At 43.6% G+C, this 72,089-nt stretch overlaps 3 protein-coding genes across 3 annotated transcripts; 2 read left to right on the forward strand and 1 right to left on the reverse strand.

The window, feature by feature from the left end:
* The first annotated feature begins 13,018 nt into the window (after window positions 1-13,018).
* On the forward strand, window positions 13,019-17,380 carry LOC133903534 (protein YABBY 3-like). The gene is made up of 7 exons (XM_062344948.1): window positions 13,019-13,745; window positions 13,851-14,114; window positions 14,218-14,377; window positions 14,874-14,922; window positions 15,616-15,691; window positions 15,874-15,951; window positions 16,977-17,380. The coding sequence occupies exons 1-7, from the start codon at window positions 13,560-13,562 to the stop codon at window positions 17,058-17,060; spliced, it is 897 nt and encodes a 298-aa protein (XP_062200932.1). The 5' UTR covers window positions 13,019-13,559; the 3' UTR covers window positions 17,061-17,380.
* An 8,885-nt stretch (window positions 17,381-26,265) lies between these two features.
* On the reverse strand, window positions 26,266-28,410 carry LOC133903952 (protein GRAVITROPIC IN THE LIGHT 1-like). Its single transcript, XM_062345450.1, has one exon. The coding sequence runs from the start codon at window positions 28,090-28,092 to the stop codon at window positions 26,662-26,664; it is 1,431 nt and encodes a 476-aa protein (XP_062201434.1). The 5' UTR covers window positions 28,093-28,410; the 3' UTR covers window positions 26,266-26,661.
* A 13,176-nt stretch (window positions 28,411-41,586) lies between these two features.
* LOC133903914 (chaperone protein dnaJ 13-like) lies at window positions 41,587-49,783 on the forward strand. Its single transcript, XM_062345398.1, has 13 exons — window positions 41,587-41,845; window positions 43,644-43,930; window positions 44,549-44,746; window positions 44,833-44,947; window positions 45,640-45,726; window positions 46,494-46,582; window positions 46,688-46,772; window positions 47,133-47,186; window positions 47,405-47,485; window positions 47,635-47,712; window positions 48,045-48,284; window positions 49,146-49,253; window positions 49,343-49,783. The coding sequence occupies exons 1-13, from the start codon at window positions 41,702-41,704 to the stop codon at window positions 49,397-49,399; spliced, it is 1,623 nt and encodes a 540-aa protein (XP_062201382.1). The 5' UTR covers window positions 41,587-41,701; the 3' UTR covers window positions 49,400-49,783.
* Window positions 49,784-72,089: the final 22,306 nt, after the last annotated feature.

Here is a 72,089-nt window from a genome sequence, read left to right on the forward strand (position 1 = left end):
CTAACTGAATTGGTGGCAAGTAGAGTAGTGACGGTCTAGCATGCAGAGGGGTGGGCAGTGTGAAGATGGTGGACCTCTGCCACAGCCCTGTAGCTGCATGCAGCCTTCTGTTACTACTGACTGCATGGTGAGGTCAAATCACCAAAAGTGAATGACGCTTTTTTTTCATTTTTTCATGCCCCTCTCTCTCTCTCTACACTTGTTTTTAATAATATTCTTCCTGAGGGTCCACTGCATTATTCTCGGACACGTACTTCAGTGCTCTGTAAGCACAGATGAACAGAGCAGCACCTAGCTGCTATTACTCTCTCCGCCTATCGAGCCCGGGGCCGGGGTGATCGTGCATGCATAGGTAGGACCTATTCGAATTTTATAACTCATTTTAAATAGGTGATAACAGATACTGTTTTACAAAAATAAAATTAGAAACTACAAAATAAAAACATAATGTGACAAGTATTTAAAAATGAATTAAGTAGTTAAAATGATAAGTATTGAAAAATAAATGGAGTACCTAGCTAGTACTCCAGCTAGCTAGCTGCTGGCCAAATCGGCTTAGCTTATCATGCATCCCTCTGCTAGCTATGGTTTGCCTGCAGATTTTTGTGCATATTTTGCAGACTATATTTGTAAATCTAAGCGCTGGCACACCCTTTTTGCTCGATCTGCTTTACTTTACTAATCCGGCACAGGGGATTTTGTTGGACGCATGGTGCATGCCTGCCTGCGCTGGGCTTGGGGCTTCATGCAAGCGTGTACACGCGCGCCCGGCGCCAACACATTCTCGAGTGCTGCTTGGTTTAAATTGTTGCGGCGTGCCGCATCGTGCATGCATGTAGCAAAGGCGCGCGCATGCATGTATCTTGTCCCCTCGTGTATATGCAGCTGCGTACGTATGCAGCAGCAGCAGCAGCAGGGAGACATGGCGCCCATACTACCTAGCAACCCACTCGATCGGCCGTTCTCTCTCTAAAGCTACTTTCGGTCCCCTACCTCTCTCTCTGATCTCATCTGTGCCTTTAAGCTTTGAATTGAAGTTCTCCAAAGTGAGTGTGAAGGAGGGGAAGGCAAGGTCCTTTTCACGGGTCCATCGATAAAACCTGGCCAAGTGCACAACGCAAAAATACACAGAGAAAATTTTTATGGGACCGGATCTCCCGCGAGACTCTCTCTCTACGTTTGACATGTGTCATATACAGTGCATGCAGGGGCTGGTGTACTGACGTGTTGCGTAGCAGGTGGAGGGAGGGTCTCGCGGGGGTTTATCCCCGCCGGGTCCAATAAAATTTTTCTCCAAAATACACAAGTCTGAGTTTGATGTGCGTTTTGATGTTATAGATGCACGCATGCGCTTGTTTGGAAATCTCAATTTAGGTCATCTCGCACAGTACTAGTATATTATTCTTCACAAAATGAGTTCGCATTTTCCTTAGTACTTTGTCAAGGATGCTCAATTTAATCACATATATACCCATCTTCACTTCAAAATATTCACTATTTCCCCGATGGTTATATTACTAAATGGTTGACGGTGTATCACACATGTTAATATGTTATACAATTTTTTACGCGCTATACTCTTTTCGGGACCTACTTGCCGCTAACTTTTTTTGTCATTGATTTGTTTGATTTCACCCTGGGACTCCAAATTACACTAGACAAATATTAATTGCCGGTCATATGAGAAAAGTTCTTAAGGATAATAATAATTGTCGTCGGTTGATACTCGCTCGACGCTCGCAAAATAACCAGGAAGGACGAAAAATCTTGTACAGCTTTATTACCCATGTATTATTGGGCTGCTCCTGCACGTTTTTGTTTTTCGTCACAACGAACCAAAGCAGTGTGCAATGTGGCATCTTTATCAAACAGACGTGTCCAAAACACCAAAATGAGCGCCTGCACCAATAATTCACAGAAGTGGTGACTCAGTGGAGAACACTGTGCGCTAGCCTAAGCCCAAAGGGGCTTCATAAGGTCTCATCAGGTCTCATCAGAGACTGGTCCTCAGAAAAAGAGAAGCCCTCATGTATATATATATGATCGGTCAGAAGGGTGGTGTCAGTGAAGGAGAATGAAGCTTCAAACTCAAAACGCAACTCACACGTTTAATGGGGCGAAGCCAAGGTGGGAGCTACCTTGTGTGCACTAGGCTATAAAAGAATTAATACTTGTTACTAATTTATATTCAATAGAATATTGCTTGAAAATTATATACGTTGTGTAGTGATACATCAGTGTTTTTTTCGCTCTAGCATCGCCCATGTGTTTAATTATGTCCTACCACTTGCCTACATGAGAAATAAAGCCACCCGCTAGAAATTACAGAACAAAAAAAATACCCTCAGTCGTGTCGCAGAGAATTGATATAATTCTCACGTTCCAAACGGAGCTTAGCACACTAGGAGGCCAAGATTTTTCCCTTCAGCAACATCTGGTGGACTGGTGGGCATCACGCAACATCTGGTGACTGGCCGTGACCGGCTTCTTCTGTGCGCGCTGGGCCCGTGGGCGGGGAGGAGAGAAAGCAAATTTTATAGAATTTTTTTAGGAATTTTTTTTATAAGACTTTGATTCAGTTATACATACTCTGATTTTAATGGTTGAGCTGAAGAAGCGAAGTGAAGAGAACACGTATCATCATAGTAAAGAGTTTTTTTTATAATTTGATCTTATAAAATTTGCTTCTGACAGAGGAGACGGCAAAAAGGAACATGGGGTCAGATAGTCCTTATCATCATCCCACAAATCGATCGACCGGTGGACCCTGGCACTCGATCGACGGGGTGCCCCAGCTCCCATGGCGCCATTCTCACCAGCAACCTGGTCGACCGGTTGCCTGCGCCTTTGGGCAACCTCGCCTCGACACAGCCCTAGCAGCAGCAGCAGGCCAGCTGACCACTGCCTACCCGCATGCCTGCTGCCTGTGCTACCTCTCATGTCCATATATATATATACGTAGACACAAGTATGGCCATGGAAAAGTGCAGCAGCTCAGGCTCGTACACAACGCATCATCCTTTTCAGACAGAGCGCAAAGAGAAGCAGCGGCCGGCCGGCGCCGGTCAAGCGGCGCCTCTCAGCTACAGTTCGTGACACGTCCGGCGGCGACGAAGCCAGCTGCTGATTGTAATCGCCGAGCTAGCCGTGGCCGGAGGATCGCGTGGACGTCGTCGTAGCCGGATCGCGCGCTGGCCACTCGGCGCTGCGCGACAGGCTGCCGGCCGCTCGTTTCCTGCAAGCAAATTTTATCGGATCGGACAAAAGATTTTCTTCTCTGTGATGACACAGGTCTTTTTACTTTCTCTATTTTTTATTTAGCCGTTAGATTAGAAAATATATGGCTGGATAAGGATCTCACTGAGATATTTCGTAAGAAAAACCTATAGAATTTGTTTTCATACTGCTGCTCGCAAGCAGGTGCGCTGTTGTGTGAATGGTCAGTCATCGGTGAGGTACTGCTTGCATGTATAGCGCTACAGGACGCCTATGCCATAGGGGTATCTCATGGGTGAAGAAGAATATGTGATGGGTCCTTGTGGGGTGTAAAGACGATAGCAACGACCGTGATGTGTTAAGCCCACTTATCCGTCTATATTTTGGTTAATATTAATGGCGTGAGTACAAGGCATGGACTTAATTATCTGATTGCTACATGCACGATTGTGAAAATGGATGGATTTGGATTAGTTGGATAATATATGATGTAATAAGTTCTCAATATTTATTTTACTACCCCCTCTCAGTGGGAGATAGATGCAGAGAAAACAGTTAGGAGGTTTATCCATATCTCTCCCTTTTTTTTCTTATTAGATCTTCCTCTTCTTCTCCTCCTTTTCTTCTTCCTCTACCTTACCCTGACAAAAATGTTTGGGGAAGGGGACAAGAGACTATCATTGGCTGTGAAGAAGTATGGAGCCCGCGTTTTGGATTTTTTAGGCAATATATCATCCACCAAATGTCCTTATTTATTATGGAGGTGGTTAACCAGTGAACGTCACTAGATCCTTATTAGTGACATTTTATCTAATGAACAGTCACTAAAAAGAAATTGTTATGATGTTTTTGAAATTTGTGGCACTATGTTCAGAAATTTTTGCTGGCAGGTTCCAGGTATTGTTACGAGGTTTTCAAAAATTGTTGACAAGCCCTCAACAATTGTTGGAGCAGTTTCCATAAATTATTGCTTGGATTTCAGAAATGTTGAGTGGGCATTATACAATATCTTTTGAACGTTCACTAAATTAATATATGCCCCTTTACGCCGAGATGGTTTTTAATACATTTGGTTATTACTTTTGTCTGACTCCATGGAACATATCAGAAGTCCAAATATTTATTTGTGTTAGAAAAAATGGCATTAGTGGTGAAATTCGACAACATCATAAATACCACCCTAGGTCACACATAGAAAAGAAGGTAGGAGTACTATATAGTATAGTATTTTCATAAATATGTTTGCTATGCTTTTTATTGTTCATGAAATTAAGATCCATGCTCTTCCTTTGGAGGCTAGTGGTGAGTACGGGCCATAGAAACATTACGCTTCGGTGGGGGGCATACTAGTTCATAGGGAACTGTAGGCCTACACGTTACTCCTTCCCGTCACAAAAATGTATCATTTTAGGTAGTGTGTAATCAACACATTTAAATTTTGAACCTCGATATATTTTTGAACATTTCAATTGAACTTTTGAAAATGTTATAACTAGATTATCTTGAAAAATAGTTTCAAAATACTATAACTATTATATTTTGTATACATTTTGTATTAGTAACTAGTGGTTAAAGTAGTGCATTGGTGATTATGTTGATGTCTAAAATGACACTTTTTCATAACTAGCACGTGCTTTCTTACCATACAGTTAACCTTCTGTTTATCGCTTCCCTTTCTTTGATCATTTGGCTTTATCATTAGGGTGTACTAGCACAAGCTTATGCCATTGAGGGCTTTGCTACATCCTCATTCTGCCATCCCCCCCCCCCCCCTGTTTAGAAAAAAGGCACTTAACTAGCCCCAGCTTTTATGAAGGTTACCTGCGGGCGCGTGGGATGGATTCTTGGTGGCCAGGTGTCGGAGGGTGAACTCCTCGAGCGGGGATCCGGAGGTACCCCTTTGAGATTTGGCCGGGGGATGATTCTGAACCCGCCTCGCTGCGTGGAGCAGGCGCGCGTGTGTATATGGAAACCAGTCGGGCTAGTGGACAAGAGGCGATTTATACAGGTTCGGGCCGCGCGGAGGCGTAATACACTACTCCTGTGTGGTGTATTGTATTATCAGGGCGCTTGGAATGCTCTTCACTGGATCTCCAACTCTTTAGAGCTGGTCTTTATTACAAAGGTATTTCTGTCTATCTATCTTGAGCCCGGGTCTTCAAGTGCCAGACTCTCTGAGCTTGACGAACTTCCCCTAGCTTGATTCTTCTACCAACCCTCTCCAGCCCCCTTTTTTCCTAATGAAGTGCTCCCCCTCTTATACAACCGGGGGAGGCTTGGCGTGCCCAGCATTGGGGCACAAGTTCCCGTAAACCATAAATAGAGAACAACCATCATGGGTCTACAGTTTGATATTACAGGGGTTGAAAACACACCCCCTGAGCTGTCCCATCGGCCTTCACGTCCCAGCTTTAGCAGGCGCAGGGGAGGGGGCCCGCCGGGTAGCCTCCGAGCCGCCCCGCACGCCGCTCGCCCAGAGTGGGTCTGACACAGCAGGGGGGCAGGCAATAAGCCTCGTTGCATTAAATGTCCCCACACCTTCTTGCCGGGCGGTGGTAGGGTCTGACGATAGGCGTGGGGGTGGTTGGAAGTGACATGACATGCTCCTGTTGAATGCAGCATCGGGTCTCCCACCGATTGACACCTCACCGCTGAGCCCTTGTGTGGTCCAGCGGCAAGGGGCTTCTAACATCGTCGGGGAACTGCGGGTGCCCGGGGACCCTGCCCGAGCACCCTCTTTCCGGAACTGTTCATCTTGGGTCTTTGGGGAATTCGGGTACTCGGGGGTCACTGTTCCTGGTCCCGAGCACCCTCTTTCCGGAACTGTTCATCTTGGGTCTTTGGGGAACTCGGGTACTCGGGGGTCACTGTTCCTGGTCCCGAGCACCCTCTCCCGGTACTGTTGGCTTCGTGTCCTCGGGGAACTCAGGTACTCGGGGACCACTGTTCATGGCCCTGAGCACCCTCTCCCGGTACTATTCACTTCGTGTCCTCAGGGAACTCCGAGTACTCGGGAGTCACTGATCCTAGCCCCGAGCACTCCTTCCCGGTACTGTTCATATCGGGTCTTCGGGGGACTCCGAGTGCTCGGGGCCTGGCTCCGAGCACTCCTTCCCGGAACTGGTTCTCGGCTCCTCGGGGAACTCGGGTACTCGGGGATCACTGTTCATGGCCCCGAGCACCCTCTCTCGGAACTTGACTTCCTTGGGCCCTCGGGGATCTCCCGTGGAGACGATCCCTAAGGCATGGAGCCACGTGGCACTGCGCTGTCCTGGTCTCGGGACTCGGGGACCCCACGATCCTATTTCACTGACAACAGCCCCCGGGCCCATTTGCAGACGATGGCCTAGAGACTGCGGATGGGGCCCCTATTTCTTCAAGGCCGACTACAGCATGGGTGCCACGTGCACTTCTGCTGTTTGATGATGTAGAGCGTCTTGGAGGTTGTCGTCGACGAGGTACGCCGGTCGTTGCGTCCGGCGAGCTCCGACTGCAGCCCCGCCTAGGGCCTTGCCACAGCCTACGAGCTCGCGCGGAGAATCCTGTGGCGGGGGCGCGCGCCCCCGGGCGTTCGCGGGTATGATGCTGCTGAATCAAAAAGACACAGACAGACACAAATTTCTTTGCTCGGGAAACAAATCCGCCTGACACGGTGCACGCCATGACTTGTGAACGCTTTTCACCCTACGACCTCTCAAACGAATAGACTGGAGACACGTGCAGGCGGAAAAGCAACCATGAGCCCCCCACGGTCTGGTGGTGTCCGGGGGAGGACTGACCAGGCCGAGCACCGACAGCCCACCCCTGGGGTCTAGGCGGTCCCGACCACTCTTTGCTCAAGCGGTAGGATTACCCGAGAACCCTAGAGGCTCGGTAGTACTCGGGGTACTGCCACGACAGCCGGACACCACGACCACCATAAAGGACTTAGGTAAGCGATCGTCGCCTGTGCGGTACACCGACTACTGTTTGTTTTTATCGTTCCAGAAAAGCGAATACGAAGGCGGGGTTTTTGCGCGCGAGGAGATTGCCTCACCGAATAGATTAGAATACGAGGGTCTTGTGGAGCAACTCGGGAACAATATTATTTTATTGCGAATGTATGAAAGGAAATTCATAACTTTAGTGACTCACCGAGTCGGTGGCCGGGGCGCCCGGGAGCACGGATTCCCCTGTGCAGAGCGCTTAAGCCCTCGGGACATTCTTCTAGCACCCGAGTACTGCAAATCTGATGATGGAGCCAAGAGCTAGGCGGTCCCGACCACTCATGCTTCTACGGTAGGATTACCCGAGGACCCCGGAGGCTCAAGTGTTTCTCTGCAAGCTTAAAGACAGGCAAAGACTCTTTGCTTGGTACGCTCTGTTAGTGCGGTACTCACTATGGCCTGCTCTCGTTTTTGACCCGAGACCTCTCGAATGACCGGACCGGCGAAGTGGACAGACAGGCATGACCAAGAGGTCTCTCGGTTCGGTGGTGCCCAGGGGAGGACTGACCAGACCGAGCACCGACTGCTCGCCCCTGGGGTCTAGGCGGTCCCGACCACTCTTTGCTCAAGCGGTAGGATTACCCGAGAACCCCAGAGGCTCAGTAGTGCTCGGGGTACTGCCACGACAGCCGGACACCACAACCCACCATACTAGACTTAGGTCAGCGATCACTGTCAGTGAGCATACCGACCGGCATCCGTTTTTATCAGCGGGAAAATGAGAGAGAGCGTGTTTTCCTCGCACGAGTCGAGCAACTCACCAAGCAGATTAAACATATGGGTTCCAGAGGAAAAAAAACTCGGAACAGGAGTGCTATAGATGTATGGGGATGATTTATACTGATGTGATGAATTTAAATAGCGGGTGATAACTCACTGGGTTCTTATGAGCATTCGGCCGGTGCCTGGCGTTTCCCCCACCGTCTGGTTAGGCGGGTGCCCAGGGAGTGCTTGCGCTGCAAGCAAAGCACTCCCAGGGCTGGCGTTGCCGAAGCTGAATCTACGCCGTGACGGCGCTTGGCGTTGTCCTGATGTCGATCTTGCAGTAGGGACGATTGCCGCTTGTTGTGTGTTGGTGGACCGCCTGCAGCGGCGGCGGCCCTGCTAAGCCCAGCGCCGCTGTCCCCGATGTAGGGAATCGCCATGCGGGCCGACTGTTGTTGTTGTTGTTGAGGATGAGCTGGAGCTGGAGCCCCTCCTTGGGCCCCGTTTTCTGTTTCTTTGTTGGAGCCCGAATCAGGGCGTTGAAGATGATGTCCACCAGCCATCTTTTCTTGCAAAAAAATAGGCGGAAATAGGGATGCAGCCCCCCTACCTAGCGCGCCAGCTGTCGGAGGGTGAACTCCTCGAGCGGGGATCCGGAGGGACCCCCTTTGAGATTTGGCCGGGGGGATGATTCTGAACCCGCCTCGCTGCGCGGAGCAGGCGTGCGTGTATATGTGAACCAATTGGGTTGGTGGATAAGAGGCGATTTATACAGGTTCGGGCCGCGCGGAGGCGTAATACCCTACTCCTGTGTGGTGTATTGTATTATCAGGGCGCTTGGAATGCTCTTCACTGGATCTCCAACTCTATAGAGCTGGTCTGTATTACAAAGGTATTTCTGTCTATCTATCTTGAGCCCGGGTCTTCAAGTGCCGGACTCTCTGAGCTTGACGAACTTCCCCTAGCTTGATTCTTCTACCAACCCTCTCCAGCCCCCTTTTTTCCTGATGAAGTGCTCCCCCTCTTATACAACCGGGGAGGCTTGGCGTGCCCAGCATTGGGGCACAAGTTCCCGTAAACCATAAATGGAGAACAACCATCATGGGTCTACAGTTTAATGTTACAGGGGTTGAAAACACATCCCCTGAGCTGTCCCGTCGGCCTTCACTTCCCAGCTTTAGCAGGCGCAGGGGAGGGGGCCCGCCGGGTAGCCTCCGAGCCGCCCCGCACGCCGCTCGCCCAGAGTGGGTCTGACACAGCCGGGCGGTGGTCGGGTCTGACGATAGGCGTGGGGGTGGTTGGAAGTGACATGCCATGCTCATGTTGAATGCAACATCGGGCCTCCCACCGATTGACACCTCACCGCATGGAGCCACGTGGCACTGCGTTGTCCTGGCCTCGGGACTCAGTGACCCCCCGATCCCATTTCACCGACACCGGGGCCAAGTCTAACTCAACTCATCTAGCCAGCTGGTCTTTAAAAAATAGGTTTTTTTCTCATGCATAATTTCAATGGCCACCGCTTCTTTCACCGTTGTTTACCATTGGGACAGGTTCCACAAACCGTTGCATGTACAAACCCCTCATCGAAATCCATTGCATCCTTTTAGGATTGACAAGAGGTGTCTATATGAGATTGATGATCATCCTGTGTTAGACTTCTCCATGTGCACCTTCTAGATTTCTTGTACCATATGTACGCCATTGTATAACATAGGAACTCGTTTATTTGAAAACCGATGCTCCAGTCCAACAAAGAGGCGATGAGGTTGACACATAGGAACTCGTTTATTTGAAAACCGATGCTCCAGTCCAACAAAGAGGCGATGAGGGTGACACTACGCAAGCGACGGTCGGCCATGGTAATTCGTATAGACCGGTGGCATCGACCGGCGATTACAACATCGCCAGAAGATTAATTATTTTGAAGACCTTGAGGAGAGATGTCGATAGGGACACGCACAACTTCTCCATCTCACCGGCGATGTTGCATCCTTGACTCGAAGGCCCAAATCAAGGTCAAGCTCAAGGTGTTCTGGAGACATCACTCTGTCGTTCAGCTTCTCGGCCAGACTCTCCGACAAGGCTCAAGGTGTTCTGGAGACATCACTTCGTCATTCAACTTCCCTACCAATTGGCTAAATGCATAAGAAAAACCTTAATGGGGGTAATTATTAAGATTGACTTTAGAAGGCTTACGATAAAGTAAAATCTTATTTCATAATCCTTGAGAATGAAAGGATTCTCATGGTAGTGGTGCCAATGGATACACGATTTTTGTATCTGGCAGAAGCATTAGGATAAGAGTAAATGACGATGTTGGTCCCTACTTTTAAACTCATAAAGGTTTATAACAAGGTGGCCCTCTATCCCCTATCTTATTTAACATAGTGGCAAATATGTTGGCCATATTGATTGACAGAGAAAAAAAGATGGTCAGATCTAAGGGGTAGTACCATATTTGGTAGAATATGGTTTGTCCATTCTACAATATGCAGAAGTCGTCATCATCTTTATGGAACATAATATGAAGCAAGCAAAAAATATAAAGCTCTTTTTATGTGTCTTTAAATTACTCTCTGGCCTTAAGATTAATTTTTATAAGAGCGAAATTTTATGCTATGAGGAGGCAAAGGTGTTTGAGGAACAATGTGTTGTAGCTTCATATCCATTCAAATATTTAGGCATCCCTATACACCATCACAAACTACGGAATAGTGACTGGAGAAAAATAGAGGAACGATTCGAAAAGTGACTAAGAAATTGGAAGTGCAAACATATGTCAGTTGGAGGCAAACTAGTATTAATTAACTCTGTCCTTAGCTGCTTACTGGCATTAATAATGTCCTTCTTTGAAATTCCTCGAGGAGTACTTAAACGATTGGATTATTTATGATTTAGATTTTTCTGGCAATATGGCAACCACAAACGCAAATATAGGCTTGCAAAGTAGAATATTTTTTGCCAACCGAAGGATCAAGGGGGGCTAGGTATAATTGAGCTCGCAACCCAAAACAAATGTCTCCTTAGTAAATAGCTTTTTAAGCTACTAAATGAGGATGAGGTTTGGTAGACTTTGCTAAAAAACAAATACCTTGAAAGCAAGACTCTCACATAGGTAGCTGGAAAAACAGGAGACTCCAATTTTTTTATTAGGACTGACGAAAGTCAAACAACAATTTCTAAATTTGGAAACATTCCAAATACAGGATGGCATCCAAGTAAAATCCTAGTGGACAAATGGATAGATAATAGTCCATTTAGTGAACTATATCCATCTTTGTTCAATATAGTGAGACACAAAAACACCACAGTAGTGGAGGTGATGAGCACCATACTACTTCATCATCTTTCGACATGCTGATCATAAGAGACAAATTAATAGTTTGACATAGCTTAATCACTAAGCTACTCAACATACATCTGTCTCAACAAAATGATGTATTTAGATGGAACCTACACGAGAGTGGACAAATTTTAGTTCTATCCATGTACCTAAATATGACCAACAAAAGTACATTTTTTCCAACAAATTTCTATGGCATTTGAAACTACCACTAAAAATAAAGATATTTCTTTGGTATGTGATGAGGGGTATAATTCTGACCAAAGACAATTTGACAAAACACAACTAGAACAAAAACCTAAAGTGTTGTTTCTACGCTCATAGTGAAAGCATACAACACATATTCTTCAATTTTCATATCGCTAAGACAGTTTGGCAAGTTGTCAAAATTGCTCTGAATATAAATACACCAACAAATATTACACATATGATGGGTTATTGGTTTAGGGGTGTTGGGAAAAAGCAAAAGAATAAAATTATTGTCATCAAAGCTGCTTTATGTTGGGCTATATGATTATGCTGAAATGATATTATCACTTTTGACAGAAAGACAACCACTTCTTTCATGCAGGTGCTATTCATAGGAACATACTAACTTCACCGTTAGAGTTTGCTATAGAAAGAGTAAGACAGATAAGTTGCACGGAAGGCATGCCAAAGATTGGACATCAGTGCTATGGAAATATTCGCAAAGAGTGGGCGGTGGTCTAACAAGAAACTATGTAGGGATGGCAATTTTCCCTGTGTACATGGGGATTCACCCCGAATGGGGCAGGGATGGAGCCATTTTTTCCCCCACGAGGTGGGGCCCTGAGTCCAGGTCAGGGCGGGGTTGGGGGATAGAAATTTCCCTTCGAGGCTCCGGAACCTGAATTCATGAATATACCTTGTGATCTATCTACGAATATGCAACCCAATAGCCCAGTTTCTAAACCATATACCCACATATATACTCCATTTTCTAACCCTAACGCCTCACTTCCTACCACCACCTGCGACCCGCCGCTCCTCTATCCTCCACTCGACCACTCCCCAGTCCTCACTTCCTCTCTCCTCAATTCTCAGCCGCATGGGACAGTGGGTGGCAGGGCACAAGGAAGGTAGAAGCCCTCCTCCAACACCTCCAAGGCATGGGCATATGGCCTCCAGCTCGGCAACCCAACTCTGACGCCTCCAGTAGGGCACGACCACAACGGCGTAACCCGATAGCCCGCCTCCGACCTCCAACACCAGCTTGCAACCGTGTCCACCACGAGGGTCCGATGGGGCGGGGACGGGAACAATTTTTTACTCCGATCTATGTTTCGAGGCAGGGATCGGAGTTCGGGGGTTGGGGCAGGGACGAAGTCACCTCCGGCCCTGCCCCGCCCTGTTGCCATCCCTAAAACTATGTGAGGGATGATTTTCTTTTTATCATGTAGTTTGTGTTATTTTGGCAGATTTTTAAAATAATGATATAATAATGAACCAAGCCGTATGCACTGTATAGTCTAGAAACTCTTTTCCATTATTAAAAAAAAGTAAAAAGCATTTTACCGGCCGGCCAGCTCCTGTACTGTCTGCATCCATCCTCTTTAACCGGTCAAATATGTTGCATACGTACACGTACATGTACACTTACACATACATACGTTACATTCTAATACAACCTCTCACAGCACATATTGCACTCACAGTAAATCGCAAAGAGTACATGCACATGAGACATATAGTACACAAAAATATATAACACCTCTTTGTCTTTGCCATCTTCCTCTAGAGCCTGGTTCTCAACTTCTCATGGCATGCATGGCATGGAGAGAGAGAGAGAGAAACCCGTCGCCTAGCTAGCTTGCTAGCCGCAGGTGCGGCAGCCAGTCTCTCCCTCCTTGTTGACCAAAACGCCCCCACCCTTGGCAGTCTCCCCTCTGCTTATATCCTTCCTCTCCTCACCAATCAAACCGCTCTCTTCTTTTCTCTCTCTAGTTCCCCAATCGCAGCAGCAGAAACAACAGATCCAATTTATACTAGGTTCCATTGCATCACACATCAGTCACCCCAAACCATCAAATCACACGCCCATCAAATCACAGAGGCAAATAGGAGAGAGGGAGAGAGGAGGAGAGAGATACTAAAGCAATCCATCAGGTAGCTCGCCAGCAATCGCGTGCCGCCTTTTCCACTCACGTACACAACCACGCTCGGCTCTGTTCGTTCGTTGCCGCGTCAAATCGAGCCAAGAAACCAGTTTGTTGCTTCGCGTGCTGTGCTGTTGCCACTACCAGAAGAAGCAGCGATAATCGATTGGCCGGTGGTTGTTGGTCGGCATGTCGTCGTCCTCCTCCTCCTCTTCCGCGGCCTCCGCCGCCGCCGTGTTCCCGCCGACCCCGCATCCGCAGACGCCGCCGCCGCCGCCGCCGCCGCACCAGCTCTCGCCGTTGGCGGCGGCACCCGCCTCCGATCGCGAGCAGCTCTGCTACGTGCACTGCCACTTCTGCGACACCGTCCTCGTCGTCCGTGATCGAACCCCGGCTCTTTTATCTCTCCATGTACCTGCAATTTTCCATGTTCTTTAACTCTCAAAGTTTTTTACAAGCTTAAGTTGTGCGTGGGTGCAGGTGAGCGTGCCGACGAGCAGTCTGTTCAAGACAGTGACGGTTCGGTGCGGCCACTGCAGCAGCCTGCTCACCGTCAACATGAGGGGCCTCCTCTTCCCGGGCACGCCGCCGAGCACTGCCGCCGCCGCACCGGCTTCTGTTACTACTACCACTACCACTACCGCCACCTCCATCACCACGCCGCAGACGCCGGCCGCCGCTGCGCACCACGGCCAGTTCCACTTCCCCCACTCGCTCAACCTCGCGCCCAACCACTCCATCCTGGTACGCGGCGACACGCCCTTGCACGCGTCAAAAACTCAAAATCGCCGGAGCTATGACCTCATATATTGCATGGTTCATTTTGCGCCCGTGTGCGTGCATGCAGGATGAGATACCGAGCGCGAACCCGAGCCTGCAGCTGCTGGAGCAGCACGGCCTGGGCGGCCTGTTCCCCGGCAGCAGGAAAGCGGCTGCGCCGCCACCGCCCGCGGCGGGGAAAGGGGCCAAAGAGCCGTCGCCGCGCGCCAACCCTGTCGTCAACAGACGTGAGTCCACCTAAGCTTCGCTCCTTCGGATTTACCAAGCTTCGCTCGGTTTCTTGAGATCGATTGGGAGGAAGCGAAGCCGTTGAAGTCGTCTTCCCCGTGCTTCTCTAACCTGACCAGGAGAGAGCAACGCACAGATGGCTGGCCGGCCGGTGGCAACGACACATGCGCCTGGGTATTGTACATGTCGCATCAATAAGTGCGACGCCCAGTCGCCCACACCGCTCTTTCCACTGTCCAAGCGAGAACGGCACACATCTTTGTTTCGTTCTCGAGAGCCCTTTTCGCTGTGGGAAACACCGAAACCGCAGCCGGTTCCGGCGTCCTGCACTGATCTAGCGTCTCTCTCTCTCTCTCTCTAGCTACTTGGAACCGAGCAATGGCGCATGCCGAGCTCCAGCGTCACGGTCCAGCAGCCGTGTGTGCTGCTAAGCACTGGTCGTGTTCTATTCCATGCATGACTGTGTGGCTAACAGTTTTGCTTGTCTCTCTGCAGCTCCGGAGAAGAGGCAGCGCGTGCCGTCGGCGTACAACCGCTTCATCAAGTGAGTAGTACTAATGCTACATTTTTCATGCTGTGCGTTACATTGCGCAAGTGACGACTGGTGGTTCTCTCGGTCACAGCAATGCCGCCTCGGTGGTGGCAGCCGGCCTGGGCCGGGGCCGGGGCCGGGGTGCAGAAGCAAGAGCTTTTGCTGAGGCAGAGAGACGAGTTTTTTTATTTTAGTAATTTTAAACTAATAACACGTGTGACACTAAATTTGTAAAAACCAATCTTTTTTGTCATGTCAAAATTCATGATGTAACTTATAACTTAGTTATACTAATGCATATAGTGTGATTAAGGTGGTCACGCTGTTATACCGTCATGATATTTTGCTACATGATCTTTTTATCACGTCAAAATACATGACGTGACTCACATTTTGATCGGACCATATGTATTAGTATTTTAGTGTGACAAAAATGGCTAATTTCTAAAAATTTAATGTCTCACATGTTATTTTTAAAATATTAATTTTGAAAAGACTAAAAAAAACCGAGAGAGGGCTGCTTGCTCTCGATAGAGAGAAAGGGAAGCGAAGAGTAGTGGATAGCGAGGTTAACGAGACATGGCAAATGATGCATCGGTGATAACGAATAATTGCAGTGTCGTGTCGTTGAGCTGATCATGAATCGAGCTGACGTTTGCCTTTCCTTTTTCTTTTCTGGCTCCCTTGGGGGGAATGCAATTGCAGGGACGAAATCCAACGCATCAAGGCTGGCAATCCCGACATCTCGCACAGGGAGGCCTTCAGCGCGGCTGCCAAGAACGTCAGTGGTTTCTTCCTCTCTCTCTCTCTCCCCGTTAATTTCTGGTCTGATCTCCCTAGGATTTTGCTCATGCCTTTACTGTTCCTAGGGCTTCCCGATCTTTCAAAATCGCATGATAGGAGTCCATACATTCACTTTTTGAATCCTTGTTTGGTGTGGTGATTTTGTTGTTGCTGCTGCAGTGGGCTCACTTTCCACATATCCACTTCGGCCTCATGCCGGATCACCAGGGACTCAAGAAGACCAGCCTCCTACCTCAGGTGACCAATCAATAAAACCTTGCCAACATATTACTGAATTAAGAAAAACAAATGCATATGAATTGCTAATATTATGTCCCTTTTTTGTAAGTCTCAAAGTTGAAAACCAATGTACTATCTAGATACCAGTGTTTAAAAAAAATAGAAATGGAAGTGTTGATCTCCATACTCTGGTTGAATTTTATAAACAACTCCGGTCTTTTTTATTCGGTACTTTAACTTTTCACATTTTTGGGATGTAACTTGGATCATTGCTTTTTATAATTTATATCAATACCTAGTAATTAGTGGAAGTATACTATTATGAAATTGTTTTTGACGAGAAAACTATTAATATAATATTCATTTGGCCAATTAATATAGTTTAAATCATCTTGATGGTAAAACTTTCAAAGTTTAATGGAACGTATTTAGGAAGTCAAATGAAAAAAAGAGAATATATCTTTAATTTGTAGAGGTCTTAAACCATCCATCGCTATATTAGTACTAGTATGCAAAATCGCTGCCTGATTTTATCAGACTAACCAAGCTTAAAACCGGCCGGGTGGGCGAGGGGCAACGACCTCTTAACCAACCGGCAATGCAGCCAAAGGCCGTTTTTGAATGCTACATGGCGCATGCCTTCAATCGCCATTATTTGGCAAAATCTACAAATTTATAGCAAATGGTGAACAGAACTCCGATAAATTTATTTATTCTTCTCTTTTTGTAAGTTGTATTTTTTTCTGTTAAGTATCAGTTGAATTTCTTCACGATTAATTGGATTAGCCTTCAAAATATTTGTAAGATTCTAATTGACCCAATAGTTCAAAACTAAGGCATGAAACACATTTCTTCATGTATAACCTCAAATATGGTGGGTCATCTATTCTTGTATGAGGCACAAAAGAACACTGAGCTTAAATATTAAATTAGTAAGAAATTAAATACAGATGTTCTTAACTTGAACTAATTAAGCATTATTTTCCCTGGATGAATGAAACAGGGTGAATTTACTCACTAGATCTATACTTTTTGCTTGCCAGGATTACGAGAGAAAGGACAGTCTTCTAAAGGAAGGGCTCTACGCAGCGGCGGCGGCCGCCAACATGGGGGTTGCTCCATACTGATCAAGCCTAACTAGCTAGCAAGATGGTACTGTGTCACCTGCTGAGAGTCTCCTTAACTACTGGCTCCTATCAAGCTATGAAGCTAGGGCTTCCTTCCTTGTTAGCACGATGGTACTGTATCACCTGCTAAGTGTCTCCTTAACTACTGGCTCCTATCAAGCTATGAAGCTAGCTAGGGCTTCCTTCCTTGTTAGCACGATGGTACTGTGTCACCTGCTGAGAGTCTCCTTAACTACTGGCTCCTATCAAGCTATGAAGCTAGGGCTTCCTTCCTTGTTAATTACTACTACGAACCTCTGTCCTAATGACATATAATACGATCTGGCTGATCATTATCGCATGGTTAATTAACCTGCTCTAATTCTGTGCTTTGCGTCAGTATTAGTTCATCGAGTCTCCTTTGCTTTTCTTTTTTACCCCCTCTATCTAGCTGCTGCTACTGTGCTAGTTACCAGCTACTTTAATTTCTCCAGTGCTCTTTATATTTTTTTCGCTTCTTTTATTCTTTTTTTGTTCTTCTTCACTCCCTGTCGAGTAAAGGGAGGCCAGGCAGCCACGTCTGGAATCCTCACCTCCTTTCCAAAGCTAGACCGCCGGTTTTCGCTGCTTTCTTGTTTGCTTGTGCCTGCTACTGTTGGAATTCAAACGCCCTGCAGCTCCCTCCCTATCTCTCTATTCCCTATGGCCAGTGCAAGCATGCATATGCAGTGTGGTGTCCACATGTGGTAGCGGTAGTGGTATATAGGTATGTCAGCTCTAAAATTTTTAGAGACCAGGATGATCAGCTTTAGAACGAAATTCTTGAAATTGGAGCCGTGGAGAGTTTGGGATCTTTGGTTGAGATATTTTATTTTTATTTTAGATTAAAAATAAATATTTAAATCACTTTAGGCTATGTTTAGTTACTTGAACAGAATCACATCCAGGATGAAGTCGTACAACTTCGAAGGACATACACGTTTGGTTGTTTGAATTAGACCAACTCATACGGAATGAGCTCATTCAGATTCCTAGAATATACTTGATAGACGTTGAATGAATTGATACCAAAAAAATCGATCGAATGAGATCGTCCAGGACCGAAAGTAGACTGATAAACAGTACTGAAAATTTAAAAAATTAAAATAGTGGTCTTCTGTTGCTTCAAAATCCTAAAACTTTTTGTATTTTTCCATAATGTGATGGACTAATTTTTAAAACTATTTCTAACCCTAAATTATATGTTAAAAAAATAAGTTCTTTATAATGCTCTATTTATATTTTTTTATCATTTCACATGATAATAACAAATAAAAATTATTATTTCTGTAAAATAATTAAGTTACACGTGAATATAATATATGACTTTTAACAAGTAAATATGTTCTTATACCATCTCATACATCCAACCGAACATATTTTTGTACCATCTCATATATCCAACCAAATATATTTTTTTATCATCACATACATCTAACAAACAACTTATATGTATCAACTTATCCAGTATCATTCTATCCAAAACCATCGTATCTAGGACCATCCATCATATTTAACTTTGTTCAACCAGCCAAATATTATCTTAATTTATCAAACAAACTCTAAATACTGTAGAGATCTCGAAGCAAGCTCTGTCAAACGTGATGTATTAGCGTCACTGCTCTAGCTCTTTTGCTCGTTTTCAGATTGTCTCCTTCCCCGTGATTTGCGAGTAGTTTGTGTTCACTATTTGATGTGAATGAATGGCGAACGACGTACGTACGTAGCCGGCCGGCCCGGCCGGTGTGTTACAGGTGGATCGGCGCCGTGTGCGAGCGAGCCCGGCCGTCACGCGGGCGTGTACTCGCGCGATTGGACCGTTAAAGCAGGCCGGCACTCAAAGCGGCGGGCAGCAGGTCGGCGCGGAGGCGCGGAGCTTTAACAGTGCGTTTTCGGTTGTCCGTGCCGCTTTTGGGCGCGGGGGCTGCGCACGCCGCCGTTCCGGGCCACGAGAGGCGCTGTTTGGTTTGACAAGGGAATTTGCGAACAGCGGAAAGTGCCGACCGGGGGCAGGGGGAAGTGGTATCTGGATTACTATGTTTGTAGCCGGTGGCATGCTGGTATCTGGATCCACCGATGCACTTTGGGTACGGTACTACTACATCATAATTGAATATAGATGCTATACTATAGATGGTTTTTAAGATTAGTCATACATAAAATATCTTTACAGTTTTTTAATATACGTGCATCTAATAAAATAGATGTCTAGATATGAATAAACTCACAGACGATTTTTATAAATCTATTTTTTTCTATCGTACAGATATAAACGTTTTTTAGAAAAATCCGTTTATGATATTATCATAAATGATTTCTTATAAAATTTATCTATTTTTTTAATAAGGGAATGTTTTTATTCCGGCCTCTGCACAAGGTATGCACCTAACCATCTATTATTACAACTTTTCAGTTATAGGCTGCAAATAGGGCCAACAAATGAATTTTATAAACACATATTTGTATTTAAAAACCTACGAACGTTTTCAAATTTGGCCGCACGTCTTACTTGGCTCTTGACTCTCCATACACACATCTGCTCGTCTCCCAGGCTCTTTTGGCTTCCGATACAAACAACCCACTCATCTCTCCTCAATATAAAGTGACGATGAGTGTTTTTCTTTCCCACTCACCATATCATGTGTTCCACTGCACTAAAAAAGAGTCATCCTCACTCGCCATCGGCATCGGAGAAGCAAGAACTCGGTCGGGACCAAATCCCTTTGACTGTACCGAGGTGAGTATCATATGATTCTGTGTACGATTTTCATTGTTTTGATCTGTGTAATTGATAGCAGAGCCCTGTTTTCGTCGTAGATCTGCAATGGCGCAGTTCACGACAATCAGGAGGTGGTAGGATATGGTTGTCCTTATAGCGGTTTCGAGGGTGCGGATGCTTGGCGTAGACTTCGGCCAGGTGAACTTTATCTTCTTTGCTTCCATGAAGGTCCCCTCAGTCGACCCTGTGTATTATGTCAACCGCGTTCTCCATTCTGTTTTTTCGGATGAAAATCTCTCCCTTGTTGTTCATCACAATGGAGATATTTTCATCAACTACAAGACATGTTTAAACATCCATTTCTTGCTGAACTATGACTAACGGTTTGGCAGCAGCGCAGTTTGATTATGGCTGATGCGTGACATAGTCAAGGTGCAGCTAGATCCGGATGACTGCGAGCTGCTCATTGAGGATGATACTTAGGTTGACATTGTGTTGATTCTGAAACGTAGAATGCTGAGATGTTGTCTATCATATCTCTTTTTGAAATACGGTGTCAATCGATCCACGTTTATCGATCACTTTTCATCTTTTTGGAAGACGATGATGTCATGATATCAGTAATTTCATCTTTTTGGAAGACGACATCAATCGGCCAATGATGTCTAGCTAGGTTATGTGTTCTGAACAATATGTGATGTGTATCTGTGTGATATTCTTTAACCTTTGTGATATGTAAATGCATGTATTTTGTAATCTGGACGATGTGTGATTGATATTTCGAACTAGGTGTCAATGTGTTTAATTTATGAATCATGAAGTGTGTATCTGTGTGATCATTCCCTCTATAAGCAAATTTGTTTATATGGGGAAAGGGTAATACATACGGTTTTCTAAAAAAACTCTGTCTGTGACAATTAACACAAACAAGTTTAAACAAACACAGTATGTGAATCTTATTACTCATAAACAAGTTTTAACAAATACTATCTACGACTCTTACTACTTACAGACGTTTTCAACAAAAATCGTCTATGATTCTTATTACGCACAAATAGTTTTTAAAAAAATCTGTATGTGTGTAAGTGTATTGGAGACGGTTAACAAATACTATATATGACTCTTATTACTTACAGACGTTTTCAACAAAAACCGTCTATGATTCTTATTACGCACAAATGGTTTTAAAAAAAATCTGTATATGTGTAAGTGTATTGCAGACGGTTTTGAAACCGTTTGTAACAAGATTGATACCACATGCACTTTTTCCACTACTATAAAAGCTATTTTTTGAGACACCTAAGGTTCCTTTCCACATGCAGTTCACATGCTAAACCGCCTAAGTAGTAGGTTGAAGCCCCATGCGGTTTCGAGCCACCTGCGGAAATAGTTCTATTATCACAGGTGGTTCACATAAGAAACCACATGTGGAATGACGTGTGTATGATATCGTTTTGTTGTATATTTGCACCAGTGTACATATACATATACATAAAAAGAAAAGAAAAGAAAAAAAAAGAGAAAACAAGGGTCTGACAGGCCCATTTTCCTTTTGGCTAGCCCGATTTGGCCACCTTTCCTCCTTATCTGCATGCTGCACCTACCCTGGGGGTATGCCGCCCCCTTGTTCCTCTTTCTTCCCCACCTCCTTATCCTCTCCGCTTATCCCGTGCGCCCGAGCGGCTGCCCCCTCCCTCCTCACGCTCACGCGCCTCTCTCGCGCCGCGTCACGCTCCCTGGGCCCATGCCACCTGGCCGCGCACGCCCCTTTTCCCTTCTCCTCTGGCTGGTGGGCCGTCGCCGCGCTCTCCCGTGCTTATCTCTCTCCATCCCTATCTCTTCCCCTAAATCAGAGTGGTCTCGATCTGTTTTCTTCGCGTGGGAACCCTAGCCGCCGCTATAAAGGCGGGGAGGGGGTGATTGCAGAAGGGGGAGGCCACACAGAGCGAGGTGAAGGAAAGAGAGAAGAGGAAGGAGAGGTAGAGAGAGGAGATCCTTTTGAGAGAGAGAGAGTTGATCCACTGCACAAGCTTTGCCGCCGCCATCAATGGCCATCGCCTTTGATGCCCGATGTGGTGGGTTCTTGATCTGAGCTTCCTTTACCACTTCCTCCTTTCCGGTGAAGCCTTGTGCCAAGTAGGTGAACAGGTGGCCATTGAGCCTGGTCTTTTGGCCGAGCAAGTTGATGGGATTCGGTTTTTTGGCTGTCGAGAGGTGCTCTGGTGCTGTGTGCTTCCCCTCTTTCTTAATCTGCTATAGGTTGTGCTCCGGCTGACGCTTGTGCCATGGCCACTAGAGTTATAGATTTTGTTTCGACGTTCATGCCGTTGAAGCGCAGGTGTATGCCAGTCGGCGCTTGCGCCGCGGCAGTGCGAGGGGCAGGTGCTCCGGTCGGCTTCGTGCCACGACCGTCGAGGTGATGGTTGTGTTCTGGCGTGCGTGAGTTTCTATGTGCTTGCCGCAGTTGAGGTGAGGTGTGCTCCGCCGACCTTAGTGTCGTGGCATCGGTTCATTATGCATGAAGTTATCCATAAGAATAGCAGATTATTTGACTATGGAGGTGAATTGGCTAGTCATCAGAGGCTATGTGAATGGGATAGGAATGACTTTTAGTAATATTAGTTGAGTTATTGTTGTACTTATGTTGAATATTGGCTTGGGATGAATATTATCTTGCGATGTAAATATTATGTTGAAATCTGTTGTGTTGTAAATATATGTTCAAATGTTGTTGTTTGTCTCGAATATCTGTGTTGAACTCTAAAGGAAATAAAATAAATGCATAAAGTGCACGTGGTATTCTATCTATCTACAGACGGATGTTAAAGTATACCTCATGTGAAAACATATTACCACAAATGGTGCACTTAAAAAACTACATGTGGTAATATATTAGCGCAGATGGTTGCTTAAGTGAACTGTCTATGATAATATATTAGCATAAGCGGTCGACTTAAGGAACCGTATATGTAAACATATTTCTGCAAGCGATCGTATTAAGTGAACCGTATGTGCTAATATATTACCATAGGTGATTCACTTATGTGGTAATATATTAGCACATACGGTCGGATTAAGTGAACCGTCTATGATAATTGTTTTTCATCAATAATCTTTTTTTCGCATTTGAAAATCATCTATTTACACGTGCCTTCAATCAGATACGATTGATGAAACGTATATGGAAATAGGTCCACCCATCTCCGAAAACCGTTCCTGTAACCGAGATAGAACTTATAATCATCTATAATATAATTTAAAATCTATACGGAATAAGTTGTTATTTGTAGTGTCTGCAGTTCAAGACCACGGACCGTATTATTTAGCTCGAGACCGTACATAGCCGCCATGGCTACCCTGTAGTACATGGTCTTGGCGCACAAGTTTACGACGCGCGTTGTGCACTCACCGTTCTTTGAGGAATACGCACGCGTAGCTGTATACAGTGTACCGTAAGCCGTATCGGAACCGTCGACGTGATTCCCGTACCGCCAATGGATTGTACGGAGGCGCAGCGCGCGCGTGCAGCAGCAGCCCGGACAACTCATCGAGCACACGCGGCCCGCCGGCAGCTCGACCGTGCGATCACCGCCGGGCGACTCGCCGTGCGTGCGCCGGTGCGCGTACGCGCGCAGCTTTGATGGCACGTACACAAGGTAGCTGCACGTTCCGAACCCGACGGCTGCCGCGCGGACGTGCCGAACCAGGCTACGGCCGCGGCCAACCAGCTGCTCCGCGCGCGGGGCCCTTTGGTCCAGCAACGGCGCGGGCCTGCGATGCTCGCGAGGGCGAGCGGGGGCTGTTTGTCGGGTCGGCGGTCGGCCCCAGCTGCGGGCTGGTAGGGAGTTGCGCAGCCAATATTTGGTCCGTCTCTACTCGAACAGAGGTCCGACGAACGCGGGGAGCCGCCCCAGATCCATTTTAACATCAGCATGCATGCTGAGATGGGCTTATAGCTGAAACGGCCGTCGTGGCCCAACTGCCGTGCCGTCCGTGTCGACATTCCTTCTCACCCAAAGGCTCTCTCAGAGCTTAGATGTGAAGATAGAAATTTGCTGTAATTTTTTTAATTATATTTGTCAAGATTTGAATTGAAGACCTCTAAGTCTATTATTATATTAAGCTGCGTACACTAATCAAATTAACTAAAAGTCTAAGCTGATAGAAAAAATAAACAATTCACCTCTACTTTTAACACCAATTAGTAAACACTAACGACAGGAGTATAGAGTTGTAAAATTTTAAAATTGAGAAGATCGTTGTAAAATTTTTAAAAAATATAAAAATTAAGAAGGCCCTTGGATCTAGACGCTGAAAAACAACAGTGAGTCAATCCAGATCTACTAGATAGCGTAGGATCTAGGCCGATCTACTTGTGAGTCAACAGCGGGTTCGGCCCGTTTCACGGCACGCGACACACGATCACAACTACAGAAATACAGGTTAGAATTAGAGTAGGCAGGTAGCATTTACTCCCGATCCATAGTCCAGACAATGGCACCACAAGATTTTAGACGTGGCAACGGAGGCGAAACAAAACATCGTTCAGGATCTCAACGAAAACAACGTGCCAAGATCCCAAGAAGGACGATCTCGGCGAGTTAAAAAGCCTCGCACTCTTCACTCTTCAGTGGTCTACCTCTGAGATCATCTCTAACTATATTTTCTTTATTTCATACTCTTTTTATTTTCCTCTTTATTCCTAGTTTCTTTATTTTGATTATATTTTCAACAGCTTCAATTCGAAATGATTAATGAAACTAAAGAAGATAGAATCTTAGGATGAAGGGAATAGAAGTGAGAATCACTTCCTGACAGAAAACGTGAAAAAAAAAACCATTACAGTGTTAAACTAAACGAGAATCCTTTCGTGAAAAAAAAAACAAGAACCACAAAAGAATTCAGTTGGAGACAAATTTTCTTTGAAAAAGAAAAGTTTGAGCTGAAACCCCTACCGCATGCCGTTATCTCAAACAAGTAGTAAAAACCATCACATTGTATCAACCTCCCCCTCCCTTTAGACACAGCTTCCGAGGCTCATATATTACTCCCTTCGTTTTTTTAATAATCTTTAACTAAAATTTTATTTGCAAATACTTGACAATTCACGTTTCCTAATACATATTTTCCTAAAATACCCCTACCATGTTTGACCTGTTACCTCGTTATGTGTGCACTATATTGATCAGAAATATTTTAGTTAAGTTTTATTTAACTAATGATTATCTATGTATACGTGTTCAGTTAAAATTATTAAGTGTTTGAAAATAGAGGGAGTACAAATCCTGCCAACGGCAGCATGCATGCATGATGGAGAGCCCTGCTGCAGCCTCCGGTCTCCGCAGGTGGCAGGCGACCACCAAAATATGCTCGCCTTCGGCGGCAAGAACTTACGGGAGTAAAGCGAACTCAAAGAATAACGGGCACGCGCTGCCAACGGCCGCGCTGTGAACCGCGAAGGGAGCACGACACGAATCCGGCAAAGCCATTTCTTATTGCGAGGTCAAAACCCAAAAGGTTTAGCACACGGACAGAGCATCCGAGTAGCAGTCCTGCCCCGGCCGGCTGCTGGACCAGAGTGCAAGCAACGAACATGCCAGCTCTGCCTCTTAATCACGGGCAAAGACTGCATACACCCCTTGTTGTGCGTAGGAATTTCGCACTAAATAGTTCGATTCAGGTAGGAAGCTGAAAATTACCAGCGCTCCGAACAGTCTTGTACCTATCATTTCCGAGCTCTGAAGATGAGGTAAAGGACTAAAGGTGATCACTGTTCGGCGAGGTACCAGAATATCGCGAGAATACAATGGACCGTATGTATCAGGCAAGAACATTGCAGTTGCAACTTGCAAGTTTACTACTGCTACTGTACTGGGTGACACTGTGAAAAGATGCAGTTAGTTTGGTAAGCCTAAACGTGAGAAATTATTTTGCTGGCCCTCAGGGCTCGCTCTATGGTGACACAGTGATCAGAACCCAGACAGGCCGACAGCTGAGCAGAGTCAAGGATGGGTGCTAGTGCTACTAGAAATCAATGCGAAGTAGCTGCATGAGTACGAAACCTTTTCAATCGAAAAGAGAACTCGAGCGCTGATATTGGACGATGCAATTGAACAAACTTTCAGCGGAAAAAAGCGAGAAGATTCAGTAAAGGAGACTGAAATTATGTTCAGGTGGAAGGAAAGTGTGAGTCGCCAGATTTCTCGAGAAGACACTAGACACGCCCCAATATGTCACCTGACTCAATACTGAATCAGAAATAATTTATCAGACATTTAGCATTCCCTAAAAAAAGAAGACATTGATGTAACGGCAGACGGCAGTTACATATCGGAGCAGTAATACTGAATGACAAACAAGCTTGTGCCGTTGCTCTGAATCAAGCAAGCAACTGGCAGATGAACGACCTGGGAACAATGGCAATACAATGACAGAATGCAGTATCTGATTTACTGAATATGCAAGAGATTGACGAGCACAGGATCATAAATATACACTTACAGATTGAATCAAATTACACACAAATAAGTTACCAAAGATTAGATGATAAATCTTCGACAATGTTAGAACACAAAGCTCTCTGAATCTGATGACCTTTGTACAACACTACAAACATCCCCTATCAGCCGAACAAAAACTAAAACAAAAGATAAATAGCTTTATTTATACTGATCATCCAGCAGCGACTTTGATCCTGTGAGGTTATTTCGATACACTGTTCTTGATCGCCTTTTATTTATACTGATCATCCAGCAGCGACTTTGATCCTGCGAGGTTATTTCGACACACTGTTCTTGATCGCCTTTACACAACCTCCTTTTCTTTCCAAATGTACAGTTTCTATTTTGACTATATTGTTTCCCTTCATTTCAAATCTATAATTCCTTCTTCCCTCTTCTGACAATCTAGGTACACCCTACATTGGATCACTGTCCCGCCGAGCCGGAAGCCTGGCACCACTGTGAACCCGACCTTCGGTCGCAGCAGCTTCCCAAGCTCCCTGCTCCCTGAAAAACCCTTCGACCGGACAATGTTCTCCATGTACACCGACGAGTACTCTGTGCCCTGGCCGACCTGGAATATGCCGACCGCCGGGTCATACGCCCAGGCTAACCTGTGGAGCGTCCAAATTGAGCTTGCCATTGCAATGAACAGCTCATAGAGTGGGCCGGCCACACCCATCACTGGCAACGTCCCACAGTCTGAATTCCCAAAGAGTGAGGATTCGATGCCAGGATGGATCAGCTGTTTGTACTTACGGTCACAAAATTGGGCAAATTCGCAATCGGGGCTTGAATGCATGAGCTCCATGGGGTCTGCATCTGAGTGCTCGATGAATTGCTGCAATGACTCGTTCTGACGGATAGCAAGCTCGATTCCTTGAAGTGTGGCAGTGTCAGCTGTGCTGCCGAATTGGTAGGAGTCAAAGCTGTCGAACATGGAGAGGCAGACGCGGGAGAGGAGGGCGTAGCGGCAGTGACCGGGCTTGGAGTAGCAGACGTCGGGGTATGCAGCCGCTGCAGCCGCGGCCAGGTCCCATCCCGCGCAACGGAGGACCTCCGCGAGCGCGCGGGCGAAGCGGTGGGCGACGCGGAGCGCGTCGCGGAGGACAGAGTCGAATACGCTCGCGGACAGCATGGCGCCGACGGCGTCCCCGCCACCGCAGCCTGCTCCCGTCGGCGGCGGGGCCAGCGCGCGGTCGAGGCGCGCCGCGAGCCGCGCGTTGCCGTCGTCGAGCGCCTCGTGCTCCCGCCGCAGCGAGGCGGCCGCGGCGTCCTTGGCGTCGAGCGCGGCCTGGAGGCGGTTCACCACGGCGTCGAAGGACCGTAGCAGTGCCTGGTTCTCGCGCACCTGGGCCTCGAGGTGCGCCGTGAGGGTACCCTCCGGCCCGGGTGGGGCCGGCTCGCCCCTCGCGAGCCGTTTGAGCTCCGACAGCCTCCGGAGGTGCGAGACCGCGGCGGCGTCCGCGGCCGCCGCCGCCTCCGGCAGGAACGGCGCGTGCGCGGCCTGCAGGTGCAGGTACGCCGCTTGGAACGAGGACGCCGTCGCGAGCGCCGCCTCCACGGCCGCCTCCACCTCGGAACCCGCCGCCTCCCATTCCCCCACCCCGTCCGCGCTAGGGCTAGGGTTCATCGGGTCGGGCTTCAGCACGACCACCCGCTGCCCCGCCAGGACGCCATCCGCCCCCGCCGCGGGAGAGGGCGCGAATCTGTCGGCGTCCTCGTCCTCCTCCTCCTCCTCGGCGAAGAACTCGATGGTCTTGGTCTTGAACGCGAGCGCGAACTTGTGGAGCATGGCTGCGCCCACCACCGCGCTGCTCGGTCCACTCTTGTCTCCGCCGCCGGGCGGGGCGGGGGGTCGCCGATGCGAATTGCGGGAGCGCGGAAGTGGGAGGGGAGTGGTGGCTGCGGGGCGGTGGGGTGGTGCGGAGTTAGGGAGGGAGGTGGAGGAGGACGCGAGCGAGCGAGGAGTTGGGGGATCTGGGATCAAGAGCAAAAGCAGCGAGGCTGTCTGCGTCGGGAGAAGTGGGGTGGAAGAGTAGGAATTTCTGCGTGGAGGCAGGTTAGGTGTTCGGTAGAAAAGATGCTTCTACGCTCGTGAAGGTTTCTGGAGAGAGAGAGAGAGAGAGAGAGAGAGAGAGAGAGAGAGAGAGAGAGAGAGAGAGAGAGATTTATGCATTGGACACTAGCGATGTAGATTGACTGAAAAACATTTGAGAACCGAAATTTGGAATGTTCGTGAATTTGACAGCTCTCTTGCCGTTCTTTTCGAAAAGTACGCTTGGAAGGACTGATCCATTCCCAGTGCTTGAAAGACTCGTATGAGAATATGCGGGCTTCTCTGAACTACTATGAAAATCGAACGGTGATCCCAGCAAAATTCCTACATTTTGAACATGGCCAAAGAGCATGGGAAGCAAGGGATCGTTTGGTAGGGATTAGATCGCTCGTAGACGTTTTGCTTAATAATTTTCTCTGAAAATCGTTTGGTACCTAATTGAATTTGATGTTTTTAAGGAGAGTTTAGTGGTGCAATTAACTAATTTATCCTTGTCTCGATTTGATTTTGTTTTGTTTGTTAAGTGAGTATTTCATGGATATAGAGAGCTGGGCTCACTTATCAATCAGCTGAGAGGGTAAGACGTCGGTTCAACTGGGCTCTGGACGGAGAGAGGGTGAGACAAAGAAGATGAGTGAGAGGGGCGACATTGGCTACCACTGCCAATGGTGAGAGGGGTGGCAAAGCTCGAAGATCGAGCGACGTAGGTGGACCTCGAGTGGTGGGCGGCGGAGCTAGGGAGGTGGTGTCGGGGGCATGTTAGGAATCACCTCTCGTTTCTCCTTATAAAGGTTTCGCCGTTTGTTTCTCATTCCCAGGTTGTTCCTTGAAAAAGTATTGGACCCAAACAATTCTCATATATCCGTTTGGCCATGAGCTAATTCTCCGAACCAAACGAACCCTAACTCTATTTTACTGTTAAAGACGTTACTCTTTTAAACGGAAAGAGAGCAGTTTGTTTTTGCTCATTTTTTAAATCTTACCCGTTAAGTAAGAATATGTGCACGGCCGACCACTATTTTCTCGTTGTACTAGAAAAGTTGTCAATCCCAAAAAAATCAAAATGTTAGGATAGCATTTTCGATCCAAATGTCTCCAAACATTTCCACTTATGAATTTAAGTACGGAAAATATTATCAGCCAAGTTAAACTAGACTCACTGTATGCGTGGTACCACACAACTTATTTTTGGTTGTAGGGAACGTGTCGACATGGCAACAACTTATTTTGTTTTATTGCATCATCAATCATGCGAACTTCTAGAGGTTCGAATGAAATCTTCTCAAAAGTTTGAACTCTCGTATAACACCTCTTAAGAAACTTAAGACTCCAATATCAAACCTCTGCGAAACACTTGAACTGCTGCCCCACTGTTACGTATAGCTAATCGTTAATGCTTTGGCTACTTTAAGTACTTAAAAATTAAAAAATACTACTAAGTTTGTTTGTTTAGTTTTTTTTTCTGGTTTCTTTGAAAAATTATGTTTTTTAAACTGTATTTATTTTAACTGTTAGATTTTATAATAATTTTTTAACTTCTCAATACGTTACTTTAAAAAATTACTTTTAACTAGCTTCTCAGCTCTCAATTTATTTATCAAAATTAAACTTTTGACTTCTCTTAATCAAACATACCTTAAAAACTATCTTATCCAAAAAATACTCCGTACTTCATGAACCAAAAGATGTGCTACTGAATTAACATGTGACTGGCACATTAGTCATTCGTAAAGTTCAAGTTTTGTTCATAGATGTAGGTAGCACTGCTCCCAATGGGTCCGTTGACCGGCTCTAATTAACAAGGTTGAGTTGCTGTATCCTGCGTCGGAGTTGGTTGATGCGTCGGAGTGAGCTGTAGAAGCAGAAACCACGGGGTGGCCAGGGCAGCACACCAACTTGCCTATCTGCCCCCACGTGTCATGCTCTACCAAATCAACGTTTGGAGACTTGGCGTCCTCTAGCCCGGTTTGCTTGCCTGGTTTGAAGTGGATGGTTTTGTTCTGTTTTGCTCGCAAGAATTCAACTGTCACGGGCAGGGATTAGGGAAGGGGCTTGGGTTGTTGTTAGTCGATGAAAGCGACTCACACAGAGGCCTACAACTCACAATTATGATAGGGTGATTGCATATTTGTCCTAACTTCGATTTCTAGTTGATAGTTTATTCTCTTTTTTATCTTTGCGCCATTGCCTCTACTTTTTGAATATGAGCACTCTCTTTGCCCCTAATCTGTTAAGTTGGGTTGACAGTATTAAGTCAGGTGTCAGAAGACATCTATACCAGACCTGAGCATTTTGCAGGCTAGGTCAGGCTCAGACCGGACCAGCAAATAAACTCAGTTTGTGTTGGGCCTAAACTCAGTTTGTGCTGTCATTTTACGTGTAAAAATAAATAAAGCAATTGTTTAGGCCAGGTTCAAGCGAGACCCTATTTGTTTCATTCTTGTTGTCCTTTGCCCCACCCGTGTGGTAATGTACTTCGGGCCTACATTTCAGGCTTGGATCGAGCTTTAAGGCTCGAGCCGAGCAAAGCCGAATTTGTAAACGAATATTTTATCATCTTTAACAGATATTTTAAAATTTTATTTCTTATAATGATATTATAAGTATCCTCTAATACTATTATAGTATCTCTAATTTTTTTCATCTTCAGCAGCTACTTTATTCATTAACTTCTATTACTTTCGTTCTCTCTTCAAACTCACGTATCGATCTCTGAGGAGAGAGGTACTCAAATTTTAGATACCTCTCTCCTCCCCTATCTTTGTAGCAGTAGAAAAGAGTACCTGCTAGAGAGGTTTGCAGCCAGTCGGATCAGCAAAAGGAGATACATGTTGCTGTTACAGTTTTTTAGTCTTGCTGGAGATGTCCTTACACATACTTGGCATTAAGGACCCTAAAAATGGATGAAATATATATAAATGGACATATTCTAATAGCATGACCATAGTTCATTGTAGCATAAAACATACTATCAGAAATATATTTTTCAAAAAATAATAATATGGGAAATATATCTTTTAACTCACACGGTATATAAAAAGGGTAATAATAATATGAGAGTTGTGTTGTTGACAACAGGTGACGGCTAGTCCTGTATGGCAGTGACTGGTTTGATGTGACAGCAAGGACGGCATGATTTCAAAACGGTGGGTGATGAATGTGGCGGCTAGTCTCGCTTAGAAGCGGCTAGTTCAGCGTGGTGGCAAACCAGTGAGTGGCGGGTCACGACGACTAGCCCTGCATGATACCGGTTAGCTCAGTTCAGCGGACAAAGTCACCATGGTGGTAAGGCAACAGGCGGTGGTCTAGCTTGACCCTGCGATGGCCGGTCCCGCTTAGCGGTAGTTAGATCGGTGTGGCCTCTAAGGCAATGAGACGGTCTCAGAGGTGGTTGCTGTGACACGGTGATAATCAGATTCCTCTCTGTGGCAATTTGTCTCGCACGGCGACGGTCAATTTGGTGTGGGTGTGGATTGACCATTGTTTGCTTGCAGGGGTGTGTCGGTGGCTAGCGTTTATCACCGGTGCTGCTATGCGACGTGTGTTGTGCACTCTCCAGATGGCTATGGTTGTTTAGATGTTGTTTTAGCTTGTAGTGGATGTTATTTTAGCTTGTTGTAGTATTGTCTTTTTGTAAGCGGTCTTCCAGGAGGTCCTGCTTGTATTTTTTTTCTTTATTAATATAACTAGTTACTACCTTGTACCCGTTTCGTTAAAAAAACTAACTCAGTGTCACGAGGGCGCGGTCATGCATACAAACACTAACAATGCACGCGTGCAAACAAAGAAGCGTTGCCTTCTTTACTGAATTTTAGCTTTTGAATTTTCTCGTAACTTGAGACGAACTTTGTAACGAAGTGAATATACATTTAGTACCCTTTAGAGCTTTGGCAGTGGTTTTCGAAGTTTTACAACTATACCGTGCAATGTGCAAGAAATGTCCTTTAAAGCTTTATAATGACCAAAATGTAGGAATAGCTAAACGTGAGTAACAACAACAAAATGTGACATGTTGATTTGCATCAAATGCCATTTCAAGTGTTTTAAAAAAGAATAGATAAAGATAGTAGCTATTCCAAATAAGAATAGAATTGCTCCAGAGCTAGCCACGCAGATGTGCGGTATGTGATCACAAAATCCATCTTGACCATAATATAACACCAATACTGTTAGAATATATGAGATTCATCTGTTATATTTGTGTAATTTCAAATAAATCTTAAATGTCTAACATGTGATAGGAGGTTATAGTTTTTTAGTCCACATTACTAGCGAAGTTGGAAGGATACCAACTTAAAAACAATATCTCCTCTACCCATTTTAGCGTGTGTGAATGAGAAGTCTAGAAGAACACATGCACGTTTGCTCGCCTCGCCGGGGCGAAGGGCGCGAACATACGACACTGTGATCTACTGAAATCAGGTTTAATTCCTCTCTCTCTATTACGCCGTCACAGATAGACTATTCCGTTTCACTGCGCCGGCATACACCGGTGATCGAGAGAGGAGGTCCCTAAAACCCATCGCTCGCTACTAATCGATATGTTTACTATGAACAATACTATGCCATTTCTGTTATAGAGTATATGAGATATTTGTAGTTCAGTATATACCTATCATATACTCTTGCTGCATAATAATAATGGCATATTAGTTGTTGTTCATGAATTTAGGAATTTAATTAAATCTACACGTATTTATTCAACAAATACTCAATTTTAAACCAGTCAATTACTATACAATAACTCCCTCTGATTGCAAATGTAGATCGTTTTAGACTTGTGCACAAGAATTAAAAAAGTAGATCAAATGACCTTGTTACCCTTTATTTATTCTGTATTAGAAACGATAGCTTATTCATTTGTGAGAGTTGATAGTATTTATTAAAAAAGGATAAGACGGGAATAAAAGAGAAAAAATACATAGAAGTTCGAGAATGACTTATATTTAGAGAATAGTTAAGGAGACTAAAACGACGTATATTTGCAATTGGAGGGAGTATTATATTACATTGACCGTCACGCCAAGCTGTACTTTGTACCAGTCCCTTGCGAATGAAAATTCGCTTGGTATGGGGCCATCCAAAGTTAAGAGAATGGCTTACAATAATCATTGGTTTCGATATCAACATTTTTTATATATGAAAATATTGATGGATTCAATCTCCTGTATTTTCGGAAAGAAATTTAAAGTCTAAAACATTGTCCTTAAATATTATGGTGTTAATAATCCATACTAGCCGTACAATTTGCACGACCATTTACTGGCCGGCGAGGGGGCACCCACCTTACCAGTAAATGTGGATGGAGAACACACGTACGCGCGTGTTCGCTTCATTGGACGGGGTGGAGAGCGCATGTGCACAATATCTGTGTAAATAGTTTATCGAAATCGGGTCCAGTTACTTACGCATGTTTTTTACGGTTTTATTTCTTTTTGTCGTGTGGACAAACAGATAAATATATAAAAATTATGTTGGTTATCGATCGTGGTGGCGTAACGGAATTGCATATTCGCAATTAGGGTTTTGCTAATTTCTCGTTGTTGTGCCATCGCACATAGACTACTCTATCCCGTTACGCCGGCATGCGCTGACGAATGGGAGAGCAGGTCTCCAGAACCTCTCGATCTTGGGGTCTTACACCGGGAGAGGACGAATAAGGTTTTTAGTAAACGCTCGTTGCGACTGCTCATGATCTACTTCCTCTACATCATTATGTGCTACTTCATCTACACTACCACCGTCGTCATCGTCTGCTACATCGAGATCAACTTTGACTACTCCATCTTCATTATCGCCTACTGCATCGATATCACGGGATCTTCTGCATCTTATGTCGTCATCAGATACGTGTACTATAATCCTATTTAAGTGTTTAATCGAGTGAACTAGTCGATATACTTCTTAAGTGTTCTAGTCGATACATTTCTCAAGTGAAATAATTGTACTTTTAAATTTAATTTAATTCAATTTCTGATATAATATAAACATAAATAGATATAAATAATCAATTATTGACTTGCTCAAGCGAGCCTCAATAAAATCCTTCTCGAGCATATAGTCGACGCTAATTGAGGTTGATCAAATTTTAGTTGATTCTACTCGTAGTTGGTTAGAGCTCGTCTGAGCTAGTCGATAATTAATTATATGTATCTATTTATATTCATGTTATATAGGAATTAAATTAAATTAAATTTAAAAGTGCAATTATTTCTAACAGATTTTGTTTGCGCAAGATGACACCAACATATAGGTGATGCATCTTCCTCAGCTGCAGGGAAGATTCTCTGCCTAATTGTCTTGGCCTGCAAATGCAGAGCAAAGCTCCCTTTCCAATTCCATTCCTGCTGCTCCAATCGTACTGTGTCAGTGCATAACCCTGAAACCGACAGGCATGAAGGATGCAGGAGCAGCGAGTGGTTGGCATCATCACACTCCATACCTGTGAAATCAATCATTGTTCGGTAGAGGTAAGATCAGATATGCACTGCCACTTTCTTTTTTGTGTCTCTGCTTGTGACTTTTGGTACTTGGTGGGCTACTTTATGCTAAGTTAGTTTAGTAATCCTAATGATGGCCATAGTTAAAGATGCAGGGAGACTCTGGATAAAACGCAACCCTTTGACTTAGGGATGTCTTGTTTAAAGCAGGCCTGCAGAGCGCAAGGCAAAGTGTGTTTTTTTTTCAATGACGCTGAAGAAGACCAAAGTAGGGTTGACAGGAATATGGCATTGGCTCAAGTGCTCAACGGTGCCTGAGATGAAAGTTCCAAGTAGATAATTCAGGGCAGGGATTAGAGATATTGTGAAACGCACTAGAATCTCTGACATTATCAAATTTATTTTGTTAGACACGCAGAGTTCCATGGGCACACTTACTAGTAATTCCATATTATTTTTCCCTATGTAATCCTCCAGTCAAGCGGATGAAACACATAGAATGGGGCATTTGCGTAAGGGCATGAAACACATGCTTTTATGTTTTTATATTTTCTAAAAAATAATTACAAAAATATACTCTAGATGAAAAGATTTGTAGGAATCTTTTTGAAAAATATATAAAAAAAAACTCCCAATCCTTCAACGGGCACCCAACGGATGATCAGCCGAAGGTCGTCTTCGCCTCAACGGCTTCATGGACTGCACGCACCAAATGGGCCTTGCAAATGGACAATTTCTGTTGGGTCGACGAGGCTCGCGGGCCTAACATTTCTATATCCAGTTCCAGTCTCATACAGGTACATATATACTTGATCCATATTAGTTACATGTACAGGACTTGTTTCATATTCGAAGTTATATTCGCCTCAAAAGATGAATCTGTTGAATCTGTTGAATTTATATCCGTTAGGTTCCAAAGCTTCGAAGTTCTTCAACTGCTGAATCTGATTACACACCCATTCATCACGCATTTCATTCACAGTTTACCACCAGAACTCCAGAAGAACTACCCAAACAGGGAAACAACAGAAGAGGCAAGTCACCGAGCCGCCGCCAGGCCGTGCCGGGTTACGGCTCTGGGTTGCTCTCTGGTCCAGCCGCTGCGCCTCACGATCCATTTGATAATCTTTACTCGTACTTATTTATTTATTGATTTTTTATATCTTATAATTTTTTTATCTATTTTTTATACGAATCTCAATATAAATAAACGTTCTTAATAAATTATATATATATATGAATCTCAATATAAATAAACGATTCTAATAATCGATGCGTCCTCATGCCACCAAGAAAAAGGTAGGAAAGAACTGTCGCTTGGGCATCAAATTCCACAGAACCGTCGTGCCTGCAAATGCTACGGTTGTAATTCTTGGCCGTGCCATGGACGCAGTCACAGTGATGTGGCTTTTGGCTCACAAGCTGTAACCAGAAGGCATGTAACCATCATGCTGTAAGATTGCTTTCTGAACCTGCTTGGTTGCCGGCCTTGCGACCACTGAACAGAACAGATTCCGGTTTCAGATGAAGATAAGGAAGTTAAGCTAGACAGGCAGAAGAAATTGTTGCTAAGATTAGGATTGATCCTGGTGAACAAAGGCATGAACAAATGAAATCATAAGCTGCGACAACGCTAGTCAGAAATGAACAATCGACCCTTCCTAAAAACGACCCAAAGTGAGCGAAAAAATGAACCATGGGCTATCGGGCGCAGACGCGCAGTCCAGCACCGGCACGCAAAAAAGCAGCTCACGCGTATCGACAGCGAAAACGACTTAGCCTACACCTCTGATCCTACATAACGGAGTCACTCAGCACCAAGCTACGACGGCTGCGAGCAGAAGCACAGCAGCTGCGACAAGCCGGCGCGCCACGGACGACGAGAGCGCCGCCGCCGCCGCCGCCGCAGACGATGCCCCCATCTTGTGATGCGGAGTTTGCTCCCTGCATGGAATCGGAAGCAACATTACCAAGTCAGCAAAACCATGCAGGTTGCGGATTGTGATCCGGAGGCCGGCCGTACTTCTGATACTTGTGGAGCTGGCCGCAGTAGAGGGCGTTGTCGGGGATGGCCGTCTCGGTCTTGTTGCCGGTGTCCTCAGGGTTGACGACCCTGACGTAGACCTCCTGCCTCAGGTACCACGAGTCCAGGTTCTCGGACCGCACGCTCCAGATGCCGACGTTGTCCAGGGACACCAACACCGCCGTCCACGCGCCCGGGTAAACCTGAACGACGCAAGAACAGGGCTCATGTGCTCGAGTCAAATCTGAAAAATAGTGCCGCCATCGATCACTTCTTTTTCTGACAAAGACAAGCTTTCCTCACCTGTACCGTGCATGTTGTGGCCCTGGATCAGGAAGCTGAGGCTCGTCGACGTGCCCACGTTGTGCACCCGGATGCGGTACGTCCTTGCCTGCTCCATCCATCCATCGGTGCACAGATTCATCAGTGTGGAAATGGTGAGTATCAGGCAGCTCTATATGATCTCGACACAATTTTTTTTTACTCGTCCAGACTCAAGAGACGTTGAAGTTCATGAGCGATTTTTATTACACGCTTCTTATTCTTCAATCTACTGAAATTATTGGATGGTGTGAATGCGCCGACGGCGAGCTTCCAGCAATGGATTCCTCTGTCGCCAGGCTAAGAGGGAGCCTCTGGGAGGCAGACTCGGCGGCACCAGCAGACCTGGGGCGGAGCGGGGCGACAAGGCGGCGGGGCTGTTGCCTATTTTCAGTCAATTGAAAAATGCATCGCCCTTTTTTACAGTAGGAGAAGCAAGTGCCCTGCTCTCTGTCTAAGAATGAAATAGTCACAGGTGTCGTGACAACAGAGTAAACTCTACCGACGCATTCAGGAACACTGGCAGTTCTCTGCAACCTAACGACCTCTTTCTGGACCGCATGTATTACTGGGCAGTTACGACTGAACAGCAAGCAAATAGCAGCAAAATGTGCAGCATTGGTGTGATTTAAAATGATTTAAAACGTATAGTGATCAGTTCAGCTTGACGAACTAATAAGACAGAGAATAAACAAGGAAAGTACTGCAGCACTAGATGACAAAAGTCAGTAAAAACTATGTAGTTAACTGTGATCTAAAGAACAAACCAATCTTTTTCATGTGTTAAGCTCAGGAAATAAATTTATTACGTAATAATTAAGCATTATGACATCGGCAAAACAATTAAAAAAAGAAAATAAAAGCTGATTGGGCATGCTGATTGGGCATGCTGACTGGGCTGCTTTGCTGAGAGAAAGCGGGTCGGCGGGATTGTGCGTTCGGCAAGAAAGCGGCAGGTGGGCAACTGACTTACGGCCCGGGTGGAAGAGAATGACGTGCGACCGGCTGGGCCGAGGCGCGGCCTAATTAGAAGGGAGAAAGGCCGGCTCGGGCTAGAACAAAAGAGAGGGAAAGAAAAGGACCGGTTGAGCTAACTATATGGGAGGGTTTCAACCTATTTTAATCTAAAAGCTTTTCCTGTTCTATTCTGGTTCCTCTTATATATGTACACATGTATATCTATAAATACAGTGTATATACCACATGCATATATATAAATATTATCTCACAAAACAATCAATCAAAAAATAATCAACTTATATATATATATATTCTTTTATGAGAAAATAACCCTCAATGTATATATGTATTTATACATATAGCACACATACTCACATATATGTGTATATGCATAAAGGTACATACACACACTTAGGATTTTATTTGGTTCTCGTAAAATCTTTTATCTTCTTTGGAAAAAGTTTTTGATCCTCTTGGTTTTGGGCTGTTACATTAACATATCTTAACACTATGAAAGTGAAGGACCAACCCTTGGAAAGTTAGTACTATGAAACTTCCCCAAGAGAAAAACAAATGGTATGCACAACAGGAATTAATTTTTTACCGAAATTTCGGTTAAATTTCACAAATTTTAGAGAAGAACAAAATATCTAATTTAAAATTTTCTTTTGTTGACATATGATACCCACATAAAAGAGGACGAAATTTTGATAAATTTTTGGTCTTTTGCTAATGAATAAAAAATTATAAAATAAAATTGAAATCCATGCAACCTGCTCCTCCACTTGCCAGCCCGTCAGCTTTACGGATTGACGCAGAATATAGTACCACTGAGTACTAACACGAGGGGACTAATCAATTACCCGGATGCACATTGAAGGTCTCGTACTCGATGCAGGCCGGCACAAGGCTGTCGTTGTACCGGTACGGCCCCATGCCGTTTATCAGCACGCTGTCCGGCATCCCGAGATGCTTCCCGTTGTCCAACATCTTCCTCAGATCCTACATTCCAATCCGAAACTCATCAAAACCAATGGCATCGCGACTGATTTTGATGAGGTAGTGCCTGGTTCGGTGTTACTAATTACCGTGTGGTTCTTGTCGTACCAGTCGCAGATGAGGATGGCCATATCGCCGTTGGGGCGGTTGAAGGGCACGGGGATGATGTCCCGGTTGTTGGCGATGAGCAACGTCCGTCTTGAGATTTTAGTAGTTCCAGATGAAATTAAAAATAGGACCTATTCAATATAAATATTAAAATATTTATATATCAATTACAAAGATAATATTCTAGGTAAAGTTCACGAGCATTTACGATAAATTTGAACAACATAGAATGCGTCCGTTACGGTAAGCTGGAACAAAATTATCGTAAATGCATGCGAAAATAAAATTATGAAAGATCATAGTACAAGTACGTATGCTTACGTTAATGCATGCTAGCTAGATAGAGATACTCACATGTCTATGTACAACTTGCTCCGTACAGCTCTAGTTACTCATCGGTACATGCAGCAGGTAGCTTCCAGTAATAGTAGTTTTAGATCTATCTGCTCGCAGGTGTCAGCACCACAGTAAAAACGCTAGACTCATTGATTGCCGGAGTGAGCGAAGATCTTTCCATATTTCAAACGTGCGATCTCAGTAAGGGTCGGATTCATTTGATGTGAAGTAGAAACTATAGAGGAGAAAAAACCAGCAACGAAAACTCATATGGCAATGACTGACGCATGTCCTCAATCGAAGTTGCAGGCATGCGGGACACTTTGGAGTCGTGGTCCCACGAAATGCAGGAAATTGGACTATATGGACAGAAGAAAACACGAAATAGGCAAACAACCAAATAGGCTAGACAGACAGGTTACTTGATTTTTTATGGACCGGAGGAATCATGTCACTTACGTCCTACCGTGCGGACTGCTAGACCTACCTGTTATTTTAGACCTATTTCTATCTGTTATCATACTGTTAGACATGCATACTATACACAGGTACATGAGAAGTGGTCCCTCAGTTTTGGAGACCCGGGGCGGCCACCTCGCTCGACCCCCTCAGGGCCGGCTCTGACGATTACACGGCCGAAGCCGGCGACGGCGCGCTGCAGGCCGGTGGAGGGGAAGTAGAAGAAGTTGCCGATCTGGTCCTTCACCTGGAACTCGTACGTCCAATCCACCCGGACGGAATGGGCAGTTGGTGTCCAGCACCCCGTCCTACCAGCAATTCTTCCAGTGTTGGATCCCGTTCCTGCATTCCAAACCAAGCTCACGACTTTCACTTGGTGCAGCACAAGATTATGTGTGCTTCGATGCAATTGCATGAGCACGCACCATGCGATGGGGCCTCGTTGAGGTCATTGAGCGCGTTGACGACGACGCTCCAGTTGGTGGTGATGTCCACGAGGGGCCCCGGGAATTTGCTGTTGACGCTAGCGGTGCACGTGCATGGGCCCTATTGCCGAGCCCGACAGCCGAAATGACTACCCCGGGCTAGGAGCGCGGGGACGGACGTCCGTCGGACGGTGGATTCTTTTTTCACTGTTGCATCTGCCGTTGGCACGTGCGCATGATCCTTTGCGGGAGTACAAGAACCGAGGGATCCCTAGCCGTCTGTCTCTTCTCCGACGATCCAGCTCCATCCTCTCGGAGGAGTGTGCAGACGGGATGGCGTACGTGGAGCTCCAGCGAGCGGTGGAGGAGCTATCTCTGCGTGCGCAAACCCCCGATGATCCGGTCGGTGATCCATTCCCCGACCCCCAGGTGACCCAGTCGTTATTTTTACTTTTTGGGGGAACCGGGTCGTTATTCCATTTCCTAACCACCATGTGACCCGGTCGTGTGGTCTTTGAGATCTGCGGCCCAGATGAAAGGTCATTTTCTTGTTCTACCGTCCAAGATGGATGGCCCAGATGGAGCATGGGCCATGGCGGCTTACATGCTATACCGGATTCTAGTTGGACCGACTCAACTAAATCGAAGCTTTGGTGGTTTGGAAGTTCGATGGGCTGCTTGGCGTTTTGGAAGTTTACGCCACTTAGCGAGGGAAACTGAAATTGTAATCATACAAACCCAACCTCGCTGTGGAATTAGGTTCTATTTGGCATACTCCCTTACCAGTTTCTAAAGTTCTATTAAATAATAATTTATAGTTTTTAGCTTATAGAGTAATTTTATAGAAGCTCCGCCTACTATAACAGACTTTGAAAAGGGAATCGATGGCTAGAGGAAATAACTTCTAGCACTACACATATGAGCATAGTGTAATTCCCTAAAATAAACTCGGTATTGAGAATAAAAAAGTCATATTTATCGAAGCCATTTTTCTCCTATAATCCCTTACTCTATAAGATTTATAAAAAATATTAGATAATCACTTTCAATTACTCCTTAAACAATTTAAATAAATGAAGCTCCACCAAATAAGCTATACCGTAGAAGGAGAGTATTAGCAACACAAGCAAGTCCAAATCCATCTGCAAAATAACGAAAAGAAATTATTTCACACGTAACCCCTCGCCTCCAAAAAACCCCATTCCCTTCCACCCCCACCGCGGCGCCGAGCAAGCCTGGCGCCGCCCCCGCCGCCGCAGCAGCAGTACGACGGGATGGCGTCGGCTCCGGAACCGGAGGACGGGAGGGAGCTCTACGCGCTGCTCCACCTCTCGCCGGACGCCTCGGACGAGGAAATCCGCAGGGCGTACCGCCAGTTCGCGCAAATCTACCACCCTGACAAGTATCAGGACCCCCAGGTACGCCCCCCCCCCACCTTTCCGCTGCGATTCGATCGGTTCGAACCGCTTAGCTTAGGGCGATAACTTGTAGTGGTCAGGAGCGGTGCGTCAATTGGCATCGGAATTCGATCGGTTTGAGCTGAGCTGCTTGTGTTCACGGGTTTTATCCGCAATACTCTGTTCCTTGGCATCAATGGAGTATGCGATTCGCTCATGTAATAGTCTAGCTCATGTGTTGTGCTCCTTTTGTACCCCACATTTCACAAATCCTGTATGCCACGCTTGCATATTTAATCGTGTTCAGGTCGGCGTTAAACCTGCCGTAGTTCCTCTAAAAAAACACTCTGTTCCTTGCGAACTGGGCTTTGGTTGGTATGTATGCTGGCAGTGTTGCTATGCTTATTTGTAGTATCACCAGCTAGTCTAGTTACCAGTTTACATTGAGAAATAGAGATCAAGGGGAATGGTTTGGCAATATGTGCACGAAGGTAATAGGGTTTCATTTCTTCATGTACCTATTTGCTTGCCTCGAGCCCTCTGAGGATGCTATTAGGACTTAGGAGAGGCAGAAAGGTGATAGGAAGAGACAGGGCGATGTGTGGGATTTGCACTAGTGCTTGGTGCCAAGTTGTGCAAACTTTTGCCAGGGTGAATGAAATTCCTTATTTGCGCCAAGATTAAGCTTTGTCAGTTTGGTACTTGGTGTTACTTTGGAAAATTGGAAAATATTGTCGAATATCTAACTATGTGTATATACGTATAAGGAGTATACCATATACGAATGGGGTATACCGTGTACATATTTAACAACTCCGGATATTATAGAACCGAATCTGCGGTATTTGATATTCCCGGAATCTATAAGGTGTATACTAAGAAGACATCGATTGCTTAACCAACTCGAGAAGACTAGTATACATAACATATTTATCTACTTGGACGACAAGAAGGGCTTTCTATTGATTACGGATGGATATGAGGCGGTACATCAACCCTATATAAGGCAGGGACCTAGATCCCCTAAGGGAGGCTCCTTTTCTCGGCTACTCGAAACAAGCATCAGAACCTTGACGCAAGAGGAACTCAACGAGTTTAGTCCTAGGTTAAATTAGATCCGATATACTCCTTGTAATAGGTTAGCCACAATGCCTGTACTCGGTGAATACATATACATAATCATTCACACAAGACGTAGGGTATTATTCTAACCGGAGGTCCGAACCTTTATGCATCGCATGTACCTTGGTTTATGTTCGATCTTTGATCCACGAAGGTAACCTCGTTATTTTCCGAACACATTGTTAGGAACAAATCCTCGACAAATATCTTGAGTATTAGGCTTTCTATGTTGCTGTTCCATGCATACGCTATTTTTTAATCTCAAACTTACCCCGTACATATCCATTTGGTGCAAACATGTTCATTAATATGCATTTGCTGAGGAACAATTTGCTGACCTTTGCTCGACATAATAGATGTTAGAGAATGAACTGATTCTTAGCTGATTCTAAAGGATTTTTTCTGTTTTTCTTTTTCCCAATACGATTTTATGTAGATTTTTAAGATTGCTCCAGCTAGTAACTTTGAGGCTGCCATAATCTTTAGCTGGTAACATGGCAGCTGCTATCAAATGTTTCTAGTGCACTACTGGATTTTCTGCACCTACGTTTCAAGCAATAAAAATTCATTTGCAATTAGTTATATTCTTGCACTTGTGAAATCTGTATTTTGTTGAACTAGTTATCTTCTACAATTTACATTGGTGAACCTTCTGAACTGACTTGGATCTTCATAATTTTCTTCTCTAATTGTCTAGATGAAGGATGTAGCAACTGAAAACTTCCAACGAATATGTGATGCATATGAGATACTATCAGATGAGAACAAAAGACAGATCTACGACATCTATGGTATGGAAGGTTTAACTTCTGGTCTGGAACTTGGCCCCAAGCTAAATAAACCAGAGGAAATCAAAGAACAGCTGGAACGGCTGCGACGGCGTAAAGAGGAGGAGAAACTTTTCACCCATGCTCGATCCACTGGCTCAATCATTGCTAATTTTTCAATACCACAATATTTAGATGGTGATGGCATCATGAGAGGGTACGGAGTCGTTTTAGTATATGCTTGTTCTCTTTTTTGTGCTGTCACGTCACAGGAAAGCATTCTCTTGTTTCGTTTGTGGTTAGATTATGCTGCAAATTACTTAGTCATTTAGTACCTGTAGGCCTCATATGTTAATTGTAATTTTGTTGGTGCTGCATGCTATTTCATATTCTTTAGCATTTGTGTTCATGATGGGCCAGCTTTTATCTGTATGCCTTTCACACACTGGCACACAAGACTTTTTTTTTTTAAAAAATAAGGAGAACTTTCCTAGTTCACGTCCATAATTACTATCTGCACCCCTTTTGATCTCATGCCAATTCTGAGTGCTTTGATAGCTAGGTTACAGTTAGAAGCAGGGTTTAGAAAGCCATATGCAGGAATATTACAAGACACATGCTTGGTAGCTGGGAACTGGTTATGGCTACTGGCTGCGTACCTTTCATGTTTTATTTTTTGTCTCATTTTTCTTTCACTTATCAACAATTTTGAACTTCCAACAACTTGTGATGGTACTTTAGCAATTTATTTAGAACCTCTTGACATAACTTGTCCTTCAAGTACTTCTTTAGATGGCAGTACCATTATTTAATTATTTGATTTGGAAATGGCTAGAATGGGGATGTCTAGTGAAGTGCAGTTGCCAGTGTCCAAGCAAAATACTGTCGTTATTGGTGGGAATTTGGCTGTCAATGGTTCAGCGGGAACTGGAGCAGCAAGCGCTGTGCTCCAGCATCAGTTGTCTTCTGTTTCCTCTATTGAGTTTATGGCAACAGCTGGACTGCGTTCTGTTATTGGCATGCAGACATTTCGGTGAGAATTCGCTATCCCTTATTCTTCCTATATTGCTAATTGCTTGCATGTTGCAAATCGTAATTCGTCGATGTTATGTGCTCCAGTCAAATTTCACCACATTCTACAGCAACTTCTGGACTTGCTATATCTTTGAGAGATGGATCTATCAACCTGTCAAATGCCTGGACTCGCCAACTAACTGAAAATGGAGTTGGGAATGTATGGCCCCTTATGCTCAATGCTCTCTTCATGTGCCCTATACACTGTTATCTATGTAACTAACATGGGCAAGTAACTTGGCACTTCAAACACTATGATAATGACATGAGTAACTTAGCTCTTTAATACGATGATAATTATATGTGCATGATAATGACCTATGATTTCAATGACAGAAGCTGAAACATTATCTTTGTAATTTAAAAGTTGTAGTTTTCTAGTTGAGACGCAAAACTTCCAGCTAAATAGGATTGCTAGAACTAGGCAAGTTTATAGACAGTATGACTCTAGGCTTTAATGACCTTATATTTGATTCATTTCCAGAATGAGACCTAACTGTTAATTTTACAGTTAATGCATAATTGTAGACCTCATAAGATCCTGTATGTGATCCATGCCAGAATGAGGTGTCAACTGTCCCTTGCTGAATACGTTACAGCAATGGCTTCCACATATTTCATGTTAGAATTTATCAAATGCAATAGGAGTCCAAAATGTCTTTTCCTTTATTTCTCATTGATTTGTGTTCCAGTGAGGCGTCTTAGCATAGTTATTTGTTACCTGCTATCTTTTTATAGTATGCATGTGATCTTACAGCTCCATTACTAAGTGTGGTTTGATATTTGTTGCGCAGGTAAGCTAATGATTTTTTCCCTTTGTGTCTGTTACTTTCTCTTTTCACCAACCTTCAGATCCAGCTAGTCCTTGGTACTGAATCAAGTATTTCTGTTGGATGGCAAAAGAAGGATGAAAAAAGTTCTGCAGCAGGAGAAGTAAAGGTAGTTCTCCTTTAGAAGCCAACTCAAATTTCTATGAACTAACGTTCCAAGTCTTACAACATCTATTTTGCCACATGGGATCATATTGTTTTGTTCTGAAGAATCTATGGTCTTTTTTCGTTTGAATAGCTTCCTATCGAGTTCTATTTGGAACACTTCAAGAAGTTGTACTTGCTGTAGTTATTTCAAAAGCTACCTGTTGTGTTCTGAGGATACCTGGTTGGTCTAAGTATATATAGTTAGTATAGAAGTAGGATTAAAGAGCAACTAAAAGTGATCATGACCAACATATAGTTCATTTTTTAGGCAGACGGTAAGGGAGGGCCCTACTAAAATTATGTTATTATTAATATAGGGTAAAGATGTACAAAGGTCTACAAGATTGAGGGCGTACAAAGGTCTCAAGACCAAGAACTGTACTTACAAGCATATGCATATTTCTACTCAACTTCAACACTGACTTGCCTGATTTAGTGTAGGGCCTTAAAAAACAACTAAACAAGAAAGATATTGATACACTGACCTTTTCTCGTAAACTGTGGTGAGCATGTTTAAACTTCTGTATGGTTGGGCTTTATATATCTTAATTCTTATAACGCAGTATATTCTGCACATTTCAATTGATTTTGTGTTCTTTGGTTGTAACGCCTTCTGCTTTCAAGAGCTATCTGTTTATAATTTTTTCACCTCTTACATCAGGCAAACATCTGATGCTTGCCTTTCAAGGGATGTTTAATGTTTTAACTACCTTTTCTTTTTCTCCTCAGTTTGGAACTAATTCTTTTGGTGCATCTGCTCATTATACCCATCGTCTCTCCTCCAAGTCTCATGGTCGCATTGCTGGTAGAGTTGGAAGGTACCTGCGATTTTGATATCACTTATGTCTGTCTGGCTGTATAACATGCATTTTTATATGAGTTGGTAATTCCTATTAATTTTTTCTTGAACTATTCTCTTGCAGCATGGCCCTTGATTTTGAAATTGGAGGAGGGAGGCAGATATCAGAATTTAGTACTGTAAGGATGATGTATAATATAGGAATCCAGGTGAATTACTTGTTTCTAAGTTCTCTTGAGTTTAATGTGTTCTCATTTATCTTATTGAATTTCTATTCAGTTTCTGCAAGATTGCTAAGTCTTCATCGTTTATCTGTTACCATATAGATCTTAGCCTACTATTTAGGCGCAATAATGACGCAGTCAATATAGCTTTTTTTTTCTTCCATTGACGGACTCAGTTATCGTGATCTTGACAATCTTAACCGCTTTGCTTCTCACATTATGCTTTGTAGACAACTTTTATTGCTTCATGTGTTTCACTGCAGCTGATCTTTTCTTGTAGTTTTGACAGCTTGTCACATTTTTTTTATCCATTTTGCGCTCTGAATTCCTTCATATCTGATGTAGGGTGTCTCTTGGAGATTTGAGTTGCATCGTGCTGGTCAAAAATTAGTTATCCCTGTAAGTCGAGCTGGTCCACTTTGGATTCTCTTTTGGGTTTCATATGCTTTGTTTATCTGATAGTATAGATATAACCATGGCATAAAGATGGCAGCAATACAAGGCGATTTTATTTGCTTGCATATTGATCCCTGCGACAACATAGGGGAATTTTACTAACATGTTTTTCCTTTGTCATTCTCTTTCCAGATTTCACTGACTTCTGCTTAATTCTGCAGGTCTTGCTTTCAACTGATTTGAATGCGTTATTTGTTACCAGTGCATTTGCTATTCCTTCAACACTATATTTTCTACTTCAGGTTCTACATAATTCCTGACCTAGTTCTATTATTATCCTGACTGAGAGATGTGATAGTTTTACATATATAAGAAGACTCCTATCAAACTTCCTCCACCTTTGCTTTATCTATTAACTAAAGCCTAGGTCTGGCCTCTTATTGTTTAACAGACATATGTTGTAAAGCCTTATTACCTTAAGCGGGAAACGCAGAAGACACTTGAAAATATGGAAGGCTTATCTACACAGGTAAAACTGAGGTGGTTGTGTATATCTACATGCTTTCTTACACAGATGTACGTAACGGGTGGGACTGGTACTTTCCTGTTTGAACCTTCATGTATAACTTTATTTTGGAACAATTGCCCAACTTTGGTTATCACAAGCTAGTTTAATTGGTATACATACGTAAATATACAGGCAGGATGCCTTTCACTTTTTAGAATGGAACAATCATATCTTGGTTTCTTTTTCTTGCAGTATGTATTTTTGCAATACCTTCCCTAACTGCATTGCATATGCCTGTTTAATATTCATTCAAAAAGGTTGTCAAGTAACCAAAGATTTCTTTTCCCATATAGCTAAGTGAAGCCAGAAAAGCAGCTAAAAAAGCACAGAAATTGCTGGAACCTGTCTCCAATCGTAAGAAGAATAGACAGCTGGAGAACGGCAGATTGGTAATTACAAAGGCTCTGTATGGTAGTTGCAAAAAAATCAAAGAGAGCAGTGAATTGAATGAGATAAATGATGATGTGGCTTCACAAGTATTAGATGTGACGGTCCCACTGAACTTCCTTGTCACTGAGGCAGGTCAGCTCAAGGTACGTTCTAGTTTTATTGCTGATAAGTTTTTTATCCGAAATATTAACCGACCATCTAGCAAGTACTGTCATATATCATAGTTGATTTTTTGCATGATATATGTGCTTTCCTGGTTAGTGGTTCCATCGGAAGACCAATATTTTAGTATGGTACTTGTGGGTCTGGGTTGCAACTTGCAAACATATAGGAACTGCTTGTTACATAACCATCATATATTCCAATCATGTATCCAAATTTTTATATATATTCGAAACCCAAAACTCTTCACATTCGAAACCCAAATTTTTTGTGTCACGCCTGTGCAAGCTATGGTATCAGATGTCATAGATGCTGCTGGAAGAGGGTTTATGGAAAGTTATGGCAGAGTTTATTACAGCACTAGGCTTGTTACTTCAGCACTTCTGATATGGAAAACTTTGGTTGTGGCTTCTATTCTGTACTTCTGATTTGATCTGCTAAATTTATCTGCGTACATGAGGTAGCTGAAATTCGGCCTGCATGCTATATGTTAAACTGATCATCTTTCAGGTACCCAGGCTTGGTATGGGGTGTTAGAACAAGTTAGTTTCAATTCATTAAAAAAGATAACGAATCAATTGCATGACCTACCAGATGCTCGCTTGATATAGGTCTCAGAACAAGTCGGTTTCAAATCATAATACATTAAAAGATGTAATTTTGAATCAATTGCGTGACCTGCATTTACTCCTATACCAAGCAAAATTTCAATATAATTTTGCCGTACAGTTGCTCGTTGTAATATTCCATTGCGTTCCGTTGAAATCAAGTAAGTTAAACCATTTGATAGAAGCATTTGTCTGGTTTTCTGACACTGAATGTTCTCTGTCTGCCACCTGCAGCTTCACGAGGGGATAAAGAAGTCTGGTATAATGGGCTTCTACGATCCTTGTCCTGGAGATCCGAAGCTATTACTTGTTGAATATACATTTCATGGTCGGAAATACAAGGTAGAGAATACTGTAACATCGCCATTGCATACCATATCCTGTCACAACTATTATTTATGCCGTCGTCTACGCGCAAATTCTCTTGACAGGTCATGGGGGATGACTATGAGGCACTGTTGATACCGCAAGACGTTCATCAATTTTAACCAGTTACTGATGTAAAGCAGCATCAAAATGATTTTGAGTCGCCATAGCTCTCTTCTCATATTTTTCTTTTGTGTTGATGAGATATCTCTGTTTTTTTCCCCCATATGATTCCTTTATGCGGCCGTATGTAGTATACAAGCTTGGATTTGTACCACCTAGACAGTTCATTTGAGGGCCATACATACCCCCAACAGCTAATAAGTTACGGTCAATCAAAAGTTTACGACCTCAGTGCAGTCTTCACTGGACAAAACATGGCTTCAGAATGATTTGACTGGCGAAGGTGCAGCTGGATCTTGTGCCCTTGTCACCTGCATTTTGACCATCTCTCTCAGCACTAGCACCAGCTGGTCTCGCAATAAAAGAAAGATTAAGCACATGCATACACTTCTCTTTGTCTGCGTGGGTGCGACGATGCGTCGCTTTGTTTCGTCGTACACCCATCTCTTTGCATGGAGCAGCATATCAATCTTTTGTGATGAACAGAAAGTAGAGAATATAAAGTATCGAGAGATAGGAAGAACAGTAGATTCAAAATTTTGTCTTCAATGATGGGTAGAGTCTACATATTTATAGTACATAAACAGTTATGTTTGGTGACGGTTGAGATTAGTAACTGCTAATCAGTTACTTTTTAATTAATCACATGTCTAACATCTAAAGGGTGTCTATTTATAATACCCTCCCTTATACATTATCTATAATGTAAATTTTTGATTGAAAAACTACTTTAAAACCCTGTGAAAAAATATAAGGAGAAAATAAGATATTGATACGTTATTAAAACTCTTTTAAAGTTTAGTTAAAAAATAAGAAGAAAATGATATGACATATATTGATTATTATGTTATTGTAAACTCGTACGAGGAAACTTTAAAAAGAAAAAACTCATAAGCGAGTTTAGAGAATAATAATTATGATATGTGGATCAATATGTCTTCGATATATTCCTTAAAAAATCCCGGTAGGAAAAATAGGAAATATGACATATATTCTTGTGTAGATATTACCTCATTAAAACTTTTTATGAGAAAAACTAGTAAGTAAAACTCATATAGGAAAAAAAGAACATGTTAAAATTCAGGAGAAATCTTGCAAATATCGAAGTCATCGCATACTAATACTATGAACATATTAGAATGTTGAATTTGGTAAGGACTTTGTAAATAAATATGTGAGGTTATTATAAGATTTAATTTGTAAGATGTTTATCTCTCCACATTGTTATACCTATGACGATAAAACAATTTATGGGCAATATACTTAGTGATATTGCTCTTTATGTAACTCGTTTGCATCTAAACAACACAAGTAGCATTATCTTTGTAGATAATAGTTGATGATTTAATAGAACCAATACCACATAACTTTTATATGGTGATCATTCTGCGAAGCCGTACACATGTATGTGATGTTTCAGAATGATATTTGAAAGTAGCCTCTGCAATATGTTTTGATAACTCCTATAAGAATGCTATATCACTATGAAATCAGTCTTTAATCTGGCGTTATGGGGATCAGTTGTATAACCAGTGTCTAAATATCACAATATAGTCATATCTTGATTTTTCCTTATAGAAAAACATATATCTTTGATGCCATAAAGATATTTGCGGATATCATCTTTGACTCCCACCTAATGGTGTTGTTGGAGCTACGTTATTTAAGCTAGCAAGTTATCTGCAAATACAATATCAGTCATGTTACGATTTGCAAGATACATACGCGCTTTGATGACACTAAGATATAGAATTTTAGGTCAATATCTTTTCATTGTCAACCTAAGGTATGAATGGATCTTGATTCATATTTATGGACTGAATGACTATTAAGTGTTTTGACCAATATCATTTGGATATTGGTAAACTGATGGATAAATATTCCTGAATGAATATGTTTAAGTTGTAGACTCAAGTGAATTTTTTGGTTTTACCCAAATCATTAAACTTAAATTCCGTCTTAAGATGATTGCATATTTTGTCGTGTGTGGTTTGGAGATGCTACAAAATCCAATTGGGATTTCATTATGAACACACATATGCAATTGTCATGGTTAGAGTAACCCTTATGTGGAAGAAGCTCGTTTTGTCAGTTGTACTACAATCAACTTAACTGCTTGAAGTCATAGAGTGACTTAAGTTGTACACAATATATATTGTGATTTGTATTTAGATTCAGAATACGAAGTCCATTAGTGACTTATATGTCCAAATCTATTAAATTCATTTGATCTGTCAATGATATTGAATATGAGAACATAATTTCTACACAAGCATAGAGTATGTAGCATCGTAATTGATGCAGGATCTCTGTAAAGGATTGGTGATGTCTTAATAGGGGGTGAATTAGGACATTTAAAAGCCTAAATCAAATTGGCTCCAAACACTTCACAAAATTAACATATATCAATTTCTATCAAAACGTGCTCTAGGTTTATCTAGTGTATCTATTCTACCATTCAAAAGATTTACAATCTATAGCCAATCATAGCAAACTACTCTAGAAAAGTAAATGCACAAAGGTAGATTGTAAGAATGTAAATGCGGAAGCGTAAAGATGGTAGAGAAAACAAACTCGGTATAAGGGATTTTTATCTCGTGGTATTGATGGCATGAATGTCACCCCTAACCCACATTGGAGCTCTAACAAGGATATGCTCCTGATCGCCAATACTCTTCCGGTCATGGCTCTTGAGTTACTAGGTCACAAAGACAATGCCTTAAACTGGATGAGCCACTAAGCCACAAAGGCAAAGTCTCACCACTAGCCTCTCTCCCGGTCACTTATCGCGTCTTCACTTCAGAGCTTGAGTCACCAAGATAAGGGTCTCTGCGTCCCGTACATATATCTTGCCGCCACTCCACACTAAGTCGGAGGGTCAATAAGGTTGAGCAACTCCGGCTCAAGGTATCAGCAAGTCACCTAGACTCTAAGACGCCAGCGTACCACCCGGTACAAGTAGGATCACTCCTTGATTCACTCTCTAGGTAGCAATCACCTAGCAACACTCTCTTTAAGCCTATAAACACTAATCACTCACTAAATATGTGCTTAATTGTCTTACGATCACATTAAACACTTTGGTGGCTTGAATGTCTTCTCAAGTGTCTTTGTGTTTCTTTGGACTCTAGCAGCATACCACACATTCAAATGACCGAGTAGAGAGGTATTTATAGCCTTAAACCCGCCAACTAACCGTTTTTCTAATGGCTCAAAAAAGCAGTTAACATAAAATGATCCGGTGAGAACAATAGTACTAACACCGGATCACTTGGTGAGTACATCATCAGAAAATATATGTTGGATTCCCACTCAAAGTTATCCTAAACACCGGATACTCCGGTGTATACTTCATCTCTATCACCGAATAATCCGGTGAGTTATCCTGAGCCAGATCGCGCCACTTCTTCTCTGTGCAAAAACACTCCGGTGAAAGCCTCTGGTGCACTTCCTCTTGACAGCGGACCATCCAGTCAGTTCATCTTCGTTCTTCATCACATGGAATCGCCTCTGCAAGAAATGCTCTGGTAAACCCTCCGGTGCACTCACTTCCCATCATCGGACCTTCCGGTCAGTTGTTCTTTGATCTTCAACATCTGTTCCGGTGTATATCTTCCGCTGATCATCGGACCTTCCGGTGAGTTCAAATTCTTTTGTTCCAAGCCAAAATACTCCGGTGTGCAGCTTCTTCATCAACACTGGACTATCGTGGCTTCTTCAGTTCTGCTCTTCTCTGCAGATAAAGCTCCGGTGGTACACCTTGCTGAGCACCAGACTATCTGGTGAAGTCCTCTCGCTTATTCTCTCCCTTTGTCAGAAATGCTCCGGTGAGTTCAATTTCTTCTGCACTGGACTATCTGGTGGCTTATCTTCTCTAGGACTTGTCCAATTCAGTCCATCTTTGTCCCGACTGTGGTGGCTTCTTCATGTATTATATCCATGAGACATACTAAAGTATGTACTTAACAAATATATTAGTCCCAATGACTATGTTGTCATTAATCACCAAAATCACAATTATGATCTAATAGATCCATTTTCGCTACAATCTCTTCTTTTTTGGTAATTAATGACAACACAACCAAAGCAAGTGACGAATAATAACTGATACCAATTGTAGAGATCACAAAGCCTTACTACATTGTTTGGATACATATTCTTACCACTTAGTCTCCTTTTATTGTGGCTTCCCCTTTTTTCATTGCCACTATCTCCCTTGATGGACCCATGCAAGAGCTTCTCCATTGCATGCTTTTGATACTAAATATAGATGAGTCCTCCTTTGTCAGACCTTAACATCTTGCTTATACTCCATTAGGCATGCCTCTTGCTTTGGTCTTCAAACTTCTCCCCCTTTGTCAACAATCTAAAAAAGGACTACAAACACATGTTGAACTCAAGGAAAAATGTTAGAGCATATAGGAGAGAGCTTCATAAATCATGATCCATTGAAATGATACCAGTTAAAAAGATATACCAATTGTAAAGGTAGGAGGCATTAACATCAATTGAAAAAGACAAACAAAGATCATAATTCATGAAATTCACATAATATGATTTGAACTTCCTCTATATATGTGCATACATATGATAAAAAGAGATATATGCACAACTAGACAATTATGTCAAGTTGAAAGTTTAAGCCATAATATATATGGAGGTAACTTAAATGAACAAATGAATTAACAATGATATCAATTGAAGTGTTTAAGCATTGCATACCTCCGGAGATATATTGATCACTCCATGAGACTACAAAAGATATCACTTGAAGCATATCTTAGTCTCAAAATCACAACCTATAGGATATACTCGCCCTAAATGTGTGCATACAAGTATTGAATACTTGTGAGATATATATACTTGTTATTGATAACAATGGAGATTTATCCTATAGATTAGATTATGGCACATGAAAGATACCAATAGTAAAACTAGTGCTATGAAAGGAACATACAACTAATAAACCATGTAGGTTACTTATGTCTTAGAAAAAAAACACAAGTAACCTATCATATGAAAAACCTATACTAGACATTGCAATAAATTAAAATATGCACATACAATTCTAGACAAGACAAGTGAATTTATCAATTTAGAGGATTTAGCATCTAGTACATTTGCCTTATTTAACTTTGGATGAGAATTTGGGTATATGATAATTATGATCTTCATTAATGTGCCCAATCTTGTACACTTAGCTTCTTTGCTTGAATCTTTACTTCATCTTATGAGCCAAGTCTCCAAATTCCTATAGCCGTCTCGAGCTTCAAGTCTTCTTTGGAACCCAAACTGATTGGGACCCCTTCATGTTGGTGATGAATTCCTTGAGCATAAATGGGTTGGTTCCACCTCGGTCCTTTCTCCCAACTATATGTTCAATCATCTTAACATTTTCCTTCTTCTTGAGCTTGTAGTGGTTGCTTTTGATCTTATTATTATAGTTGGGCTTGGTGTAGATGTTGGAGGTCTTGTTGAAGAGTTTCGTCATCTTGTTCTTCTCTTTGGTCTCCTTCTTGACTTGCTTGCATTAAAAGGACTTGTGACATTCTTGATGGCACTTGAAGCATGTCACGGTGGACCCCTTCGCAACCTTCTTCACCATGCTATCACGATTATCTTCAGAAGATTGAACATGTATTTTTCCCTTTAATCTTGCCAAGTATTTCTTGAGCTTCTCCACTTCTTGCTTGAGCTCATAAATCTCTTGTACAATGAGATTATTAGGTGGTTCTACAACAACATTCTCAATACAAATTTCATTGCAAATAGGTAAGCTAGATAAATCAATCAAATAATCACAAGAAGTGGAAGCATCTACCTTAAAATTAAAGTTAAATAAAAAGATAGATTACTTCAAAGGGACCTTAGTTTGATATTCAATGCACTCAACTTTAGCCTTAAGCTTTTCATGCTCCTTGTTTAGCAAATTAAATTTTCTCAATAATTGTTCATAATTAGAAATAAAGGTAGCATGAATGTCATTAAGTGTATTGAATTTTTTAAGATCTTTTGATTATTTCTTAAAGGCCATTTGTTGCTCATTGATCAAATGAATGAGTTCTTCTTGAGAGGGGGAATCCTCATCAGATTCGTCATCATTTATATCATTATCCATATCTTTGGTCATAATGTACTTGTGAGATGACTTCCACGATGACGACTTACATGATGATAACCTTGAGGAAGAGCTTGCTTCTCTTGGAGAGGAGGATGGTGAGGCTTTCATCACTTTAACTTGATTCTTCATCGTCACTCACCCATATTCCTATGGTTGCAAATGTTTTAGCTCTTCCCTTTATCTCCCTCTTGTTCTTAGTCTTCTTCTCCTTCTTGATATGATTAATCGTGTTGACCAAATCTTTAATGAAGATTGGATGATCAATCTTGGTATTGACCCTCTTCATATTCTTCTCTAATTTTGAGAAGCTTGATGATCTTGGGATCAATTTTTTTCATCACTTGATGTGCTTTGATAATTCTCTTCATTGCTTTCTTCATCTTTATCATCATCATCTTCGCTTGAGCTTGACTCTTGCTCTTGCCCTCTCATCCTTGCCTTCATATATTGATATTGAGCTTGTTTGCTTGTAAGCGCAAGGTTCTTAGTGTCGGATGAGGAAGAAACTTCCAGCCCCATATTCATGATCATCTCATGGGCGGTGATCTTGCCGAGCACTTGACTTGGAGTCATCTTCTTGATGTCATTTCCTATTCCATCAGATTGACTCCCGTAGATATATATATATATATATATATATGTATATATATATATGTATATATATATATGTATGTATGTATATATATAAATGAATAATTTAATATGAAATTCTTTATCAAATATATAGAATACATACAAACTTTATTTAGTATTATATGTGTTGATACAATATTGTATTATAACACTTAATGAGAATTAGATAACATGATATCTAAGGAATTGTGAGACTAGTTAAGATCTCCAAATATGTTGTGTGAAGCAAATTTGACAAACATGTTTTTCGTGCTTATTGGATCTTCTAGCAGCAGAAGAGTCTGATTATTACTTGGTTCTTGTAGAACTTATTGTCAATAACTAGCCTTCTTGGTGGAATCAGTATGAAGATTGAAGTGTATTTTGAATCTTGTTTATTGAGTAGGCTGGTTACGTCCCATAGATTATAAATACAAATTAATTAAATATCTCAGGAGTGTGGTATTTCTTAGTAGTGTGCTTGTAGCATCCATACTTTCGACAAACAATAGATTTGTCAAGTTTAGGTTTAGAAATGCATTTTCCCTGATTCGGTGCATAAGGCTTTTGCTTTTTGTTGCGTTTGCATTTACCATTGAAGTTCTTTGGATGACATCTAAAAAGGCCAATTGAACTTGTTGTTATTCTAGACATTAACATGTACTTCAGGTGAAGGAGCAGTGCCGATTGGACGTTGATGATGATTCTTTAGAAGAAGTTCATCATGCTTTTTGCTTGAAGTAATACATGAATTAAGTTAGAATAAACATGGTATTCTCTTGCTCGTTATTATTACTGTAAGATCCTATTTGCGGAAGGCATAATAGATAAAGTGTTTTCTATCTTTTTCGTATCTGTAGGTTCTTTTTTGCAAAAAATGCAATTTTGAACATATTTTATGAACAACATGGTTGTAATCTTCGATGTATTTGAAATCATGGAGTCGGAGATGTGACCATTCATAATTTTTATTAGGCATAATGACTGCCTTCTGTTGTCCATATTTTGAAAGGTAGCCATAAAGTGCTCAGATTCTCACCATCAAATACTCAGATTTGAGATCCGGATGGATATTGTGTCTTATTTTGTATAAAACTCTATATTTTACTTGATCTGGTAGTGGTGGATCTCCCTCTTAGGGAAGTTGGAGTGCTGCTACTATTCCATGAGACGCAAGGCTGACCTTGATGTCCATAGCCCATGTTTGGATAGTTATGACCATCGAGTGCGAGTTCATCGAACTCTTTTTCGGTCATTGTATCCTATATGAATTTAACCATAGATTTGATTAGTTTACTACAGGTAAATTAAAAATTATCACGATAATGTTGTAATAATAATACCAAATATATAAAGTCAAGTTGAGACTTGAATTATATAGTGTAGACATCAAATTATGTAGTTAATACGTAGAAGATAATCACCAAATATGGTGTAGAGCTCGTAGTATTAGGAGACATAATATGATATTTGTCAGTAGATACATATGTTTCTATTACCTTGTGTTATACTAAATGTAATATTTGGAAGAACACGATAAATGTAATCATTAAGTCAAGTGACAAAATATATAGTAATGGTGGATAATCTGTAAATATATAGTAGATGTCATTGTTTTATTATCTTGTAGTCCATAAATATTAAATGGAGGTAATCACTAAAATTCTGCATTAGAGTCCGCTTTTTAGTTAAGCACTTTGTGCTTTTATGAAGCAATTTTGGGCTTAAATCAAAATATCGCAATATAAAAGTAAATTGCAAGAATTTAAAAGTATGGATAGGTAAAGACATGTTGTTGTGAATACAGTGATGCAAATACATAGAACATGTTGAAAATCTAGCACTCATTGGGTCTAGAAATGCTTATTCATAAAAGTACATAAACTAGTATAATTATAAATAATTACATATGCTATAACAGAAATAATACACAATACTATTTATTGGGACCTAGGCGGCCAGAATGGAAATAGCTAGCCACCGGTAATGGGCAAAAATGAATTTGGGCCCAAACCCTTTAATTTTCAGCCCAAAGCTAGCAGGAGAAGGGATTATTTTTTCTTTTTCTCTCACGCACGGGCTAAGAAAACTTGGGCCACAACTTAGCGGCCTTTCAGCCAAAGGCCCAGGAAGGTTCCCCCTTGCCCCGCCCCATATAACAGAGGAAGGAAACGGCTGTTAGGGTTCGCATGCCACCCTCTCACTGTGCGTAGCCGCCGTTGGTGTTCGATGTGTCGGGCGATCGAGCACGTCGCCACTGTTGGCCTATGTTAGACGGCTGACTGCTATCGTGCGTGGCTGGCCTCCACGCCATCGGTAGGCCGTGACCAGGCCGAGGTCGAAGGGAAGGCCACCGAAGGAGGCCCGACAGGTGGCCCGCTGGAGGAGGATCGACAGGAAGCCGTCGTCGTTGCTCGAGCTGCCTCTGATGCCCCTGAGTGGCCATATGGGTTGCCGGTTTCGGCTGGTCACCGCGTAGGTGTACGACAACATGGAGACAGGGCCGGCGCCACCAGATCTATTGGATCCGTGCGTTGCGGTTGGTCCTGAATGAGTGCGCTACGATGGAGATGCCACCGTTGCAGACAAGGCCGCCACCGGGCAGTGGCCCGGTCGGATCTGGGTGTTGCCGTCCTTGGAGGAGTTGTAACCGCCGATGAGATGGCACAGACGGGCCACCATCGGGAGGCCAAGCCACCGTTGTCGGGTAGGGGCCGGCTCGGGTGGAGCTCGCCGTTGGCTGACCTGCAGCCATCGGTGGCCTAGAGTAGTGCGTTCGAAGGGGTAATGTTGCCATGTGGCACAGGCTTTGCGGCTCATCACCATCGCCATGAGGACGACATGGTCGGGCACCACTGGTCGCTATATGGGCATTGTGCGGGTGCCATCGGATGGGCGAACGTCACCATAGGGTGAAAGCCATCGACCGCCCCCTCCGGATCTGGGAGCCACTCGAGCACTGGATGTGGGCAGGCTGTTGTCGATCTGCATGAAGTGCCACCGGAAGGAGGGCTTTGGCCAATGGAGGGCACCAGGACCGAATCCGTTGGATCCTGTCGCTCTGGCTTTGGATTCGAGGAGAGCATCGTCGTGCGATGTGTGCCATTGGCGCATGATTTGGGGAAGCCGTTGTCGTTGGCCGGGTGAGGAGAAACACCAAGAAGACAACAGTTGCAAACGACATGGAAATCGAAGATATGTCCTCGTCGTCCATTGCTTACCTTGTGTTCTTGTTTCTTCTGGGTGTTTCAGTTCTGTTCCTATGTTTGATGCAGGGACACGCACCGTCGACCAAGTAGAAGGTGTAGAGGATACAGAGGATCTCCTGTTGTAGCCTTGTTTCTTTTTTCTTGTTCGTCGGTTGATGCACGCGGAGGATGACCACGACAGCGATGAAGTCCTGCTGCCGCCGTCATGTTGATGACAGTATGTAAGGCGACACAGAAGATGACACCTTGGTTGCATTGGTCGACGTTATGTGTTGATATGCTTGCGTAGACCCTTCTGTGCAGAGGCCTTCGTGCCTCTGGAGTTCTTCTCAATCGCTTAGCGTAGAGCGTGCTGATAATGTATTGCGAGTATATGCTGATGAACAGAAAGTAAAGAATAGAAAGTATCGAGAGACAGGAAGAAACAGTAGAGTTAAAATCTTGTCTTCAATGATGGATAGAGTTTACATATTTATAGTATATGAACAATCATGTTTTGTGACAGTTAGAATTAGTAGCTGCTAATCAGTTACTCTCTAATTGATCAGATGCCTAACAGCCAAAGGGTGTCTATTCATAACAATTTTAGTGGCTTCGCTGTGTGGTCCTAGAAAAGCAAAAGAAGCTATCTCGGGAGCTATTCTTAGTCGTGTTTTATATTACAAATATAAAATATTAAATTTTTAAGTAATATAGTTCATGTTTAGAAAAAGAATTAAGACCGTACATAACAAGGTACTAAATATAATATAATAAGATTATAAGTCATAATATTGTTAACAAAATTATTTAATCAGTAGAAAATATAATTGTTGGTGTATTGAAAAAAAGGTAGATATGTCTTACTAGGTTTTCTCATAGTTGAAGCTTATAAGAAATGTTTTTAGGCCTTTTAGTAAAGTTGGATTTTAAAATAAACCTTTTTTTCCATATGGTATATATTTAGGGCTATAGCGCTTATAGCTCATATAGCGGACAATTGGTCTGTTGCTTCACGATTTATAGCGGAAGATAAGCTTTTTGCCAGCTTTCTTTTAAACCGTACAGTTATGAGGTTTCGAATATAATTTCTCTTATAAATTGATTTATTTTTCTTCTTCTACGAAAAAAACGGTAATGCACTCCTCGTCCTTTGAAAAAATAATCTGTAGATGGGAAACGAAAAGGAGATCTTGGTGATGCCTTGAAGTGCCTCCTCAATCAACCGAGCCGGTGGTCGGCGTTTGATTCCTCGACCGGCGTCTTCATCTCTTTTTCTAACCGGTTTATCATTTGATGGATCACCAGCCACATGACCCAACTAGAAGCTGAGCGAATCGTCCAGAGCCGCAGCCCCTGCTCTGCCGATGCGGATCGCCAACCGCCTGCGCTAAAACATGCAGGTGCCGGCTCCGGTGCACATCTATTCTGCTGGAGCCGTGTGCCCCTGCTTGGCTTCTGTCTCACGAGAGAGAGAAACGGCAGATCCAAGAGTCTTCGAATCCTCGTCGTGTGCCTCACGGGGACCGCCCGCCTGCGCGTCTCCCTCGCGGCCGGCTTTAGCACCCGCGCGCGCGTAGAGCGTAGTACCATACCGGAGCAAACCACGCGACGAGAGCCGCTTAATAAGGTGTGCGTGCAATTCGGAAAATACTCCCTTCACACTTTAATGCATCAGACGGATGGTCCGTTCAGTCTATAGTATCATTAGATCAGTTTAAAAATATTTTTAGATATCTAATATTTCAGATGTTATAAAAATTTATTACCGTAGTTATTTTCGTACGTTACATCTCAAGAATCTCTCGCGTATAGATCCGGACAAAAAAATTATCCATTTAAGTTAATTCCTATATATCTTTAATATTTCAGAAGTTCAAATTTAATGTTTCAGATGTTATGAAAATTTGTTGCATAAGTTCTTCAAAAATGTTGCATCCTGAAATCTCTTGTGTACAGATCTAGACCCGAAAAAATTATCCATTCGAGTTAATTTCTATATTTTTGCATCTCCAATGTTTTAGACGTTCAAATTGAATATTTCAGGCGTTATAGATTTTGTTGCAGAAGTTATTTTTTAGTTGTATCTCGGAATATAGGAACTAACTTAAATGAATAATTTTTTTTAGATCTACGTGCTTTTTTATGTATTTTTTTATATTGCAATAGACAGTTGGAACTGATATATCGGACTTCCGGTCCGGTCGCTAGCTTTGCCGCGTGCAATTACTCTCTCGCCGGGCCACGTCGCGGTGGCCCACGTCATCCGAAGAAGCTTGGGGGCAAATTAAGGTGGCTTTGGCTCGACGGGGTGCAGAGCATCGTGTCGACAGGGTTGACAAATGACAGCTCCGGCTCACTACAGCGCGGATGGTGTGATGTCAATCTCGATCGTAAATCCAGACGACGCTGCACAGCGGTGGTTGCCTCGATCGCTGAACATGCAGCTGCTGACTTAGGCGAGGTTCAACACATCTATCTGTTGTGCTGGAGTTGTGCTCCTGCCTCCTGCTCGACGGCTACCAGCAGCAGTTTTTCACATAGAACCCAGCCACAGTTTGTGATGTCCCCTCCTGTCCTGAGACCGGTGGAAACGCTCTGCCGACTGCCGTGCGTGCTCGTGTGACGAACGAGATGATTTCGGCGACGGCCGAGGCCGTGCTGCGAGTTGCATGTGCTTGGTATCCATCCATGTCCTTGGGGCTGTTGCCTTCGATCTCCATCCGACCGTGTGGTTTATTTATTTACTTAGATTCTTTAAATGCTTTGGACTGGATGACTGAAGACTTGAAGTACCAGCAGCAGCTTAGTGATGGAGGCAACAAAAGTTGGTAAATTTAGTGGTAGCAGCATGAGTGTGATAGCTTAGTTTTATGCATGGTGTATTTTTAGTGGTAAAGTGGCCCGAAAAGGTTGCCTTTAACCATCACCATTTGTTTTGTCATTCTGACATCGCGTTGGATCCGGATCCCTGAAGATCCTATGGAGCTTGGTGGGGGTTCAATTGATCTGCAGCCTTTCAGGTACGCTCTTTCTGCAAGCCGAATATCCTATGCTTGCGAGCATACTCGACTGACGGGCAAACAGATTCATACCAGGGACCCCTGATTATCTATCCGTTTCATATGATGTATAGCGAAACGTTGTTCTACCGTGGCAGATATGGAATATCTTTTTATGCACACATGGAATATCTTTCCTATTTCCTCAAAGAAAGAAGAAGCTTTTTTTAACATGTAACCGCAACGACAAATGTATAACTGGTATTTCCTCACACAAGTGGCAAGATTGTTAGCCTATACCCACGGTCTGTACTCGTAACGCTGCTGCCACTGCTACCGGACCAAGCTTATAGCACAGGTTCCTCCAGCACAAGTGTACAGCACAACCACTCGAAGGAAAGTTCCTGCAGGCAAAAGGATTGCTTTCAACCAACACTTTTGTCCTGCCATTTCGACACTCGAAGTAAAGTGCCTGCAAGCAAAAGGATTGCTTTCAACCAACACTTTTCTGGGGTCCACTTGAGCTCCAATTACGCACCTTTTTTTCTTTCTGAAACCAGAGGAGTCAAAAACTCAAGCACAACGAGGACCATGGAACGTTGCAGGTAGACGAAGAGATAGGCTCTTTAAATCGTATGATCCAAACGGAGCAAGGTAGGTGCTGTACCAAACGCCCAAAACGCGTATTCTGACTGTGCGTAGCAGTTCGTGTTGTGCGCTCGAACGGTAGGGATCCAGCAACGCCACAGCGCGGCGTCCTCGTTCCAGCAAACACGCAGCCGCTCTGACACCGACGCCTGTCAATTTCGGGGCAGAGAAACAGTGCTGGTGCTGCACTGCAGTACACCCCAGCTCCCGGAGCAGTAGCGGTGGCAGCAGACTAGTACTCCTATTTGGTGCAGGTGCAAGTGTAACGACCATTCCAGTGTGTCACCAAAGTTCTCCCCCATATCAATCTTCATTCTCTGGAGCCTGGATACAACATGCATGCTAGTTTGGATTATTGTTTTGCCAGTGGGTTGGAGATTAGCAATGCTCATTTTTGTTTAGGGCACTTTGATATGGCACGTATTATGGCAATAAAAACAGGCATCCTCCTCGGCATATCTCACGCAACCGTGCATGCAGATCACAAGCCAAATGCCCAAGATCTGTGCTACTTGCCTACTTCTGTAACCGCGCCAAGCTCATCAGACATCAGCTACCAGCAATCCAGCATAGCTTCCTTCAGCTCCAGTACAACACAACCACTCGAAGTAAAGAGAGGCACGGGACAGGACAGGGGCTAGTAAAGAAATCACACAGCCATGCGCTACCCAGGCCAGGACAGCAGCCCACCACCCTCCCCCGAGACAATCTCCCCCGATCCCGACCTCCTCCTCCTCCTCCTCGCTTCTCTTCAACCAAACCAGCGTCAAAGGAGTCAGCAGCAATAGAATCCCTTCAACACCCAACTCACCATCTCTCTCCTCAGATTCGCGTGTGCCAGCCAGGCACGAGACCTCGGTCCCCCTGCTTCCACCCGACCACCCCACTCCTCACCTCAGCTCAGCTCACTGCCTTCAGTATATGTACACCACCACCCCTCCACCACCCTCAACACTACTCGAGAGAGAGAGGGAGGGAGAGAGCTTGAGTTTGACCGAGAGCTCTGCTGCTAGCCTGCTACAATGCCGAGCTGCCGCAGCTACTTGTCGCTGCCGAGGCTGCTCCTCCTGGTGGTTCTTGGCGTCGTTCTTCTTCACGGCGATGGCGCGGTGGCCGCCAGGCCGCTGCTGGGTGGCATCACCGAGCCGCCTTTGCACGCCCCCGCAGCCGGGCCGAGAGCTGCTGCGCAGCCCAGGGGAGGCGGGAGGCCCGACCGGTCGGAGGCCGGCGCGGAGGTGATCCTCGCCGGGTTCGCGGCCGCGGTGATGGTCGTCATCTTCTGCTACATCAGGGTCACCAGGAACAACAACAACAACAGTGTCGGCCCGGGAGAGAAGCAGGAAGGCTTAGGAGGGTTCTAAACTTAGCTGTAGTACAACTTTTTGTTTCTGTTTCTAGTTCAGAGAGACTTGTAAAGAAGATGAGATGGGAGATGAGATCAGGGTTGATAACTTGGTATAGTATTAGCTGTTTTAGGTTTGTCAGTTAACTCTGTGGCGTGTACTGTACATGTCGTCTGTTGAGAGGTGAGTCGTAGGGAAAAGATGCTAAATCTTCAACCAAATCTGCCTGCTCCAGACCAATCTGTATGTTTGATATTCATATTCCGTACTACGTTTGCAAAAAATATACTTCTCTGTTCTCGTTTATTTGTCACCGTTGATTTATTGTATCAATTTGACTTTGAGTTTTTTATTAGAAAAGTAAATGACACCGAAGGTAGTATATAAATACACATGGTAAGTTTATTTTACGTATAGTTACACTGTAGTTCACTGTTGTACCACTCTTCGGTTATAACTCAAATAACTATCAGTTATAATCTATTACGTAGACTAGTTACAACCGTACATCCAGAAATATATAAGTGTAATACGAGAAGCTAACGAGTTATATTTAAATTGTACTTTATAATCATGTTCTTTATATAGTACATCTTAAGTAAAAAATTCGTTAAGAGTTACGTTCATTCATAATATAATTATAACTTAATTTTTTTATTTATATCTGGTTATAACTTTCTATCTTGCAGATAGTAACTCTACTATTTTTTTAATTGTAACTAAGTAATATAATAGTAACTAAATTTAATCTAGATATATATATATATATATATATATATATATATATATATATATATATATATATATATATATAGGACACCTATTCTATACTCCTAGGAGTATGTACTCCCACATGCAATATACCACCTAAACAAACACTTTATACTCTTTTATCATTTTTAGTATACTCTAATACTAATTCTAAGATACTCCAATATGAGTTGTATGAAAAAAAATTCAATGTTAGCCTTTCATTTTTGCTATATACTCTTTTTTATACATAAAAGAAGTATATACGCAAATTAAGATAAAAATCATGGAATTTCATAAAAATTTTCGTGGGATTTGTATTGTAGTATCTTATAATTACTAATGAAGTATATTTAAAGTGATAAAGAAGTATAACTCATGTGCAAAAGTGGTATATAAGAGGTGGGAGTACATACACCCAGGAGTACATACTAGTTTTCCTATATATATATATATATATATATATATATTCCTGACTGTACTATGAAGAGTTGTTCACAGTTGGATCATCACCCATCAGTCGTCACTATCAGAGTATCAGGTACAATTTTTTTTCTGAGCTGTGCCAGCGGCCATTCTTTCACATTCCTATTGATATCTTTTGATGTACATCTTAATTTCTACTGTAATACAAACTTGGTTCGACTTTTCTCTCTGCAACCATTGAGAGTTTTGGCCATATTTCACCCAACTGTCTTGACTCCTGAACGGACACTGCAATAGGTACCAACCAAAAGAACTGGAACTAGTTGATCTTTCTAACCAAACCATTCTCAATCATTTTTGTTGCCGTCGCAGAGCTGGATTGCTGGACCAGCAGTTGTGCTCTCTCCTAAACAACTGTAGCGTAGCAGACCGCGCAGGACAATTCATCCGGGCTCGACACCAAACATGGCCAAATGGGCCATTTGGGCCGGCCCGGCCCGGCTACGGCACGGTCCGAACGGTCCATCTACTGTAGCAGCTGTGCCGTGCCGGCCCGCGTGCCTCTCCCTCGGTCTATGGCTCGGGCACGATTTCGGCTCGGCGGCCCGGTCGGCCCGATGGACCGAAATAGATAAAAAAATATATAGAAAATAGATAAAAATATAAAAAATAGATAAAAAATAGCTACAAAATTAAAAATATATATAAAAATAGAAAATAATCGGGTATTTGTGTGCCGGGCCGTGCCGTCCTGGGCTGGGCTGTGCCCGTGCCGGCCCGACTCAGCCAGGCCGTGCCGTGCCGGCCCGTCGTGCCGCGCGCTCGGCCCAGGCACGACCTGTGACCTCGTGCCATGCCGGCCCGGCCCGTCTCGACTCAGGTCGTGCCGTACCTACAGTGCCGTGGTTCGAGCTGGCCCAATAGACATGACTTGTTTAGACGTCTTTACTCAACACCAACCGCTGTGTTCTAGACTTCTAAGTAGTAGCACTGCTCCGTAGGCCAGGCCCAACAACACCAATCAGAGGCAGAACATGCATGCATCTTCAGCTCCCGAGGACACGGAGCCGCTCGTTCAATGCTCGCCCCGTTCAGTGCATAGACCGAGGTAAAGATGGCCAAATGGGCCAATCGGGCCGGCCCGGCACGGGCCCATCTCGGCACGGCCCGAAATCGGCACGGCCCGATTGGCCCATTTACTGTTACGGGCCGTGCCGTGCCGGCCCGCGTGCCGAGCCGTCGGCCCACGGCACGGCCCAACTGTCACCGTGCCGTGCCGGGCCGGCCCACGGCACGGTCGGCACGATGGGCCCGGCCGGCACGATGGGCCCGTTCGGCACGATGGGCCCGTTCGGCACGGTGGAGGCACGATAGGCCCGTTTGGCACGACGGGCCCGATCGGCACGGTGGAGGCACGACGGGCCCGGCCGGCACGGGAAGGCACGACGGGCCCGGCCGGCACGGTGGAGGCACGTTGGGCCCGTCAGCACTCAAAAAAATAGGAAAAAAATCAAAAATAATAGCTAAAAAATCAAAAAAACAATAAAAAATATGGAAAATAAATACATAACATATTTATTGATTGGTTGCCTCGTTAAAAACCTTTCTACTAGAAGGAAAAAAGAGTACAACCAATGATTATGCTCCGAAAATTACATGGTTTCATTAGAAACCCCAGAATTTTGCTTGCAATTTTTCATATGCTTCCTCAAGTGTCCCGTTCCATGTGAAGATCTGGCACCTATTTCTATACTGCATATATTACACTTAGCAAATCTTACCTGTTCCCCGTTAATTTCTTTGAAGACCTTTTCAAAATGTTGCCACACTTGAGACCATACACCTGAGTTCTCGGCGCCTTGATCCATGAATTGAAATATGGAATTAGTTTCTTGATGTGAAGTGAATACTGGCTACTTGGCTAGCAAATAGGAAAAGAGAGATGGGTGGGCAGTGTGGAGTTTGAGATGGAGTAGATGGTATTTATAGGGATGAGAGGAGAGGTAGGTGGGGGTGGGGCCGCGGGGGGTATTTTAAAAAAATAAACAAAAAACATGAATAAAAAAACTTAGAAATAATAGGGGCACATGATTAATTCTAAAAATGAGCTTTATTGATAGGTTGCCTCATTAAAAACCTTTCTAGCAAAGGAAAAAAGAGTACAACCTAGCTCAGAAAATTTAAAATTACACGTTCTCATCAGCATCTAGATACAAATTTTGGAATGATTCTTCAAGCTCAGTATTTTCTGCAGTGTGTTGCATTCGTGCTTCAGCTTGTTCCCAATCCTTTACTATGGTGAGTATTTCAACCATCTCACTTGACAGATTTGTTCTTCTCTCTTCGATTATCCTTCCTGTAAGACTGAAGGCAGCCTCAGAAGAAACTGTAGATACAGGAACCGTTAACAAATCTCGCGCTAACAGTGAAAGAACTGGATAATTCGTCTTGTGCTCATGCCACCATTGCAGTATGTTGAAGTTTTCTTGTTCGTGGCTGATAACGTCACTGTCGATGAAGGTAGTTAGCTCCCCTCCGGATGTTGGAATTCCGGTGCCCGTAGACGATCGTGACGAAGAGTCTGAACTTCTTGATGAAGAACCTGCACCAAATATTTTTCCCCACGTTGTCGTCTTCTTACTTGTTGTGGGTGCTAGTGGAGGTCGTTGCAGGCGAACTCCGCCATACTTTGTTTCATATTTACTATAAACTTCGAATAACTTAGAACGAACATTAGTATAATAATTAGAATAATCATGGCCAAGAGCATCACCTAGAATTGCGAGAACTCTACAGAAAGCTGCAATTTTAGCTCTAGGATCTAAAATAAAGGCAAAAGCGTATAACAAAGGAATTTCTTTCCAATACTTTAAGAATTTAGATTTCATAGGAACTACACAATCTCTTAAAAGATTGTCATTTTCATAGTTGTTTAAATGAGTAGCAATTTCAACAATATTATGCACTACTAAACAAGATGTTGGATAATAAACTCCTGATAAACTCACAGTTGAATCATAAAAAAATTCAAGAAACTCCAGTATCCTTTCAGCAACATACCAATGCGCTTCCGTGAGTAAAGTTTGACCCCCATGCTGATGGTAATGTGTATGAATAAACACACCAAATGTGCTCTTATATGGTATCAAATTTTTAAGCATCAAGAAAGTAGAGTTCCATCTCACCGGCATGTCCAGAGCAAACTTACGTGGACGCACACCCATTGCAACACAATACTGTTTATATGCTGCAATTCGTTGTTTAGAGGAGTTCACAAAAGATATTGCAGTACGAAAATCTTCTAAGTATCGCGATAACCTCTTCAAACCGGATTTTACTATAAGATTGATAATATGACAAGCACAACGTTGATGTAACAAGAAAGATTCAGCATAAGTACTAAACAACGGAGTAAGAATATCCATTGCTCTAGAATTTGCACCGGCATTATCTAAAGTGATAGAAAATATTTTATTCGTGAGGCCAAAGTCTGCAACTACTTGAGATATTTTTTCAGCAATATTTTCACCGGTATGCGCGTTGTCAATCAAGCGAAAACCTATTATTCTCTTTTCTAATTCCCAATCATTATTAACAAAATGAGCAACCACACTAAGATAATCCTCTCTAGCCCTACCTGCCCATATGTCCGAGGTCAAAGCAACTGAAAATGTACATGTTTGCAACATTTCTTTAAGTTTGCTACGACACGTATTGTAGTATTTTACCATATCCCTACTAGTTGTCTGTCTAGAAACATGCGTGAACCTAGGATTATGAGCTTGCTTAATGTAATCTTCAAATGCAGCAGACTCACCGATATTGAGTGCTAGATCCGCTCTTGCAATGAAGCGACATAGCTCTTTTCGAGCATTGGCAGAGTCGTACTCCCAATGATGAACAGAGCCGTCGGGGTTGTACTGCAACACCGTCTGCTTCATGGCTGCTCCACTCTTTCGCTTGCAACTTATGGCGTGCCTCTTCAAGTGCCCCGTTCCACCCGAGGGCTTTGCAGATAATTCATTTTTACAAATATAACACTTAGCATACCTGACACTTACCCCATCTTTCTCTTTGTAGATCCTTTCAAAGTCTTGCCAAACATCGGAAGTACCGGCTCTTGATCTTTTAGACCCGCTGCTTGCTAATGTGTGCGCACTTGTAGAGCCTGACGATGGCACTCCTGCTGCATCACCTGGATCTGGATGTGAACCAACCGGAGGTTCACCGTCGGGTCCATCATCACCTGCAGCACTAGTATCAAAGGGGCCGTAGTCCCCTGTGAGTCCTTGGAGAAAAAAATCATGATCTATGGATGTATCATGATCACCGGCATCCATGATCAATGTCGAATGACACTACAAAAATTGCAAATATTCAGAGTTAGAAATAATCAAATAATAAAACTAATAATAAAATAAGACTCAACAACGATGCAAAAAAATCACCAAGATTTCTTCAACTTCAAGATAGCAAATCAGCAGGATGACGATTTTGGAATTGCTTGGATTTTTTTGCAATAATTCAAACTAATTTTGCCAAATTATCGCTAATTCTCACGAACTTTGAGACAAGAATGAGAGGAGGAAACAAGAGAGAAAATGGTGTTGCTGGTGTGGAATGGAAGGGCAAGGTGCTCCTCTATTTATAGGTGAAAAATGGTGATTTTTGCAATTTTTTTCGAATTTTTTGGAGCTCAAACGGTCACAAAACGGCTATAAAATTCAAAAATATCGGGTTAACGGGTTAAACGGGCCGTTCCCGGCCCGTTTAACCCGTTAACCCGCGTGCCCCCGCCGGCCCATCGTGCCCCACGTGCCGGCCGGGCCGTGCCCCCCGCGGTGGGCCGTGCCGTGCCGTGCCGGCCCGGCCGTGCCGGGCCGCCGCGTGCCGAGCCGGCACGGTGGGCCGTGCCGTGATGGGCCGGCCGTGCCGTGATGGGCCGCCGCGTGCCGTGCCGGCCCGGCCCGGCCGTGCCTCCTGGGCCAACCGTGCCTGAGCCGGGCCGTGCCGTGCCCGTGCCGCCCGTGGGCCGGGCCGTGCCGTGCCGGCCCGTCTCAGCCGGGCCGTGCCGTGCCGGCCCGCCGTGCCGCGCGCTCGGCCCAGGCACGGCCCGTGGCCTCGTGCCGTGCCGGCCCGGCCCATCTCGGCTCGGGCCGGGCCGTGCCTGGGCCGTGCCTACAGTTCCGTGCCTCGGGCCGGCCCAATAAGCACGGCCCATTTGGCCATCTTTAGGCCGAGGCATGCAAGCACGCGTCTTCCCGGCCTTTGGTCCGGTGCACCGCTCCTGAAGCAGCTGCTCAATGCAAGGGCCAGCGCAAGTGGCGGAGCTAAGAATTAGATCAAGGGGTTATTTATAAGTACTAAGACGAGGCCACACAGGCACACACTCATTTACGAACAAGCTGTCCATTCATACTTGTTTTTTCTACCTCAAATTACAAGATATCAATGGAGATTGAGGGACTGAGAATACCCAACGTGCGCACTAAGGTAGGGGGCGACCGGCGCTCCTGTCCCCCTTGGATCTGCTCGTGGCCAGTGCAGCGTGCCATAACAGATTATAATCGTGGTCGCAATGGCATTAGTCGGAGGTAGGATACTCGATCGGTGGGGATTTTATGCCTCTCACACTTGCAATCATAATATAGCGGAATAAATTGATGATTTATCACTTAAAAGATATAGTGGAATAAATTGATAATATAGAGGGGGAAAAAAAACAGGCCAGGGCCTAGGCTTCAAGTCCGATGGGTCAATGTTGGACGTTTCTTTGGTTGAGATGTGAGACTTGGTTTTCAATGGACCCATAATATATGGGACTAAGCGTAGGATCAAGAAGGCGGATTAGAGGGGAATGAATAGAAGGTTCTAAAATTTCTAGCATGATTTAACTGATTTTAATACAAAATTAAAAAGATCGGTCACAACATATATAAAACTCTCAAAATCTATGTCTCAACAAAGACACCAATTCTATATCTATATCAATGTTTGTAACCTACGGTGATATATAAGCAATTATAATTCTAGGAATATAAATTGTACAGAGTAAATAAGCTTAAATAGACAAACCATAAAGAAGACACCAGATTTTTTACCATAGTCTCAGAGACTTGTTGGTCTCCCCTAATCCACGATGAGGTGGGTTCAAGCATCTAACCGCTCCTCTATCAAGTCACCGATTCTCACACTAAGATAGACTTGATTTTGAACCAGATTAGTCCAATAAACCACTACCTCGATTCTACTAGAGTTGTACTTTACCACTTAGACAATGTGTACACAAAGTCTCTCATAATCACACCAGACCTTCTCACAGCTTCTTTGATAATATCACTGCATCACAATGCCACCACACAATCTAAGTGTTGGCAAATATCAAGAGTTACAAGCCAAAACGAGCTTGACTCTCACCAAGTGCCTAAAGTTCAATTTCGAATGCAAATGCACTTGATTCTTGCCTCACAACCCTCTCTATATGCAACACATACATAAATATGTGAGAAAGACTTTACTTAGCTCAAATATGCTCAACGGGGGTAGGTGTATATCTCCAAGTTGCTGGATAAGTGGTATATAGGACACACTACCAAAAC

Source organism: Phragmites australis, chromosome 21 (assembly GCF_958298935.1).
Source record: "Phragmites australis chromosome 21, lpPhrAust1.1, whole genome shotgun sequence".
Classification (NCBI taxonomy): Eukaryota; Viridiplantae; Streptophyta; class Magnoliopsida; order Poales; family Poaceae; genus Phragmites; species Phragmites australis.

What these genes read in the sequence shown, in the direction of transcription:
- LOC133903914 (XM_062345398.1), top strand. Translation starts at nt 41,702, where the DNA reads ATGGCGTCGGCTCCGGAACCGGAGGACGGGAGGGAGCTCTACGCGCTG. An exon ending in ATTGCTGGTAGAGTTGGAAG is followed by an intron (nt 46,583 to 46,687) that starts GTACCTGCGATT and finishes ATTCTCTTGCAG; the next exon opens with CATGGCCCTTGATTTTGAAA. An exon ending in TTCATGGTCGGAAATACAAG is followed by an intron (nt 49,254 to 49,342) that starts GTAGAGAATACT and finishes TTCTCTTGACAG; the next exon opens with GTCATGGGGGATGACTATGA.
- LOC133903952 (XM_062345450.1), bottom strand. Translation starts at nt 28,092, where the DNA reads ATGCTCCACAAGTTCGCGCTCGCGTTCAAGACCAAGACCATCGAGTTC.
- LOC133903534 (XM_062344948.1), top strand. Translation starts at nt 13,560, where the DNA reads ATGTCGTCGTCCTCCTCCTCCTCTTCCGCGGCCTCCGCCGCCGCCGTG. An exon ending in CGCCCAACCACTCCATCCTG is followed by an intron (nt 14,115 to 14,217) that starts GTACGCGGCGAC and finishes GCGTGCATGCAG; the next exon opens with GATGAGATACCGAGCGCGAA. An exon ending in CAACCCTGTCGTCAACAGAC is followed by an intron (nt 14,378 to 14,873) that starts GTGAGTCCACCT and finishes GTCTCTCTGCAG; the next exon opens with CTCCGGAGAAGAGGCAGCGC.